The sequence below is a fragment of the Sorex araneus genome, chromosome 4 (assembly GCF_027595985.1).
Source record: "Sorex araneus isolate mSorAra2 chromosome 4, mSorAra2.pri, whole genome shotgun sequence".
Taxonomy (NCBI): domain Eukaryota; kingdom Metazoa; phylum Chordata; class Mammalia; order Eulipotyphla; family Soricidae; genus Sorex; species Sorex araneus.
Window position 1 is genome coordinate 196,591,119 of NC_073305.1, and position 60,034 is coordinate 196,651,152.

The following is a 60,034-nucleotide window of genomic DNA, read 5'->3' on the forward strand; positions in this document are numbered from 1 at the left end:
CTTCTGCAGCAGAATCACTGATGCGTGCCCCGCCTGCAGGTGCCCGGGACCCAGACCCTGCTGTGAGGCCTCTTCCACGTCTTCTCCAGGGGACCACGGGCTCCCCCAGGCCATCATGCGGGCTGAAGCCCCTGGGAAGTAGGGTGCCCGGGCCCAGACAGCGTGACGGGCGCAAGGGCGAGATCCTCTGAGGGCCTCGAGGGAACAGGGAACGCAGCCACCTGCCACCAGGTGGCCTGGGATGGGGACTTCTGTCTCCCAAAGCCCATCGGGGAGCACACGCTGTCCCCCTCTAGAATCTCAATCCTGGAAGAACCCCAAGGGCAAAACAAAATCCAGCTGGAGCAAGAGGACATCAGGGAGGGCGCTTGCTGTGCACACGGCAGTTCAGGTCTGTTCGGTCCCCAGAATCACATAGGGCCCCTCAGGCACCGCTAGGAGTGATTTCTGAGCACAGAGCCAGGAGTCAGCCCTGAGCACCACCAGGTAAGGCCCCAAAATTGAAAAAAAAAAATCCAGCAAGAACCAAACAATGAGGGCCCAAGTGATAGGACAGCGGGGAAGGTGCTGGCCTCGCACGCCGCTGAGCCTGGCTCATCCCTGCACCACCAGGAGTGACCCCTGGCAGAGGGGCAGGAGTGAGCCCAGAACACTACCAGATGTGGCCCAAAAACCACAGGGATAGAGGGAGGGCATCGATGCCCACAGGGCTGGAGAGCACAGTGGGGAGGGCGTCTGCCTCGCACACAACTGACCCAGGGTCAATGTCCGCTACCCCAATAGGGTCCCCTAAGCACCACCAGGAGTAATTTTTGAGTGAAGAGCTAGGAGTAACCCCTGAGCATCGCTAGGTGTGATCCGAAAAAGGAAGAAGGAAAGAAAGAAGGATAAAGAAAGAGAGAAAGAGAGAGAAAGGAAGAAGGAAAGAAAGAAGGATAAAGAAAGAGAGAAAGAGAGAGAGAGAAAGAAAGAAAGAAAGAAAGAAAGAAAGAAAGAAAGAAAGAAAGAAAGAAAGAAAGAAAGAAAGAAAGAAAGAAAGAAAGAAAGAAAGAAAGAAAGAGAGGGGGAAGGAAGGAAGGAAGGAAGGAAGGAAAGAAGGAAGGAAGGAAGGAAGGAAGGAAGGAAGGAAGGAAGGAAGGAAGGAAGGAAGGAAGGAAGGAAGGAAGGAAAGAAGGAAGGAAGGAAGGAAGGAAGGAAGGAAGGAAGGAAGGAAGGAAGGAAGGAGGGAAGGAGGGAAGGAGGGAAGGAGGGAGGGAGGGAGGGAGGGAGGGAGGGAGGGAGGGAGGGAGGGAAGGAGGGAAGGAAGGGAGCAAGCTCAGAACTTTCCAGCATGTCTGACGGAGACAACTGAGCCTGAGCACTGGGTGTGGGGTTTGGACTGGCACCCCTGTGGGCCTGCAAGGAATCAGCTTGTTCAGCAAGACCTGGGAAGCCCCTAAGTTACCTGGGGTCAGAGATCAGGGAGCAGCATGGGGGGATGGCAGACAGGTGCAGGGTGCTGGGACCGGACCCCTCATCTGAGCCCTGTGTCCTCTGCTGCAGGGCAGGTGTCGGGGGCCAGGGTCACGTCCAGGCCTGTGCCATGTCACTGCTGCCATGTGGAGAGGGGCCCCCCCACCTCTAAAGACACACAGCCCCCAACCTTCTGATTCTCCATCAGAGAACATCGAGATAAAGCCACAGGGGCCTCTAGGTCCCCCAGGCCCGGCTCTCTGCCCCCAGCCCTTCTCTCTCGCACACCCAGAGGGTCTGGGGGCCGGTGGTGCCGGGTGGGGGCTCCTGCCTGCAATCCGGGACAGGCCGGAGAGCAGCAGAGGCTGGGATGGACACTCAACACTGGAGGCCCCAGCATGTGGGGATCTCTTGGTCCCCCCCAAATATTCGCCCCTGGGTCCCAGGAAGGATTTTCCCCGAGGGTACCACTCACACTAGGGGGCTCCTTCAGCCCTCCCGAGAGAGCTGCCCCCCTGAAAATTCCTGGCCCAGGGCTCACAGCCTAGAGTGCGTGTCCAGCTGTCCCCGGGGCGGCCTCTGGCTGCGGCTGTCCCGGATCCTGACGCGGCGGGCGGGGGGATCCCAGGCGTCCACTCCACTTCCCCTGCCGTGTGCAGACTGGGCACAGCTGCCCGGGCCTTCCCCAGGCTTGTTTACCTGCGGGCAGTTGCAGGCCAGGACTCCTTCCGCTGCATTGTTTGCTTTCCGCTCCCGGGACGAGCCGTCCCCGCCGCTCCTAACTCCCTGGTTTCCTCCTGGCCAGACGCTGCTGGCCCCCATGGGCAGCCGCCCCAAGGTGGGGGTGGATGGCTCTCAGCACAGCGGGAGCAGGGAAGAGGCCAGGATCCGAGAGCCAGTCGGGACTCTGTGGGCACTGCACGCTGTGTGTGTCACTGTGAACACCACTGTGTGTACCACTGTGTGTTCTGTCACTATGTGTGCCACTGTGTTAGTGTGTGTCACTGTGTATCACTGTGTGTTACTGTGTCTCTATCACTGTCAGTATGTCATTATATGTTGCTGTATATCACTGTGTGTCAGTATGTGTTACTGTTATTGTGTATGCTACTGGGTATAACTGTGTGTCACTGTGTTACTCTGTGTGTGCCTGTGTTACTGTGTGTCACTTATGTTACTGTGTGTCACTGTATGTTACTTTGTGTCACTGTGTGTATATCACTGTGTACCACTGTTACTATCTGTGCCACTGTGTTACTGTGCATTTGCCACTGTGTAACTGTGTCACTGTATGTTATTGTGTTACTCTGTGTGTGTCACTGTGAGTGTATCACTGTGTGCACCACTTGCTTTTGTGGCTTGTCAACTGTGGCCCTGTTTCCACTGTGTGTGCCACTGAGTGAGGCTTTTTCACTGTGTGTCCCCATGTGGCATGTCCACCGTGGCCCTGTGTCCACACTGGTCATGCCTGTACCACACCCCCATGCTCTGCAGAGTGACCCAGGCAGGGCTCAGGCCCAGGCAGATGTGAGGAGATGCCAAGCCCATGGGGGGGTCACCCCAGCCTCACATACCTCACACCCCCAGTCTCCAGGGTCTTCTGAGCCCCTCGCTGCTGCCTGGAAGGTGAGCAGAGCACTGGGGGTCTCAGGGCAGAGGCGGGCACCTCAGCGGTGCCACCTCCCTGTGCTGGTGCTCCCCCCGGGGTCGCTCTAGCCCCCAACTCCACCCCAGCCCACAGCAGTGCCCGGGAAGCCTGTGCTGACCCCAGGGCTGTCTACTACACCCCAGCTCCTGTGGCCGACCTCCCGGGACAGCACTGCACGACTCCCCACCTCGGCTCCCCGCACCCCTGCCCTGCATCTGCCCTGGGGCATGTGAATGGCAGTTACCGGCTCTGCCTGCATCAGCCTTACTCACAGAGTCCCGGGCCTTCCTGGCAGGGGCGAGGGGCGCACCGCCCGGAGCAGCCAGAGCGGGACACCGAGGGAGCAAGACTCAACTGCTGTGTCCACGCCCTGGGCGGCTTTCGGGTCCCGCACCTCACACCACCGGGCTTCCTTCCAGTCCCCCCCACAATCAAAGGTCCTTCTCCAGGGGGTTGCTGGGATCAGGACGCTCCAGAGGACATGGGAATAAGAAGGGCTGAGTCAGGGGGGCCCGAGTCATAGTACAGTGGGGAGGGTGTTTGCCTTGCACATGGCTGGCCCGGGTTCGATCCCCAGGTGGTCTCCCGAGCACCACCAGGAGTAATTCCTTAGTTCAGAGGCAGGAGTCACCCCTTGAGCATCACCGGATGTGACCCAGAATAAATAACTAAATAAAAAGGAGGGCAGCGGGGACAGGACAGCAGGAGGGCACTGGCCTGGCATGTGGCTGACTCAGGTTCGATCTCTGGCACCTCAGATGATCTCCTGAGTCCCGCCAGGCGTGATCCCTGAGTGCAGAGCCAGTAGCAAGCACCTCCAAACATGTGACCCCCCTCCCACACACAAAGATACACATTCAATATCCCTGCAGGGACCCTACCACCACCTCCCCCCCTTTGAGTCTCTTTCCCCTCCTGCCGCCTTTCCAGGGCCACGCCAGGCTGGATATGACGGGTCTACCCACTCTGCAGAAAGGAAGGCAGAGGCCAGGGCAGAGGCCAGGGCGTGGATGCAGCGGGCGAGGCGGCCCAAGGTCGCCTTGCACCTCCCGCATCCGGCCTTGTCCTGATACAGAGAGTGCAGTGTCCACACACAGGCCCTGTTCTGAGAAACGGGGCTTCCAGGAAGGGAAAGGCCTGGTCCTGCCTGCATCCTGGGGGCTCAGACTGTGGTCCTGGTGACAAGGCTCAGAGCTTCCTGCGTGAGATGCCCCCACAGCAGGTCGATGGAAGGGGCTTGGGAGCCGCGGGATGCTCCTTGTGCCACTTTTCCAGATCAGACGGGCTCCACACAGTCAGGGAGGTGGGGGGTGGTGACAGTGATGAGGATCCAAGGAGCACTGGCTTGGCGTGGGGGCCGGGTTTGATCCCCAGCGATGCAGAGTCCCCCAAGAATCACGGGAGTGAGCCCCAGCACAGACCTGGAATGCCACACCCAGGTACATTCCACCTCCCATAGAAATAAAGAACGCAAGGGGCCGGAGCGATAGCCACAGCGGGAGGGAGTTTGTGTTACACTCAGTGGCCCAGTTTCAATTGCCAGCATCCCCTAGGCTCCCCCAAGCACCGCCAGGAGTGATCCTGGAGCACAGAGACAAGAGTCAGTCCTAAGCACTGCTGTGTGTGGCTCCCCCCCACCAAAAGTAAATAAATAGAAAGGGTGAGGGGGAGCCCCAAAGGAAGAGTGGGCACAAGAAAGGGGCCGAGAAGGGTTGCAGGAGGCTCTGAATGTCCTTTCAAGTAGCTGGGACAGGTTTGCCCCCCCCCCCACTCGGCCTCTCCATCTTTGCTGGCTGTGCTGGAGGGGCAGCACCCCTGGACACCGATTTCCTGCACACCTCCCCTACCCACATAGCCACACGTCCACAAGGGGGGCGGTGGATGGAAGATTCTGGGCCCGGGTCCATCCAGGCCAGCCGGCAGCCCCCCTGACTCAGATGCAGAGCCGGCCAAGTATAGTCGCTCCGTCCCCAGCGGAGTGAGAACGTCAGAGAGCAGGAATGGTCACCGCAGGCTGCTCTCTGCAGATTCCAGGGCAGCTGCATCACCTCGGCCGCACAGGCCCCCCGTGGCCCCCCACCCCTGGGGGTCTGCATCCCCAGGCCCTGTTCATTAAGAGCAGCTGGGATGAAACACGGAACAGAGCTTAGACGGAGTGGGGGCAGGGTTGGAGGGGGTGCAGAGCCCGAGCGAGCGGGGGAAGCCTGACCCCAGAGACAGGGACACTCTCCCTGTGCCCTCTGCATCTCTCCCATACTCAGCACCCCCTGCCTCCTCCAGCATCAGCTCTCTTCCTCCAGGAAGCCCCCCTTCGTTCTAGCCATCTGAACACCTAAAGCTTTACAACCCAGCAGAAGGTAGTTTTGCTTCTCTTGAGGAGACGGGTATCAGTGGGTGTGGGGGCCACACCAGTGGTGCTGGGGGGGATCCTCCAAGCCCCGGGCTGAGGGGTCACTCCTGGGGGTGCCAGGGAAGCCCACAGTGCTGGGGATAGAGCCGGGCCAGCCGCTGGTGACTTTCCTGGGGAGAAGCCGCCCTGGGTCTCCGTCCCCCGTGGCAGAGTGGGGAAACGGACCATCCCGGGGAGCCAGAGTCCCGGAGAGTGAAGAGGATGTATGTGGAGTCACGAAGACACTCAGAAATGCGGAGAATGAGGAACAAGGTCTGGAGAAGGTGAAAGTGAATCAGGGTTGGGCAGTGCAGACCGTGGGCGGCGGTGGAGAGCGGGGATGGCCCAGGAGGACTGCGGGTCGAGGGGACCAGTGGATTCTGGCGACTTCTGCCCTAGAAACCTCCCACCTCCAAAGATCACCTATTTCCTTCCACCTCTATTTGTCTCTGTAGACCACACCCACAGTGCTCGGGGCCACACCCCACAGTGCTCAGGGTCACTCCCGCATGCCCACAGCCCCGGAGCTATCACTCTGCCCAGCCCCCTCTTCATTCCCCACCAGAGCACAGGCCTTGTGCCTGGGGTGTTTTGCAGGGAATAAATGCCCCCTGCCCTGCCCAGGGACATGATTAAAGACCGGCTGGAGTGAGGGGAAAGATTAAATGCTGCAGCCTGGGGCTCAGCCTTCCGTGCTTAAGGACCCGGGCTGGATTCCTGGCAGGGTCCCCCCACCCCCCGCTCAGGTCTCCCAGGCCCAAGGAACAACGAATAGCTGAGCCCAGCATCAGACCGTTCAGCCCAGTTAGCCGAGCACCCCCAGGAGGGGCCCCCATGCCCCTGGGAGTCCCCTAGGAGATGTGTCAGGCCTGGCCAGAGAGGGCGATTCATAGGAGTCGGGGTGCAGGAGGCAGACGGCGGAGGCAGAGACCTCTCAGCCAGTTCTGGCCAGCCGCAAGGACCCCCTCTGTGGGGGTGGGTCCCCTCTTTATTCCTGCCTCAGCCCCACCCTCGGAGAGCCGCCTCCGTGCGCAGGACGTGGACCTTCACGGACATTTGTGGGACACGGCTCTCCAAGGCAAACACTCGCCACCTCCCCATCAGGATTCCTGCCTCCAGCCAGAAACGGGGCCCCCAGCCACGCCCACGCAGCGGGTGTCCACAGCCACCTCGCGTGTCCACGCGCAAAGCCACAGTGTATGTCGGGGCAGGAAGCGGCTGTTCAGGCCCTCGTGGGTCCCCACTTGCCCAAAGCTGAACTCCATCCTGGGGCCACCCGGGTCCCTCAGAGAGGAGAGCAAGAGTGACAGCAGGGCCATGCGGGGGCCCGGGCTTCAGGGTCTGACAGTGCCGAGGGGCTGGGGCCGAGGAGGGGTCTACGGTGGTGGGACCTGCCTGGGCGGCCCCAGGAACAGCGGCCTAAGGTTCCAGAGGCCGGGCCAAGCTCCATCCCTCCCTCGGCCCAGAGGTCAGGGCACCGGCCCCCAAACCAAACCAAACATGGGCTATTTTCAGCTGCTGAGCTGTGTGGAGAACACGCCGGCCCGAAATAGCTCTGTGAGTTAGCGGGTCCCAGCCCGGCCACCCCCGGCCACCCCCGGCTCTCCCAGTGAAATCACCAGGAATCAGGAGGTCGCGCCAACATTCCCGGGGCCTGTGTAAGAGATAGAGCCACGTGGGTGTCCGAGGGCTGCTGGGAGGGCGGGAAGCCGGGGCTGGGTGACAGCAGCGGGGAGAGAGAGGCGAGGGGCTGACCAGGCCCAACACAGAAAGGGAACCAGGGCCAGCAAAGGGGAAGAGCAGGGCGGGGGCGCCGGACTTGGGACCTCGGGGAGTTCCCGGAAGAGTGAGTCTGGCCTAGTCACGACCCACCTGCTAAGGGGTCAAGGAGATACTTTCCCCGCCGCCGCCGTCTGGAACTTTCCCCGGAAATCCACGACCCGACACTCACCCCTTATCTGCGGGCCTCCGGGAACCCAGGGCGCTGTTGCTTCAGAGGGACTTTTCTCGCTGGACCCCTTGGGCTTTAAAGAAGGGGTGTGGCCCCCAGAGAAGATGGGGGTGAGTGTGGGGGTTCAGGGAAAGACAACCAGTCCTTGAGAGGGCAGCAGGTGGTCTGGCCGCTCCCTGGAAGCAGGACAGGGGTCAGGGGACACCAGGTCACCCGGACACCCACCTCTGTGACAGCGTTTCAGAGCCTTTTCCCAGATACAGCGCCTTCTGACTCTTCCTGTGGCTGACCGGAGGCCCCTAGGATCATACTTTGCCCCCTCTTACGTGATTTTTACCTGAGTCCCCCTTGGGATATCCTGGAGTCTGCAGGGGCCATCCGACCCCCCATGCCCTGCCGAGAAATGCAGCTCTGGCAGCATCAGCGCCTGAAACAGGGGCCGAGTGATGGGACAGCAGGGAAGGCGCTGGCCTTGCACGCACCTGACCCAGGATCAATCCCCGGCACCCCACAGGGTCACCTGAGCCCTCCAGGTGAACCTTGAGTACAGAGCCAGGAGTTATCCCTGAGCATTTCCAGGTGTGGCCCAGAAGATCAAAAATAAAAAATAAATAAAAGGAGTCGCTTCCAGCCCCATCTCCACCAGCCGCTCTGCCTCTCGGGCACTGCAGCTTTGCTGAGCGAGTCCCGTGTCGGGTCCCAGAGCCCTGAGCCCGGGCACTGCCAGGACGCTGCCCCTCCAAGCACAGGGCTGACGCAGCCCCCGAGTACAGCCACTCACGGCCGCCCCCCAGAATAAAAACCAACGTGGGGGTTGTGCTCAACCTGATCTCTGTTCCTGTCTCGCACCCAAGGATGGGAGGCAAGGCCTGGGGGCCTCTGGGGACAGGAGACGGGGGTCTGCACAGTGCCCCCGAGTGCAGCCAGCTCCGACTCAGCGGCTCTCAGCTGCGCACGCCGACGAGAGTCTAAACGAGGCGCAGCCCCGTGGGAACATGAGTGCGGTGACTGCAACTTTCCAGGGAGGAATCTCCCTTTTCTCTGCCGCCCACCTTCCCACCTGACTCTGGGGGCCCCCGGAGAAGGGAGGGGGAACCATCCAGCTGCGGTTGCCCTTGACATCTGTTTACTGAGAAAATCCAAAACAAATATCCTGATGCTGTCACCCGCAAACCCTTCCGGGCGTTTGTGCCAGGCTCTCCAGGGCGCCCCCAGAGGACCCCTGAGCAGCCAGTGTGCGCCCCCACATTCCAGGTTCAGGCCCGCCCCTGCCCAGGAGCCTCAGCTCTCGAGACTTTCCCTCTCGGGGCCAGCCCAGATCCCGGCAGCGCACCCCACAAACCCTCCCTCCGCCCGCCCTCCCCGCGGCTGCGGCACCCAAGGCTGTTCTGCAGGAAAAGGATAAGACACAATTCTCCTGAAAATGCAAACCCTCCTGCTCAGAGACCAAACCCCCAGCCACAGCACCACGGGGAGGGTGCCTGCCTTGCACACACAGACCTGGGTCTGACCCCACAGGGTCCCCCAAGCATGGCAGGAGTGATCACTGAGCACCCTTGCTGGGTGTGGCTCCAAAACAAAAACCAAAAACCTGGGACTGGTGCGATAGTCCAGCAGGGAGGGCTCTTGCTTCACACCTGGCCCACCCAGGTTCGATCCCTGGCATCCCATAGGGTCCCCCAAGCACCTCCAGGAGAGATTCCTGAGTGCAGAGACAGGAGCAACCCTTGAGCATCGCCGGGTGTGGCCCCAGAGGAACCAAAAAAAGAAACAAGAAAAACAAACTCTGAATTCCGCAGCCCAGACGTCCCCCTGGATCCTGTCCAGCCTCTAGTCCCCCCACCGGGCACACCTGTGATCCACCCAGAGCCCTGGGCACAAAAGAGGTTCCCCTGGGGGCACCTCCAGCGTCTGGACGCTCGGGGGACTCAGTCCTGCATCACCGGAGCCTGGCAGCCAGAGGCAAAGGCAGCGTCTGTCCCAGCCACCCAGACCCAGACATGGCACGTTCCTCTGTGCCCGCGGGCTGCTGGCCAGGAGGGAGGGTGTGCCCGAGGCTGGCAAGAAAACACACAGGGCTCCTTGGCCTCTTTGAGAACTTCGAGGTGACTGTCTCTGGGGAAAGGAGGAGTCGGTCTCTGGGGGCCCTGGGGGCCACTGTCACACCAGACACTGGGCAGCTTGAGGCTCTGCCAGTGTCCAGTTGGCAACGCCATCCAGAGACAGACAGGGGAGCTGGGAGACGAGCCAGATGGAGGGAGACAGTGGCCAAGACTGGGGTGTCACATGTACACACACACACACACACACACACGTACTCACGCACGCACACGCCTTAGCAACCCACAGGGGAGGGGCGGGAGGCCCCCAGCTGCTGCACTCCACAGCCAGAAAGTGGGAGGGGCCGCCCATGAGTTCATCTACTTCCTGCCCAAATCTGCTTTAAAAGGAGGCGGCCGGGGCTCCCCGGGAACGCAGCTGCCTCTAGTTCCATGCTCAGGAGCACTGCCTGCAGAGCCCTCTCTCTCTCTGTGCAGCCCCGGTCCAGCCACCGCGGCCACCACCACATCCAGCATCCCTGCGGCGACCGCAGCTGAGCCTACACCACCAGACCCCGGAGCACCGAGACCTGAGGTAAGAGGAGGGTGGACGCTCTCCGCACACTCGGGGCCCTTGCGGGATCTCCTCCCTCCGGGGTCCTCACTCCTGCTCCCGGGGCAGACTCGGACCCTGGCAGAATCCGACCATAGTAGTGATCTCCAGGCAGTAGGGAAAGGGGTCCCCACCCCTAGGAATGGGCCTCTTCTGCCCTGTGAGACACTGCCATTCGACCCCACAGCCCCCGGGAGGGATGAGCTGAGAGGGGAGCCCCCAGGAAGACTCTGGAAGCATCCTGCAGGCTCGGGGCATTATCCTCGGGTGTCCCGGCCTCCTGGGAACGAGGAAGGTGGTACCAAGAATTTCCAAGAGACAAATTTCCAAGAGATGAAGGCTGGAGCACTAGTGCAGCTCACTGCAAAGATCTTGACCCATTTCGATCCCCAGCACCCCATAGGGTCCCCTGAGCCCACCAGGAGTGCTCCCTGAGTGCAGAGAGCCAGGCGTCGGGTCCAGCACCACCAAGTGTGGTCCAACCCTCTCCCCACAAAAAAGAAATTGTGCTGAAGACCTCAGGATGGGGGGTCAGTGGGAAGCTGGGGCTGGGGGGCAGAGGAGATGCCATTCAAGTGGCACATCCGGGTTCCATTCCTGGCACCCAAATACAAAATTTAAACCCTCTCAAGGGGGCCAAAGAGATGGTCCAGTGGTTGGGACTCATCCTTCACGTGTCCAGGAACCAGGGTTCAAATCTCATCACCACGTGGGTCCCTGAGCACTGCCAGGGAGAGCTGTGGGTCCCCTGAGCCCAGTGGGGAAACTCCCCAAAAATACACAAGATTGCCTGGGCCGGGAGGAGGAGGGCTTTGATGCAAACCCAGCGTGGTCTCCCCACGTGCCAGCACAACGTGGGGTGCCTCCCCTCCCCTGCCCCTCCCTCACGCTTCTGTTTGTGCCCCTAGGATGTTCAGTGGCCCCGTCCTCACCTGCCTGGCCCTGGGCCTGGCCCTGGCCACAGGCACAAGGAGCGACCCGGTGCGGGCAGCCCGGCTGGTCACGGACTTTGGGGTGCAGGTGTTCCAGCAGGTGGCCCAGGCCTCCCCTGACAGCAACATGGCCTTCTCCCCATACGGCGTGGCTTCCGTGCTGGCCATGCTCCAGACCACCACGGCGGGGGAGAGCCAGCGACAGATCCAGGAGGCCATGCACTTCCGGACGGAAGGTGGGACTGGGGCCCAGGAGCGGGGGCTGGGGGCACCGCCAGATACCGAGGAAATGCTGACCCGACTCGGGCCCCCCATCTCCTTCCTGCCACGCCCCTCGGCAGGCTTGATGACCTCGGCCTGCTCCCTGTCCCCTTCACCCGCCTTCTGCTTCCAGAAGGGGACCGGTAAAGCACCCAGCCCGAGGCTGCTGGAAGAATGTGCACATTCGCCCAGCCCCGCTGGACTGGAGCGTGGAACTATGTGGCCCAGTTAGCCAGAACCGGCCCCCAGAGCCCTGAACTAAAGGGGAAAGGCTCATAAAAATGGAAAACTTGGGGTGGACAGAGCAGTGAGCAGGGCATCACTGATCCCAGCACCCTGCAGGGGCCCCGAGCACCACCAGGGGCCCACTCTGAGCACAGAGCCAGGAGTAGGCTCTGCTGGGTGTGGCCCACCCACCCCCGAGGAGGAAACCGCCCTGAGCGCAGGATAGAGGCCTGAGCTTGTCGCGTCCTCTGGCCCAGCAGACAGCGGCGTGGCGCCCGCCCTGCGCCGGCTGCAGAAGCAGCTCCTGGCCCCGTGGAACAAGGACGAGTTGAGTGCCGCCAACGCCATCTTCGTGCAGCGCGACCTGCTCCTGAGCCCCGGCTTCATGCCCCACTTCTTCAAGCTGTTCCGGACCACGGTCAAGCAGGTGGACTTCTTGGAGGTGGAGAGAGCCAGGTTCATCGTGAACGACTGGGTGCAGAAACACACCAAAGGTGAGCGCACAGGCTCAGGGCCAGGGCTGCAGAGACCAGGACCCCCAGCCCAGCCTCACCCCTCCAGCCCCCTCTCCCCTGCGTCAGAAAGCCAAACACAGGGCTGGAGTGATAGCAGGAGGGCATTTGCCTGGCACGCGGCCAAGACAGGTTTGATCCCCGGCATCACATATGGTCCCCAGAACACTGCCAGGAGTAATTCCTGGGTGCAGAGTCAGGAGTAACCACTGAGTGTCGCCAGGTGAGACCCCCTCCAATCAAGGCCAAAAAAAAAAAAAGGCCAAACACTTTCAGAATCCTCAAACCCACCCTGAAGGAGCCCCTAAAAGCCGCCAGGCCACAGGGTAACCCCTTCTACAGCCTCAGGGAGCAAAAGGGGAAAAAACTGGTTTTGGGGTCCCATTAGGGTCTCAGGACCAAGTCAAGGGGTGACCAAGCCTGATACTTACCATCTGAGGGAGACAGAACAGTCTTAGAAGGGCCAGAGAGACAATTCAGCATTTAGGCGCCAGCCTTGCACGCAGCCGACTAGGGTTCCATCCCCGGCATCCCACAGGGTCCCTCAAGCACGGCCAGAAGTGAGTCCTGAGCACAGAGCCAGGAGTCAGCCCTGAGCACAGCTGGTCATAGACCCTCCCTGCAAAACAAACAAACAAAACTACACTAAAATCCAGACTAGAAGCTGCTAGAAGCTGCCAGAAGGGCGCCCAGCCCCACCGTCTGCCCAGGGCCCTGAGCACCCGCCCCTCCCCACCCCCAGGCATGATCACGGACCTGCTGAGCACAGATGCCCTGGACCCGCTGACTCGGCTGGTGCTGGTGAATGCGCTGTACTTCAACGGCCAGTGGACGCTGCCCTTCCCGCCGTCGGCCACCCACCACCGCCTCTTCCACAGGAGTGACGGCAGCAGCTTCTCGGTGCCCATGATGGCGCAGACCAACAAATTCAACTACAGTGAGTGCCACCCGCCCGCGCTGCCGGGGAGAACCAACCCTGGCACGATGCCCGAAGTGACTCCCGTGCAGGAGGAAGCTGAAACACAGAAACCTCCGGGCCTCCCTCTGCCCCCCTGACCCCTCCCCGTCCCGCCCGGGGCCTCCGAAGTTCCTGGCAGGATTCCCCCGGGAGTGTGGAAGTTGGAAGCTGAGATTAAGGAGTTGCGTGGCAGGGCGGGTGTCGGGGGTTCGGGGGGCAGGAGTGTGGAGGAAAGGAGGCCCCCCAAGGTCGAGGCGCCCCAGCGATAGGACAGCAGTGGAGGGGGCCCGCTGGTCTTGCAGCTAGCCAAGATGGATTCCATCCCCAGCATCCCCGAGGGTCCCCCGAGTCCTGCCAGAAGTGATCTCTGAGCTCAGAGCCAGGAATCAGCCCTGAGCACTGTCAGGTGGGGCCCCCACACCAAAGAAAAGGTAGAGAACCAGCTCTCGGCACGGCGGCACGGCAAGGGCATAGGAATATGCCAGAGAGCTGGGGAGTCTCCGCGGGGGCGAGGCCAGGGTGAGGAGCCCGCTGCTCCAAGGCGTCCGTGTCCCTGCAGCCGAGTGCACCACCCCTGACGGCGACATCTACGACATCGTGGAGCTGCCCTACCACGGAGGCACCATCAGCATGTTCATCGCCGCGCCCTACCGGAAGGAGGTGCCCCTGTCCGCCATCACCGACATCCTCGACACCGAGCTCGTGAGCCAGTGGAAAGGGAACATGACCAAGGTCGTGCGCCTGCTCGTGCTGCCCAAGTGAGTGCCCATCCGCCCCCCGGGCAGCTCCCCGCCTAACAGGGGCAGCAGGGTGGGCGCCACTGCCCACCCCCACGGGGCTTACCAGCCTGATGGTGGCGCAGGGTGGGTGCCACTGCCCAACCCCCGGGGTTTCCAGCCCGATGGTGGTGGCAGGCTGGCGGGAAATAGACAAGCATGGGTTTGATTAAGCCGCCGCCTCCGTCCTGCTTCTGCTGGAGGGCGGGGGGTGGGGGTGCAGGACCTGTGCCCCATCTGGCCTCACACCACTCACAGGACCCCCAGAGCAAGGATGGAGGCAGGGCAGAGAGGGTGGCTCCGCCTGCCCCTCTCCAGAAGGCCCCGCCCCTGCCCCATAAACACCGAGAAGGGCTCTCAGCTGCGGCTCTCACCATCTCTGCAGGAGCCAAGGGGGCTGGGCTGGGCAGTGAAAGAATCATCCAGAAGCTGTGGCCATGTCCCCCTCGCCCCCCCGCCCAGCCTTCCTGTTGCCCAACTCTGGAGGGTGGAGATTTGAGTGGGTTCTGCCTCTCTCCCAAATCAAGCCCATGAGCCCATGAGTCACCTGCTGGTGGGAGGCAGTGACCCCCACCCCGCAGCCCCGTCGGCTCCTCCCTGGGGCCCGCACTCGGCAGCACACCTCCAGCCTAGATGCTCCTCCGGCCGCCCGCAGGAGAACCTGTCCTTGCTCCCTCCTGCAGCCAGACTGGCTCTTCCTATAGGTGCAGAAACGCTGCTGGGCTGAGGACAGTCATTAGCCACAGGCTGAGGAGGCCCAGAGCAGCAGGGGGCGAGGGCGGAGTCAGGTGCCCCCACAGGGGGTGGGCAAGGAGCAGCTCCCCACAGCCTCTCCCTTCATTAGTCACAGGCTGAGGAGGCCCAGAGCAGCAGGGGGCGAGGGCGGAGTCAGGTGCCCCCACAGGGGGTGGGCGAGGAGCAGCTCCCCACAGCCTCTCCCTGCCGCCACCGCCACAGGTTCTCGCTGGAGAGTGAAATCGACCTGCGGCGGCCGCTGGAGGACCTGGGCGTGAGCGACGTGTTCAGCCCCAGCCGGGCGGACTTCAGGAGCCTCTCAGGTGAGGCCACCCCCTTGCTGGCTTCTCCCGGCGGACAGGGTGAGGGGCACCTGGGGACCTGCCCTGTGCAGCTGTGACTCAGGGGTCTGGGATCCCTCATTTCAGACCAAGAACCACTCTACGTGTCCCAAGCGCTACAGAAGGTGAAGATCAAGGTGGACGAGAGCGGCACGGTGGCCTCTTCCTCCACTGGTGAGTCCTGGCCTGGGGTGCCAAGTGACCCTGGGGACGCCGAGGCCCCACCTGGTCCCACCGCTAACACACACCTGTCCCTTCCAGCTGTGGTCATCTCAGCCCGCATGGCCCCCGAGGAGATCATCATGGACAGGCCCTTCCTCTTCGTGGTACGACACAACCCCACAGGTGAGAGCTGGGCGTGCGTCCACCTTCCAGCCCCAGGCTGGACTCCAGCCAGACAGGTGCACACACATGCATATACATACACATGTTTGCGCACATACATACATGTACATGCATGTGTGCATATACATACACATGTGCAGGCACACATGTGCACACATGCAGATATACCCCACACACATATGCATACACACACATAGAGACTGGACCCCCCCAGGATCCCCCCACTGAATCTCAGAAGCTGCCAGGACCCCCATCTCACACATTGCCCACACTCAGCCCCATTCACCCCATTCAACGAGGCAGTTCCACCCGTGCTCACCTCTTGTCTCTGTCCTCAGGAACGATCCTTTTCATGGGCCAAGTGATGGAGCCCTGAGTGCGGGCAGGTGGCGGCCAGGTGGGACACAACTGGACAAGGACCTGCGAGGAAGCACGTCTGGAGTGTGACATCTCTGCTGGATTCATCTTTCCAGAGAAAGAAAAGACATTTGCTTTTTTTTTTTTTTTTTTTGAACTGATAACTCACCCAGACCTCAGCCTCTCCCAGGAGGACATGAGCAAATGTCCAAGGAAGTCCTGGGGGCACCTCTGAGGGCCCCCCTGAAGGCAGAGCCCCCACCTACTGCAGACTTAAAGAAGCGCCCGCACAGGCTCCAGCCCGGCGTGGGGTGCTCGGGGCCAACCTTCAGAGGCCTTGGCAGGGCGGCCTTCGAGGCTCCCGGAGCTCCTGGGGCTGGGGGGAGGATTTGCGTTCCGGTCACGTTGCCATCACTGGAGCACTGTCTGCTCGGCCGAGGCTGGCTGCTGGCCAAGGGCCAGGCGCAAGCCACCCTTTGGGCTCAGAAGCCGAGTGGGCTCAGGGCGCCCGCCCGCCCGCCCGCCCGCCCCAGGGCTGGGTGCGTTCCTGATCCTGAGTGTCGGGGAATTGTTTACTCCCAGAAGCGGATTTCTGCTTCCCACAAACTTGATTTTGCAGGAAGGCGGGCAGGCTGTGTGTGCTGGGCTCTCAGCCCCGGCTGGGGAGGGGATGCGGGGGGGCACGCTTGAATATTTATCACATGCTTCTGCTCGTGTGCTTGCCAGAGACGGTGCTCGGGGGTGGGGGGCTGAGGGTCCACTGTACACTCGCTTCTAGACCCCTTGGAGGTGTCTGGCCCGGAGCCTGCTTGCCCACTGCCAGACCCAGGGGGCACGCGGGAGTGACGGCACCACACCGCCACCTGGTGGCCACTCAGAGCTTCCCGCCCTGGCTCCCGGCCTGGCCCTGGCCTGGCCAGCCTCTCTCTCCCCTTGACTGGACCCAAAGGAAGTGGTGGGTGCGAGGGACCCAAGTGAGGCCAGTCAGAGGCTTCAGAAGTTTCCGATCTATTTAGGAGCACAAGTGGGAGATCTGCCCGACCCAGCAGGACAGAACTTTCCCCAATTACAGGGTGACTCAGCTCGCTGGTGACTCACGCCCGTGAGTCATTTCCGGCTGCTGTGTGGAGCCCAGACACGTGAGAGGGAGACAATGAGAGTGAGGAGAGGGACAGTGGCGGGCTCGGTGACCCGGACGAGATCACCTTTGCCAACGGCGACCAGCCGGCGGCAGCCCAGGGCTGATTCTACCACCGCCTGCCTGGCCCAGCGGCCAGAGGAAGATCACCCCAGGAAGACTCCCCGAGGGAGGGGCCCCAACCCCTGGTTCTGGTCCGGCTCAGTTCCCCTTTGTTCGTCATGCACTGGACAGTGTCGGTGGCCACAGGCTGCCCTCACGAAACGCCCCCCCCAAATGTGAGCACCCGAGTTCTTGAGTGACGTGTGATGGAATGTGCCTTTTTCACTTTTGATATTTAAATGACTAAAAAAAAAATGGTTTTATTTTTTAAAAAAAAGGACTATTAATATAAATCAATAAAAGCATAAGCCTACACTGTCCCAGTGACTGGACTTTCTGTGTTTGTCATATAGATGAATCAAAACTGGGGTCTTGAGGGAGGAAGGATCCTTGGAACCCCCCAGTCCCTGTCCCCGGCTGCCGTCACAGAGCTGGGGTAACAGCCCACGCCAGCTCTGAGAGCAGATTCCAGGAACACGATGCAGGTGGGGGGCTTCTTCCTGGGCCTGATCCTCTGAAAAGAGGGGTGGGGCCAGAGTGACAGCACAGTGGGAGGGCACTTGCCTTGCAGGTTTGATCCCTGGCATCCCACAGGGCCCCCTGAGCCCTGCCAGGAGTGATCCCTGGGCACAGAGTCAGGAGTCAGCCCTGAGCACTGCCGGGTGTGGCCCAAGGAGCAAAAGAAACAGGGGAGAGTCTCCCCCAAACTCCTGCCAGCCCCTGGGCAGAGCTGCCCCCCTGGCTCCTGGCATGGCCTCCCCATATCTGTGCCAGGTGGTGTGCCCCAGGCTCTGCACTCACACTGGGGTGCCACCGTCCTTCCTGTGCCTTAGATACCCCCTGGGCACTCTGGCGACAAGACTCCTTTTCTCCAGACCCTTTATAGCTTCCTTAAAATTTCCCCTGAAAAGCCCTTTTTATTCTTTCTCTACTTGGAAGGCCCCTGCCAAAGACTGCCCCCCCCCCAATTCCTTTCTGCTCAGACCTTCAAAATCAATTTTTTTCTTTCTTTTTTTAATTTTTTTTTTCTTTTTGGATCCACCTGGCAATGCTCAGGGATTCTTCCTGGCTCTGCACTCAGGAATCACTCCTGGCACTGCTCAGGGGACCCTATGGGATGCCAGGGATCGAACCCAGGTAGGCTGCGTGCAAAGCAAACGCCCTACCCACTGTGCTATCGCTCCAGTCCCCTCCCCCTCTTTCTTTTTCTTTCTTCTTTCCTTCCTCCTTCCCTCCCTTCCTCCCTCCCTTCTTTCTTCCCTTCCTTCCTTTCACTCTCTTTCTCTCCCCCCGCCCCACAGCACTGCTCAGGGTTACTCCTGGCACATGCAAACCAAGTGTTTTACCTACTGTATTATCTCTCTGGCCCCCAGAACATTTCCAGCAATTACAAAAGTACCAAGAAGTGACTGTCTGAGTCCCTGGAGCCGCCCAGCCCTGGAAGCAGGACAAAGGGCCCTGAGACTCAGCGTTGGCCTGACAGCATTTGCACTCATGAGGTCCAACCCCCAGTATCCCATGTGTGTCCAGTCTGGCATGTGTAAGCACCGCAGGGCAGTGTTGGGTGAGCCCCTCAGCTAAAGTACTGAGGGCACCGAGGCCAGGCAGGGCCACCTGGATAACCCAAACTTGAGTGCCAGCGTGAAGACACTTACTGCACCCACCCCCGCCCCCACAGCACGTGTGCAAGCTCATGTCTGAAGGAGGGCAAACCACGGGAAGCCCCCCGCTAAAACCGAGGGAGGGGCTGAAGTGACAGCACAGCGGGGAGGGTGCTGACCTCGCATGCAGCAGACAGACCCGAGCTCGATCCCCAGCATCCCAGAGGGCCCCCCGAGCACCCCCAGAGTGATCCCTGAGAGCCCCTGAGCACTGCTAAATGTAGCCCCAAAACCAAAATGAGAAAAAAAGAAAGAGGGAATGAAATAGCACCCCCAGCCCACAGGGGTTCTTGGATACTTTGCTAAGTGCTCAAAAGCATCCTCCAGATTCTCTCCCTGTGCACAAAGATGGTCATTGTTGGTGGAGCGGGCGGCTGTGGCGTCACGTCATGACTCAGCCCGCACAGCACACCTGCCCGGCTCTGGCTCCAGCTGCATCTGCGGGCGGCGGGCATGGGGGGCCCTGGGGTGGGGGCACACGATTCTAAATCTGGAACCTCTGTGATGGACTCTGGGCCTTCCCGGCTTCCTGCTACAGTCCTGGTCACTGTTCTCCACACCGAGCGTGCCACCCTGGCCTGCCTGTCCCCACACACAGACGCTGGTGACCCCGGAACAGAGTGCCCTGGGAACCCCCAGATGGGACCCCACTAGCCTGAAATGACAGAGAGCCGCTGACGGGCTCATAGGCCTGGTCAGAAACTCGTGGTCACCACTGCCCACACAGACTGAGCCCCAAATACAGTTGGGGTTCACACCCGGAACCGGGGGAGGCTCTGCTCACCCCCTACCTTCTCCCAGCACCCAATTTCCCAGAGTGAGGTGGGAGAGGCTGCTCAGGCCTCTGCCCCCCCCCATCATTTGCCATGCCCCCCTTCCTCTGCTCCCTCGGAGCTGCCCAGTGCATTCCTGGGGCTAGGTGGGGACTCAGCCTTCCTGCTGACACTACTCTCTTTTATTTATTTATTTATTTATTTATTTAGTTTCCTTTTGGGGTCACACCCAGCATTGCACAGGGGTTACTTCTGACTCTGCACTCAGGAATTACTCCTGGCGGTGCTCCGGGGACCATATGGGATGCTGGGAATCGAACCCAGGTCGGCTGCATGCAAGGCAAACGCCCTGCCGCTGTGCTATTGCTCCAGCCCCTTTTCTTTATTTATTGGGGATGCACCACACCCAGTGACGCTCGGGGATCACTCCCAGTGGACTTGTGAGACCCTATGGAGTGCCGGGAACTGAACCTGGGTCGGCCGCACACAAGGCCCACTGGCCATTCTCTCCAGCCCTGCTTCTGCTCTAGATGGGTTTCCTCAAGGCTTCTCTTCTCCCCAACACTGATGTACTAAGAGGACCCTACACCCCCGCCACAGCCTGAGCCAGGACCAGAGGGCCTGGGAGGAAGGAAGAGGGCAGGAAAGCACTGTCCCTCTGTTGGCTCAGAGGACTGCTCCCGTCCCCCAGCTGCTCCCATCCCCCCACCTTCTCCACATCCCAAGCTGTTCCCATCCCCCACCTGCTCCCATCCCCCCACCTGCTCCCCCTGTCCCCCAGCTGCTCCCCATGCCCCCACCTTCGCCCTGTCCCCCCTTCTCCCCGTCCCCCCAGCTGCTCCTACCCCTGCCCCCTCTCCTTTCTCCCTTGGCTTCTCAGACAGGCAGCTGGCAGGGACTGGGGGACAGACTCTTGGCTGGCTCAGGTTAGAGCTGCGCCACCGAGATGTGGCCTGGCGCGCGAAACGCACCAACCCCCGGGCCACAGCATGAGGACAGCAGGTTAGGCATTTGCTTTGCACACGGCCGACTGAGTTCGGTCCCCAGCATCTCAGATGGTGCCCTGAGTCCACCAGGCGTGATTCCAGCGCACAGAGCCAGGAGTAACTCCTGAGCACTGCTGGATGGGGCCCAAAAAACAAAAACAAGGGGCCGGAGTGATAGGACAGCAGGGAGGATGCTGGCCTTGCACATGGCCAACCGGATTCGACCCTCGACATTCCCAACCAACACCAGGAATAATTGCCAAATACAGTCAGGATGGAGCCCTGAGCATCACCACGTGTGGCCCCAAACCAAAACAAAACACCCATCCCCCCAAAAACCCACAAAATGCTTCTACACTCACCTCTGGGGGCTGGCACTCCAGCTTTCCTCCTCCTACTGCAGACCCCATGGTCCCTCCCCCTACCCAAGATGTACCCCCAGCCCTGCCTTTACCTGCTCTGCCTCCTCTCCTGCCTTCATACCTGCCCAGGATAATGCTCTTCCCTTTCCCTTCCCTGTGGTTGCCATGGTGATGACCCAGGGTCACACACACTTAGCTGCTTGCAGAGTCCACACCATCAGCTGTGGTGTCCAAGGTCACAGACAGCCCAGAGGGACAGGCTCAGCACGCAGGCAGCCCCCGGGGACCTAACTCGGCCTCCACTCGCCGAGCGGGCGCTTTTGCCAGAGTCATCCTGGAGCACAGTGACAGAGGAACAATGACCCACAGTAAAACGGGCTTGGAACGGAAGCCCTGTGAATGTGGCCTCCTCCTCCCTCTCCCTCTCCTCCCTTCTCTCTCTGCTGTCATCACTGCAATGACCTGGGGAGGGTGGAGCTGCCCATTAGGTTGGGTGGCAGAAGTCACGAATGCAGTGCCACTGGAATCGCATTCGGGCACCTGGGGCAGTCCCGGGCATCAAACTCAATCCCGGTCTCTCCCCTGTAGGCAAATGCTCTACCTCTGAGCCATTCCCAGAGGCCTCAAAATTCCTGCTTTTAATGGTGTGTTTTCAGACCCCAGCTGGCAACATGAGAGGCCAGCAAGCAAACCCACGGGGAAGCGGGGGGCCTTTCCTCCTCTCCTGCACCTTTTGGTCTCCTAGGGGCCGGGCTGGGGGCCGGAGGCAACCACCGAGGATCCAGAGCCCGGTGCTGTGATCTCCTTATACCCCGAAAGACGTGCCCAATTCCAGGCACTAAACTAGGCCCTGAGGAGCCCATTCCTCACCCGCAACCGATTTGCTCAGAAATTCAAAAAAGAGCAAAAAGAAACTGAAAGGGCCTCTCGACCGCCCCCCCCCCCCCCATCCTGCACCTCGCCCATGAAGCCTCCAGAAGCGCAAACTCTCCTTCATCCCAAAGCACACAGCCCCGACGCACTGCAAAGGTGCAGAAGAAAAGAACGTTCCAGCAGCTCTGGCCTCGGGACCACCAGGGGCGCTTGCCCAGGACGTGCTCCATTTACCGACCCCCTGCTCTGCTGGGATATTTTCAGGACAAAGCGAGCGCGGGGCCCTGCTGGGCCCAGCCTGGCCCTGCTCTGGCCTTTCCACGCCTTTCTTCTTCCCTCTGCCTCTGAGTGTTTTCCCCCTCTGCCTCTTCAGAGAAGAAGCGCCAGCCCGCCCTGCCCCGGCTGTGGCACTGCACGCGCCTTCCTAGTAAACCTCAGTCACCGGCGCGAGTCTCTGCCCGTGCGCCAAGCCTCCAGTTCCCTCCACCGTGAAGACAGTCTATCCGAGTGATTTATCAAGGAGACACCATCTGCTTTCCAAGCCGACGGGGGCAGCAAGTGTCGCTCCCAACAGGCAGAGGGGCCCGTGGGAGAGAGAAGCCGGGGTGAAGGCGCTGGCCTGGCATGTTGGCACCCCCGTGTTGATCCCTGGCATCACACAGGGTCCCCTGAGCACTACCAGGAGTCACTTCTGAGCACAGAGCCAGGAACAGCCCTTGAGCACTCCTGTGTGGGTGATAAAAGAAAGTCACGCTCGCTGTGTTCCGAATGGGGTGACTTAGTGGGGAGCCAAGGTCCCGGGAAGGCGTGGCTTTCTCCTGGCCACCAGGGGGCGCTGTGGCTCCAGTGGCCAGAGAGCCTGGGGGAGCCCAGGACCCGTGGCCCCAACATCTGGCCCACTCTGAAGGCCAGGCCAAGCCCAGATGCTCAAGCTTGACTTTATGCTGGGGCCCCAGGGCCCTATACTTGTCAGCTCCTGTCAAGTGCTGCAGATGAGGCTGCGGCCAGCAGAGACGCCACGCGGGCAGGGCCGACGCTGACACCCAGGGCGGCTGTGCCACGTGTCCATCCATGCCGAGCCGCCTGCACGGCGGGTCCCCGCAGGCACCCCCGTCCTGCCAGGTGTGTGGGGGGGGCGGGGGGGGGGGCTGTGCCGCGTGCCTGGTGGCGTGACAGTGACGTTCGCCCGAGGACACAGCCCCAGTGACGCAGCCCTCGGAACGGGCCCCTGTCATTAAGTGACGCACGACTGTATAGTCTGGAGTATAAGGGGCTCATCAGGAGCGGCTGCTTGATTGAGACTCAAGAGTGAGTAAGCCCAGGGGGAGGGGGGCGTGGGAAGAGAATGGAAGGCCTGCAGGAAACTCGGAACAGCGTCACCGGGAGGGACAGCCCGGAGCAAGGTGGCAGGAGGGAGAGGGACGCAGGAGGACGCTTTTCGGAAGGCCCTTCCCTTCCTGTCGGAGGGCCCCTCTCTCCCCGGGTACCACCTGGTGCGGCCGGGCAAGACTCACCCACAGCACCTGAGAGACGGGACAGAGGCTGAGGCGTCTGCGCACGGCCGACATCCTCACACCGTCTCCCGGCATGGCCAGGGCTGATGTTTGGACAACCCCGAGGGCCCTGGCAGAGTCAGCGGCCCAGGGAAAGGCAGGGACCTGGGCCATAGCAGGAGGGAGGAAGGAACCTGTTCGGGTGATGGAGTATGAGGTGACAGAGGAATGTTCAAATGGAGAGTCGTTTCTTTATTCATCCAGTAAAGGCCCGGGACATGCCAGAATCAGGCCCTGGGTGGACGAAAGCAGCAAAGGAAGAACCATGTGTGGTTCTCGAGCACAGCAGATGAAACGTGCAGTATTCAACTCTGGACTCAAGGCTGCCCATTAGGGGCTGAGAGAGAGCAGAGGGGCCAGTCTGTCGCCCAGCCCCACACGGTCACTTAAGATCACCCCCAGCACAGAGCTGTGTGTAGCCCCAGTGCCCCTCCCCCGATGTATCAGGGACTCGAGAGATGGGACAGAGGTTGAGGCGTTGGCTATGGCTGACCCCCGTTCCATCCCCAGCACCACAGTCCCCCAGCACTGTCAGGAGAGACCCCTGAGCACCAGTGGGCATGGCCAAGGCCCTCCAAACTGAGCACATTTTGCGTGAGAAGAAAGACGACACGGGGGCTGGAGCGATAGCACAGCGGGGAGGGCGTTTGCCTTGCATACAGCCAAGCTGGTTCGATTCCCAGCATCATATAGGGCCCCCTGAGCACCACCAGGAGTAACTCCTGAGTGTGGAGCCAGGAGTAATCCTGAGCATCGCCGGGTGTGACCCGAAAAGAAAAAACAAAAAGACAACAGGTCCAACACTTGCATACAGATGATGACTCTGTGTGAGTGAGTGTGAGTGTGTGTGTGTGTGTGTGTGTGTGTGTGTGTGTGGTGGTGGTGGTGGGATTGAAGCCAGAGCCCTGCGCAAGCAGGTGGGGGCTCTAGCCCCAAGCCACGGCCACCTCCCTGCCGCCTCCCCTCCGTGCCTCCAGGTGCAAAGCAGAGGGAGCCCCAAGCCTGAGCTCCATGCGGGCACTCTAGAATGCAGGCAGAAGAGACGCTCCACCAGGGCTCCCTGTCCATCCACCCCCGCAGAGGACAAGGCGTGTGACCCCTCTGGTCTCCCACCAGAAACCAGCTTCTGGTAATAGAGGTGCAAAAGGGAAGTGGGCAGCTCCGGGCATTGTCCCGGCACAGAGCCCCCCATCTCTGGACACAAGGTGCAGCTCCTCCGAGGAGTCGGGCAGCTGACTGGGCCGCCCCCCAACCCCCTCCCCAGGGCAATGACCAGGCAGGTGTGGAGACAGGGCACATCCAGGTGACATGCTCAGGCTAGGGAAGTCAGAACAAGTGACGATGGGAGGTTCCCAGCGCAGCCTGGCTGGCGCTCTCCCCCGAACGCATCAGGTGGGGATCCCTGCTTGGAAAGGGGTGAAAAAGAAACTAATCAAACCATCGGGACTCTGGGGGACAGCAGAGATGATTCCAACAGCCCCGTTCAAAGAGGGGGAAATGGTTTAAGACAAGAACCAGCCTGCACCATCAGAGAACCGGAATTCTTTGTTGCTGTTTTATTTGGGGGCCACACCCAGTGGTGCTCAGGGCTGACTCCTGGCTCTGCACTCAGGGATCACTCCTGGCAGGGGTTCAGGGGACCATATGGGGTGCTGGAGATCGAACCTGGGTCAGCCTTGGGCAAAGCAAGTTCACTCCCCGCAGTGCTACGAGCCGGCCCTTCTCTTGCACTTGTGCCAACAGGGCCCCCGGCCTCCAGACTCACTTGGTTCGTCTTCCACCTGCTCTAGTGAGAAGCATTTTGCTGCCAGGGACGCCGTGGCACCTCCTCCATGGGTCCCCTCCCTTCATTTCAAGGTGCCAATACCACCTCCAGAGGGCCTTCCGTCTCGCCGGCCTGTGTCCTCAAGATTCCCCCCTTACTCCCCCAACATCAATTTTTATTTTTTTGAATTTTTACTTTTTTGGCCACACCGAGGGGGTGCTCAGGGTATACTCCTGGCTCTGTGCTCAAGGATCATGCCGAGCGGGGCTCAGGGGACCTACTGGGGATTGGAGATCAAATCTGGGTCTGCTTCGTTCAAGGCCAGCGTCCCCTCTGTACTGTCACTCTGGTCCAGGAGATGAACTTCACTTGTTTTGTTTGTCTTGGTCTTTGGACTGCATTCAGTGGGTGCTCAGGGCTTACTCCTAGCTCAGGGGTCACTCCTGGTGGGCTCGGGAGACCCTATGTGGTACTGGGGATCAAACCCGGGTCGGCCACACACCAGGCGAGTTGCCTCCCACTGTACAACGGCTCCAGCCCCACAGAGGCGGTTTCTTAAAGCTGTTGTTCTGGTTCAGCTCTCAGGCCGCCATAAGGACCCCCGCACCGTGGCAACTCTGAGCTCCTGAGGCCGCGCCAGGGCCAGCTCGGGCTGCCTGTCCGTCACTCACAGCAGTGAACAGACCCCTCTTTCAAACCACTGGAAGTCTGATTCTATGCGAGCAAACCCCCATACTTCAAACAATCCTCTCACAAATCCTATCTTTTCTGCAGCGAGAAAAAGCGCCTGGGGTGGGAATCCTAGTCAGCGTGTGAGTGGGCTTCCAGCGAGGGCCCAGAAGCTTATGAAACTCCTTAGGCTGTAGAGGCCAGTATGACAGTCCAGCGGGCAGGGTGTTTGCCTTGCACACGGCTGGCCTGGGTTCAATCCCTGACACCCCACAGAGTCCCCCAGGCTCACCAGGAATGACCACTGATTTCAGAGCCAGGAGGAAGACCTAAGCACCATCAAGTGTGACCCCCAAACAACAACAAAGGGGCTGGAGTGATAGCACAGCAGGTAGGGCGTTTGCCTTGCATGCGGCCTACCCAGGTTTGAATCCCAGCATCCCATATGGTCTCCTGAGCACCACCAGGGGTGATTCCTGAGTGCATGAGCCAGGAGTGACCCCTGTGCATTGCCGGGTGTGACCCAAAAGCAAAAAAACAAAAAACAAAAAACAAACAAAAAAAAACAACGACAAAAACAAAAATTCCTTGGGCTGTTGACTTCCTCTCTGACTTTCCCTCAAGGCCAATCAGTCATTCCAGGGAGAGAGGGTGACGTACCCCTCAGTGCTCAGGGTGACCCCCTGGCTCTGTGCTCAGGAATCCCTGGTGGAGCTTAGATTAATCCTGGGTGAGGACCGTGCCCCTCCCCGCTGCTCTCTCTCCAGCCTCAGGCCTCATTTACTTTTATTTTGTTCCACGGCCAGCACTTGGGAGCTTCTACCAGTCCAGAGCACAAGGGCCACTGTTGATGCTGGACAAGGGACCACGCGGTGCCAGAGATCCAGCTGGGGCCTCCTGCATGCAAAGCATGACCCTGGCAGCACGAGGCTCTCCAACCCCGTCACTGGATCCCTGTTCCTCCCCCTTCGGAACCCCTCCACCTCCATTACGCTAGTCCTTCCTGGACACAATATTCCCTCTTCTCACTCCCTAATAACTGGCATTCCTTAAAATAATACCAAGAGGGACAGGAAATGACTCAGGGCTCAGAGGCACACGCCTGGACCAAGTTCGATTCCTGGCACCTCTCGCCCCCAGTGCCAACCTCAGTTATGTCATTAGCGTCTGAGTGGGCAGCGCTGATTTGCTGGATCTGAGCAATGAACCTTCCAGCCCGGGATCACCAAGATTGCCGGAAGTGGATCACAGCGCCCTCGTCCCCGACACTGCCTGGGAAGCCAGCAAGCAAAAAACTAGCAGCTACCATCTGCCATGGGCAAGGAGTGAAAAGCAAATGCCCAAGAAAGAGATCAGGAGACAGCTGAAGTGGCTGAGTAAAGGCTTTTCCACAGGGGGCCCTCGAGTTGATCCCCAACACTTCCAGGAGTGACCTCTACGCTCAGAGCCAGGAGTTGCTCCTGAGCACCGCTGCATGGCAGGGGAAGAGGACTGTCAATGTCACTGTCATCCCGTTGCTCATCAATTTGCTTCAGCGGGCACCAGTAACGTCTCCACTATAAGACTTGTTGTTACTGTTTTTGGCATATTGAATACGCCACGGGTAGCTTGCCAGGCTCTGCCATGAGAGCGAGACACTCTTGGTAGCTTGCCGGGCTCTCCGAGAGGGGCGGAGGAATCGAACGTCAGCTACGTGCAAGGCAAATGCCCTACCGCTGTGCTATCGCTCCAGCCCAGGGGAGAGGAAGGAAAGAAAAAATGTGGTAGAAAAATGAAGATGGAAATAATAATAATCGCCCCTATTATCAAATGTTCACAGGATACCAAACGCTATCTGGCTCCCTCAGGCTCTCATTTGCAATGGAGCTATCTTCAGGGACCATCACTGAGATGCAGGCATGGGTGATAGCCCCAAGCTTTAAGGATAGAGACCAGATTTCCTCCCTTTTACCCCAGCCCTTTACCTTCAAAATAAAAAGCAGGAGGAATAGAAAAAAAAAAAAAAGAGCAAACAAGGACCCAGAGTGATAGTACAATGGGTAAGGTGTTTGCCTTGCACCTGGACAACCCGGGTTCTAAACCCGGCATGCCATTTGGTCCCCTGAGCCCTGCCAGGAGCCAGTTGTGGTCTCAAAGAAAAAAAAAAAAGAGCAAACAGGTAATGAACAATTACAACCAGTCAGTGCTATTCAAAAACAAAAACAAAAGAAAACTCCCGCTCCTTGGGACTGGAGTGACAGGAGGGCTATAGGGCCTTGCCTTGCGTGGGCCAATCTGGCTTTGATCCCGGGCACCCCATATGGTCAGCTGAGCCCACCAGGAGTGATCCCTGAATGCAGAACCAGGAGTAAACCCTGATCACCACCAGGTGTGACCCCAAAATCCAAAGTAATTAATTAAATAATACACTTCCCAAGAAATAGCTTCAATAGCCCCATGGGCAGGGACACCAACAGGCTAGATTTGATCTCTGGGACCAGAGGCGGGCGACCCTCCCCACCTGCCCAGCACTGAGCGCTGAGAGGCTTCTGAGGTTACCTGAGCCGCTGGGAATGGCCCCAAAATCTAATAAGTGCATCAGTCCAGGAAAGAGCCCCGAGGACGATTACACATGTTTTGCAGGCAGGAGGTCTCACTTTGATCCCTGAAATCAGCAGGGTTTGACCCAAAAACCAAAAATAAATCAATTCATCCAAAATAAGAGTGTCACTAGTTAACAAAAGTTATCTAGAGGGGGCCCAGAGCGATGTAGGACTTTTGCCTTGTGTACGGCTGACCCAGGTTCGATCCCCAGCATGGTATACAGTCCCCTGAGCACTGCCAGGAGTGATCCCTGACTGTGGCTGGGTATGGCCCTAAAATTAAAAAAAAAAAAAGTTATCTAAAAATGACCATTAAAGGTAATGTATAACTTTAATTTTAGATTCTCTCTCATCCTGGTAAGCAAATCCCTTTATGCCCTGGCTACACGAAGAGGCATGCACACACACAAACTTGCACACAGGTGCATATGCACACAGACACACACAAGGCACACAGCCACACACAGGCTCAGAGCTCATCGCTAGCTCCTCCTCCTCCAGTCTCATCTGCCTCGGCCTGACTTGGCCCTAAGCTCACCTTTGCCTAGCCTTCATTCCCTGCTTTCCCTCACCTCACTTTCCTCCCCTGTGCCCACCCCCCCTGACCTACACACCCACCCGTTTCTCCCTTTAAGTGAGTCGAGCCCAGCAGGTGCTCAGTAAATAGCTGCTTCTCGCGCTCCTTTTCCCGGGGTCTCTCCCCGCCACCCCACTTCACTTCGCCTTCCAGTTTTTCTCCCCATTCGTCTCCTTCCCTGGAGCCGCTCAGTCGCCCACGTCCCTTGCAACCCTGGTCCCCGCTTCCTCACAAGCCCCAAAGCTCATCGCATCCACCTCCGGGACCCCTTTTCCCGCCTTCTCCCCCCTACTCCCCGCCCCCCAAAGGTTCCAAAGCGCGAGGGCCGCGGGGTCTCCCTCTTCCCTCCTCCAGCCCACCCACCAGACAGCTCGTTACCATGACGACAGGGCTACTCAAAGCTGAAGTCAAGGACCTGGTTGCCATGGCTCCCGCTTCCCCGCCTCCAGCCCCGCCCGCGCGCCGTTCCGCCCCGGCGCCTGCGCGGTCCGGCCCTCGAGGCCCCGCCCCGAGGGCGGGTGAGGGGCGTGGTCTGGCGGGAGGGAGGGAAGGCCGCGGAGGGAGAAGAAAGGAGCGGGGCGGGCGCCTACGGTGGCCGGAGAGGGACGCGCCGGGCCGGAGGCTGCAGGATGGTAGGCAGGGTGGAGAGGGAGGGAGGGCGGGGAGCCGAGGGGCGTGGGCGGCACCTGCGGGGGTCCTCGGGGGCCGCCCCCCTGGCCGAGCCCGCCTGGCTTCCCCCGGCCACCCCCAGCCCCGCACTTACCCGGCGGGCGGGCGAGCGGCCCCCGGAAGAAGAGCAGCTGGAAGCGGCTCTGGGCGAAGGGGCGCGTTGGGGGCCGCCGGGCCCGGGTGGGCGGCGGTGGGACCGTCCCGAGCCGAGAGGCGCGCGCGGGTTGTCTGGCAGGGGCCCCGAACCCCGAGCCGGCTGCCGCGTGGGGGGCGTGTGGGAGGAGAGTTTCCGGGCCGGGGCGGGCCGAAGTGCAGAGCCAGGCGGGTTCAAGGGGCCGCTGCCCCGGGGAGCCGGGTGTCGGGGTCCCCAGTCCGAGCGCCGCGCTCCCCAAGAGCCCCCTTCCCAGCCTTTCCGGATCCTTGGTCTTCCGCCTTCCTGCTTCCCCGCCCCCATCGGAGACGCGTTGGGCCCGACCCCCCCTTCCCCGCAGCATCCCCTAATTCCGGCACCCCACACCCCCACTTTTCTTCAATTCCGATTTCTTGGCTTGCTCAACCAGTTTAGGGGTCCCGCCCTGATAAAGCCAGGAGAAAGGAGAGCTGCAGGTGGAAGGGGCCGCCCAGAGGAACCCGGTCGCAGGGGTGCCCACGCCCCTCCTGACTCAGCCTGCACTTTGTTCCCCAGACGTCCCTCAGGGGACGTGAGGGGAACGTGGTAATAACTCGTGGAAATACAGAGGTCGTTTGGTATCGGGGACAAGTGGGTGATTAGACAGAAAGTGTCCTCAAAGTTTGGAAAGAAGAATATCTGAGGCCAAGTACCTGGAGGGGAGAGGGACACTTGGGCACCCCACAACCATGTGCCAACGCAGTGGAGACCACAGCCCTGGGCTCAGAGGGTGGGGTCCCCTCTTCAGGACATTACCTGGTGTGAATGGAAGGAGCAGGAGAAAACACATCAGGACCTCAGCCGGGAGATCACCAGGAAAATGACACAAAGTGAGAGTCCTAGACATACTGAATGTTACCCTGGGGCTTACCCTGGAGCAGATCCAAGCTCCTTTCTTTCTTTTTTTTTTTTTTTTTTTGGCATTTTGGGTCACACCCAGCAGTGCACAGGGGTTACTCCTGGCACCTGGCTTTGTACTCAAGAATTACTCCTTAAAAAAAAAAATTTTTTTTAAAAAGGGGGGGCTGGAGGGCTGGAGCAATAGCACAACAGGGAGGGCACTTGCCTTGCACGCGGCTGACCCGGGTTCGATCCCCAGCATCCCATATGGTCCCCCGAGCACCGCCAGAAGTAATTCCTGAGCGCAGAACCAGGAGTAACCCCTGAGCATCGCCAGGTGTGACCCCCCCAAAAAAAAAATTACTTCTGGGGGCTGGAGCAATAGCACAGCGGGTAGGGCGTTTGCCTTGCACGTGGCCAACCCAGGTTTGATTCCCAGCATCCCATATGGTCCCCTGAGCACCGCCAGGAGTAATTCCTGAGTGCAGAGCCAGGAGTTACCCCTGTGCATTGCCAGGTGTGACCCCCCAAAAAAAATAATTACTCCTGGGGGCTGGAGCAATAGCACAGTGGGTAGGGCGTTTGCCTTGCACGTGGCCAACCCAGGTTCGATTCCCAGCATACCATATGGTCCCCTGAGCACCGCCAGGAGTAACTCCTGAACGCATGAGCCAGGAGTAACCCCTGTGCATAGCCAGGTGTGACCCAAAAAGAAAGAAAAAGAAAAAGAATTACTCCTGGCTCATGGGTCCATGTGGGATGCTGGGAATTGAACCCGGGTTGGGCGCATGCAAGGCAAACGCCCTACCCACTGCGCTACCGCTCCAGCCCCCCCAGCTCTTTTCATCCCTCCTAACTAGCTGAGAAACAACAGTTCCCCACAGGGCCAGAGAGCTAGTGTAGCAGGTAGGACTTTCCTGCAGGAGACCCAAGTTTGATCCCTGAAACCACATATGGTCCCATGAGCCCTGCCAGGAAGGATCCCTGATTCGTGAGTAAGGCCTGAGCACAGTCAGATGGGGTCCACAGACAAAAAAAGAACACAGAGTTCAGGCCAGAGCAATAGTACAGCATGTAGGGCATTTATTTTGCATGCGGCCGACCTGGGGCTCAATCCCTAGCATTTCATAGGGTCCCCCAAGCCTGCTAGGAATGATCCCTGAGCACAGATTCAGGAGGTAAATCCTGAGTATTGCTGGGTGTGATCCCCAAAAAATGGGAAAAAAAATATTAAAAGCTCTCCACTGGTCACCCCCAATGTAATCAGAGCTGGTATGAATCTGAGCTCCCATGTCTCTGGGAGAAAGAGGCACTGAGACCTGAATCACAGCTCCCACCCTTGCCTTTCCTCCAGATGCGATTTATGCTGCTGTTCAGCCGCCAGGGGAAACTGAGGCTGCAGAAATGGTACCTGGCCACGTCGGACAAGGAGCGCAAGAAGATGGTTCGAGAGCTGATGCAGGTGGTTCTGGCTCGCAAACCCAAGATGTGCAGCTTCCTGGAGTGGAGGGACCTCAAAGTGGTCTATAAGAGGTGAGGCCCCACCCTGGGCCGTGCAGAGGCTGAGACAGGGAGCTGGCAGTCGCCCTGGTTACTGAGCAAGAAACCGCCCCTTAGGCCAGGGAACGTTGGGAAGGACCCCCATGAGGCAGTCAACTCCTCTACTTTCCAAGCTCCACGAGAAGTGTGTGTGTTGGGGAGGGATCCTGGGAGAGGGGCCTGGAGCCATAGTACAACGGGTAAGGTGTTGGCCTTGCACAAGGCTGACCTGATCCTCAGCATCCCATAGGGTCCTCCAAGCACCACCAGGAATAATTCCTTAAAACAGAGCCAGGAGCAGGCCCTGGGTTTCACCGGGTATGACTCAAAAAAAAAAAAAAAAGAAGTATTTTGCGGGGGGTCTCTGGAACAATGCTCAAGGATACCAAGGACTACGCTCAGCAGTTCTCAGCCCTGGTGGGAGGCGCAGTGTGGACCTGAGAATGTGGCACTCAGGGCCCACCAAGTCCTCCCCAGCAGTGCTCGGGGGTACTCAGGGCCAAACCCAGCAATATTTGGGGAGCCACGTGGTGCAGAAGAGAAGGGCAGATGCTCTAACCTTGGCCACTTGGAGAAATGATGGTTCATTCAGGAGTCACGCCTTGCTTTGTTGCTGCTGCTGTTCTGGGTTTGGAGTTTTGGGCGTGCCCAAGGCTTGCTCCTGGCTGTGCTCGGGGGACCATATGTGATGCTGGGGATGAGCTGGCAGCCACACAGCCTGAACCCACACACTTACTCACACATCCCTCTACTTCCAACATCCATAAATTGTGAAAACATACATTCTCTCTCTGTCCTGTCTGTGTAGTTCCTTCAACAACAAAGATCATGTGGGGGGGCTGGAGCAATGGCACAGCGGGGAGGGCGTTTGCCTTGCATGCAGCCGACCCGAGTTAGATTCCCAGCATCCCATATGGTCCCCTGAGCACCGCCAGGGGTAATTCTTGAGTGCAGAGCCAGGAGTGACCCCTGTGCATTGCCGGGTGTGACCCAAAAAGCAAAAAAAAAAAAAAAAGTTTAAAAAAAAAAAACAGAGATCATGAAAACAAACACACACACACACACACACACACACACACACACACACACACACACACACACACACACACACACACACACACACACACACACACACACACACACACACACACACACCCTCCGATTCCTTCTCAGCCGGAGAATTTGTTGGCTCAGGTTTTTGCTGAGTCAAACTGAACAGGTCAAAGGGCAAGAAAATGGAGAAACTCCGCAGGTGTGCGAGCACCCTTGCTCAAGCTGCACAGTCTCCTCCGCTGCCCTCTGCAGTGCAGGCCCCGGGGGGCCACTTTGTCCTTATCCAGCTGGGGCTCATCCCTTCAACTGGGCATGGGGAGAAATGGGAGGCCTGAGGCCAAGCTCCAGAAGCTTCCCCTGGTCTACCCTCAGGTATGCCAGCCTCTACTTCTGCTGCGCCATCGAGGGCCAAGACAACGAGCTCATCACACTGGAGCTGATCCACCGATACGTGGAACTCCTGGACAAATACTTTGGCAGCGTGAGTGCCCCTGCCGCTCCGCTCTATCCCCAGCAGTTCCGCCTCGGCCAAGTCTTGGGGCCCTTCCAGGACCTACTCTGGGAGACTGGGTGCCAGGGATGTTGAAACAGCGAGAGCTGTAGCTAATCTCCCTCTTTAAGCCTTAAGCCCATTAGCTGTGCCCCTTAATCAGCCCAGGGGCACAGCGTGCAGACCAGAATCCGCCCTTGTCCCCTCGTGAAGCCAGCAGCAAAGCTCAATGCGGACTCCTCCAGAGAGACGCCCTGCTCAGATGTTATCTGGGGAGCCTGACCTTGGTGTGGCATTGGAACCTTCTGGAGAGTTTTGTCCTTTACAGCAGGGCTGAGGTTCTCAGAGATTCTTGAACAGCCTGACCTGGGGGGAGAGGCTGGGCGCTGGCAGTCAGCCTGAGCTGAGTTAACTCATCTCAGCAATAAGTGGTTCTGTGTACCCTCTTCTGCAGAGGGCTTTCAAGCACTCCTGTCTGCCCCTGCGGCCAGCCAGAGGGGGTTGGCATCTCAGCTTCCAGATGACAGAGTGGAGAGCAGGAGCAGTTTGCTGGGCGGGTGGCTGGTTGGTTAGTGGCAGTGCCCTGCCTGGTTCCAGGGTCTTCCTTTTCTCCCACAGTGCCTGGAGGTGAGGGGCAGGCCGCAGGGGTGATGGGGTCACAGGTGGGCGGGGGAGCCCAGGACAGAGAGCAGGTCATGTTCACAGAGAACAGAAGTGCTGGGTGTTGAAGAGGGCAGGGGGCACCTGGGGCAGGGGGCCCGGAAGGCTGGTCACGCAGAGCCTGGGGAGAAAGGGGGGGTGGGGGATGGGGGAGTGCATCCCTGCACTCAGCGCTGCCGGCTCCCTGCCCACCCAGGTGTGCGAGCTGGACATCATTTTTAACTTCGAGAAGGCCTACTTCATCCTGGATGAGTTTCTGATGGGGGGCGACGTGCAGGACACCTCTAAGAAGAGCGTGCTGAAGGCCATTGAGCAGGCCGACCTTCTGCAGGAGGTACGGGGACTACGGCGAGGAGCGCCCCGAAGGAAGGGCCCCACCGCCCCCAGGCCCCACAGTACCTGTCCCCAGGCAGCCCCCTGGCCCCCACATCCCACGGCTTGTGAAGCTGCACGTGGTAGGTCACACGTTGCTCAGCTGGTGCCTCACCACACATGCCCGTACTCCAAACACATACTGTTCCTTGGGCTCCAAAGCCAGGGGCGGGGGCAGGGGGTGTGGGGGGGCCTGGCTGTGAGCTCTCCCAGCACTCCCCCTCTCTGCTGTGCCGCTGAGACTTGGTGCAAGGAGATGAGTCACCGGAATCCGCGGTGACAGTGATGAGCACGCTGGCCGGAGCTGGCTCTGAGGAGGGCGAGCGCGGGGGGCTCGCGTCTGCAGAGGGAGGAAAAGGCAGCATCGAGTCCACCAGCCTCCCCGGTGCGGCATACAGGCCAGGCCGGCCCCTGCCACACTCACTCCCCTCCTGCCAGGCACCCGCACAGACCCCCGCTGTGTCATCTCTGCAGCCTCTCCCCTCCCCTGCTCCCACGCCTGCTGTGCGTTTCTCTGGGCAGTCACTACTGCTGCCCACTTAACTCGGGTCTCGTCCTGGCCTCTGCTGGCTCTGGGGGCACCCGCTGGGGAGGTCCCAGCTGTTGCAGCCTGGGGCTCATGGTGGCCTCTCCTCCCGCCTCACCCCCTCCCCTCTGTCTCTCACAGGAGGATGAATCCCCCCGCAGTGTGTTGGAGGAGATGGGTCTGGCCTAGCCCCCTGGCTCCGTGTGGAGTCAGGGAGGCCCCCAGCAGGAGTGGCCCCGTCCTGGAAGGGACCCTTTCCAGCACCCCGTCTTCCTCTGGAGTGAGCTGGGGACTCGCACCCTCGAAGTTGATTCCCTCCCGCCACCCTGTCATGTCCTCCTGCCCACCTGTCTGTGTCCAAGCTCAGGGGGAGGGAGATGAGACCAAGATGGGGGTGCCTTTGAGGAACTAGTTCCCCCCGCCCCACCCCGTCTGTAAATATATAAATATGTCAGGTTCAAGGGGGTGGGTTTTCTGGGCCCTGCTTGCTGCCCCCCCACCCCTCCCACAGCCTGCCCTGGAGGGGCCCCCATGGAGCTGGGGAGGCCTTCCCCCCAACCCCGAAGTACCCTCCCAAAGGGCCAGGGCTGGACCGAATTAGTTTTTGTCTAACCTCTCCACTTGGAGGGGAGGGAGGGCTGGAGCCAAGTGGACATGGGGGGGCTGGTCCCTGCCCCTTCACTCCCCGTAGGGCGAGGTGGGCACCTGGGGGGCAGGGTGGGAAGTGTCTACCCTGGTGTCTTTCCCTGTGAAATAAAAGGAAAAGCATTTCTGGACTCGGCCAGCCCTGGGCTGCTGCACTGGACTCATTCTTCTCGGAAAGGGGGTAGCCAGGCGGGGGAAGACCACGTGGAGGATACTGGGTTCTTTCGTTCCAGGGTGGTTGAGAGTATGCCCTTCGTCCCTGATGTCTCTGTCACTTACCACATTGGTGACCTGAGGGCCCCAGCCCCAGGTGGTTCCATGAGCAGAACCTCCTAGAGGACAGGTGTGGCCGGCCGGAGAGGCAGGTTTCTTACTTGGAAGATTTCATCCATCCGATCCACTTTTACTATGCGAAGGGCATCAAGTGGACAGGAATAGCCCACCCCATAGGTGGTTGGGACATGGCTACAGCTAGAAGTTTCCAGCTGCTGGCCCCACCCCTTTATTTCATGTGAAATTAAGTCCCATCCAATTTTTTTTTTTTTTTTTGCTTTTTGGGTCACACCCAGCGATGCTCAGGGGTTACTCCTGGCTTTGTACTCAGGAATTGCTCCTGGCAGTGCTTGGGGGACCATATGGGATGCCGGGGATCGAACCCGGGTCGGCCGCGTGCAAGGCAAACGCCCTACCCGCTGTGCTATCACTCCGGCCCCAAGTCCCATCCGATTTAGGTGCTGCTGAGGAGCAGCTCGGGGTCACCCTGGATGGAAATTGCCCAGAGCCAAGGCACCTTTACTGCGGAGCCCCTGGAACCACCATTTCCTCCCTAACTCAAAGCTGGAGGGTAAATTGAGGGGAGATTTGGGGCCATAAGTGGTGCTACAGAGAATCAAACTGGGCCTGCCATGTGCAAGGCAAAAGATCAGTAGCTGAGGGCCTGACTACTCCCCCCCACCCCAGAAGGATTGAGAGAAAGTGGCCCTCTTACTTTATTGTTTCATTTTGGGGCCACACCTCCGTGGTGGCGGTGCTCAGGGCTTTCTCCTGCCTCTGTGCTGAGGGATCATGCCTGGCAGGGCTCGGGGCACCCTCTCCGGAACCCGGGTAGGGCGTCTGCAAGGTAAATGCCCCTTGACAATTTGCCTTTAGCCAGATGGAAGCAGAAGTGCTTCCCTCACCGACCCCTTGAGAAGACCTGCAAGGGGGCGGGTGAATAACCGAGAACAAAGTCCTAATAAAATAGTCACTTTTATTTCTTAGCAAAACTATTTCCTCCGTGAGGGGTATTTACAACAGAGATGGGAAAGAAGGGGGTAAATTCACTGCGATCGATGGGGAGGAGGGGGGCGGCGGCGCCCCGAGGGCCGGCGACAGACACGCGGCGCACAATCCACTGGAATGCCTTTCCCGGTTTCGGACCCGAGTGTCTCGAGGGGGCCAAGGTGGGGACGCAGCCCCGTTGGGAACGGGAGCTCGCACGCACCCGCCGCCCGTCAGCCCCCATCCCCGCGAGCGGTGGGAGCGGGGGCTGCGCACCCAGGAAGCGGTCTGAGCCATGGCCGCGCGGCCCGGGGCGGGGGCAGGGCCTGTGGCCGGGGCGGGGCCTTGTGGGCGGAGCCGGGGCGGGGCCGGGCGCATGCAAACACCGAGGGGGAGGAGCGACACGGAGGGGGGCGGTGGCGCGCGCGGCGGCGGCGGCAGCGGCGGCGGCGCGCGGAGGCGGGGCGGGTCACGGGCGGCGGAACAGCACGTGCTCGATGTAATTCTCCATCTCCTCCTGCTCCTGCAGCCGCTTCTCCTCCGCCACCGCCGCCTCCTGCGCGCGCCGCGCCTGGGCTTCCAGGCTGGGATAGTGGCGCGACGGCGCCAGGGCTTGGTGGTAGTGGCGGCGGCGCGAGGCGGCCGGGGGCTGCAGTGTCCGCGGCCGGATATAGTTGGGGAAAGGGTGGTAGGGCCCCGGGGGGAACACCTCGTCCTCCTCCCGATCCCAGGGCGGGAGCACCTCGTTCCATTCGGGCAGCTCGTCTCGAGCGGGGGCCGGGGCGGGGAGCGGGGGCTGCGGAGAGCGGATGTGGGTGGGGGCGGGGGCGGCACGGGGGGCCGGCACGGGCTCGGGAGGGGCGTTCTTCTTCCGCTTCCGCTTCTCCTCCACCTCCTCGATGATGCTGACCACGTCGTCCGCGGGCAGGTGGAGTTTGGTGGACAGCTCGATGAGGCTATCGATCGTCTGCGGGTCCATCTCCTCGTCGTCGTCCTCCTCCTCCCCGCCCTCCTCTGCCCCCTCTGCCTCCTTCCGCCGGTGGCCGGGCGTCTCCTCCTGGGAGCGCTTATCCTCGGCTCCGGCTTCAGCGTCCTCCTCCTCGGCGAACAGCAGCGAGTTCTGCCGCGCCCTCTCCGCCTCCTCCGCCTCCGCCTCCGCCTCCGCTGCCTCCTCGTCCTCTTCCCCCACCCGGTCCTCCCCGCCGCGTCTCTCCTGCTCCGCCTCCTCCTCCTCCTCCTCCCTCTCGCTCTCGCGCTGCTTCTCCTCCTCCTGCAGCCCGCGACCCCCCAGGCCGCGCTGCCGCGCCCCGCCCTGCAGCAGATACTGGAGCAGCAGGTCCGAGGCGAGGTCGGCCAGCCGCTCCTCCTGCGCCGCGGCTTGCCGGGTGGCCTCCGCCTGCCGCCGCCCGGCCTCCACCTGCGCCAGCCCCTGCTGTAGGAGGCGCTCCCCCGCCTCGGAGCCGCCCAGGAGGGAGCCCTCGGGCCGGCGCGCCTTGGGAAGGGGGATGCCCAGGCCCTGGTACGCCTTGGACAGGGGTCCCAGTGCCTCGCCTAGGTGTATCTTGGGGGAAGACACGCCTTCGCCAAACTGGTGGGCTTCGGGAAGGGGCCCGCTCTCGGGCATCCGCGCCTGGAATTGCGGGGGAGCTGGGGGCGGCAGGGGCGCGCGCTCCGGGACGCGCGCCTGGAACTCTCCCCAGGAGGCGCGCCACACGCGCTCCGGCCCGGGGCTCTCCAGGTTGACTCGGGTCAGCGTGTGCGTGCGCGTCTCCGTTTCCGCGGCCGCGGTCTCCTGCTGGCGCTTGGCGCTGCTCGGACTGAAGTCTCTCAGTTCTTGGAGCAGGGCAGCGAGCGTCTCCAGCTCCTCCGAGGGGTCGCCCGCCTCGGGACCATTCTCCGGAGTCGGGGGGCGAGGCGGAGCCGCGGGTTCTGGGGGCTCCGGCGCCGCCTGGAGGCTGTGGGTCTGGCTGCGCACGGTCTCGGTCAGGAGCGCTTCTGCCTCTGGGTCCTCGGGCCCCTGCTGGGAGCCGCTGGGCGCCGGGGGCGAGACGGGGCGGTCGAGCGCCTGCAGCAGCACCGCGGCCAGCGCCCGGGGATCCACGTCCTGGAAAAGCTCCCCCTCGTCCTGGGGCTCTGAATTTCGAGCGGCTCGGACCTCGGGGGCACTGACCGCCTTTGGTCCAGGCGCTGCATCGCCAGCTACTGGCTCTTTATGCTCAGAGCCTAGGGGAGGGTGCCCCGGGGGCGCTGCCCCCAGCCCCTGGATCAGTAGGAGGAAGCAGAAGAGGGCGGAAGGCGGCAGCCTGAACAGTTTCATGGCCAAAGGACTGTCGGAGACTGAAAAATAGAAGGGACCGAAGAAAAGGGATTTCCGTGAGAATCTCCTGTTCTCGGATTCTATCTTTCCCTTCCCCCACCTTTAATCAGGAAATCCGGGCTTCCCTTATCCCGCCGACCTTACCCAAAAGAGGGACGTTTAGGAGGAGCCAAGGAGGAAGGTGGTGCCGATCTCTGGAGTCGTGTAAATGGGGAAAACCCCGCAATCCTCGCCCTCCCTCCTCGCCCCCTTCCCTGTGCCATCTCACTGCCAGCGCCCACGTACTAAGCAGCAAGGATATGGGGGGGAACCTCTTCTCCCTCCCTACAGGACTCCCCGGATGGTGCGTGGGCGACTTCAGCAGCAAGAGAAAAGCGGCGACTCCCCGATTTTATCAAGGACCCTCACCGGGGGCGCCCCGCTATGTTTTCAACACCCCCATGGGGAGGGGGGAGAGAGCGCACCCTCCCTCACGCCCACGGCTGTCGGGGGTTTGAGAGACGGACCGCGGAGTATTTACCAGCTGGTCTCACGACGCGGGAAGTGGAGAGGAGGGTCGGGACGGGGTGGGGACAGGGGACGATCGGGACGCGTCCGCCTCGGCTCGGAGCGGTGGCTGGGGTACGGGCGACGGGCGAGATCTGGCGTCCGCTGGGGCTGGGCTCCGCTCCGTCGACGCGACTCCCGGTTGTTCGCTTGCTCCGGCTTCAGCACGCTGGACAGCGCCCGCGCCTCTGCCGCCTTATAAAGGGGAGCGCGCGGGGTCATGTGGTCTGGCCCCGCCCCATTGACGTCAATGTTCATTCATGGGGAAGCGGGCGGGCGCCTCGAGGCGGGAGGACGCCTCGTGATTGGAGGAAGCCGGCTTCTCCCGGCCCGCGCCTGCGCTCTCGAGGCCGCGGCTGGAGGGGTGTGCGCTAACCCGGCGCCGGGGAAATGAATGAATGAATGAATGAACGAATGAATGAAATGCCGAGACGGGCGGGGCAGGGGGCTACGAATGAATGAAGGAGGGACGAGGAGAAAAGGATGAATGAATGAATGGGAGAATGAATGGATGGTGGACGCAGAGGCGCCGCTGGGGGCAGGGTGGGTTACAGAGCAACTTGCAGCAGCGGAAGCCCGCGGCGCCGAGCGGAATAGGGTGGGGGCGCTCCCAGCGTCTGACTGGGCACCAGTGGGAGATCTATACTGGGGAGGGGGCAGATGAGGCTTCCGCACCGAGCAGGGGCCCGGGCTCGCAGCCCCGGCCGCACGGGGTACGGGGTTCACGCCCAAGGACGGCGTGAACCTGACCAGAGGAACGGATCTGCGCGCCTGCGGGCGCTGTCCGCGATCTGCGGTGCGGGGTGCCGGTCCCCGGCCGGGGCAGATGGGCGGATCTTGCGGTCTTGCTAATTCCGTCTGAAAGGGTCCGAGTCGGAAGAGAAAAGGGAAAGACTGAGGATGTGTGTGTCTCCGAGTCGTGTCTGTTCACGGTCTGTGCGTGTCTGGAGAAAAAGGTGTGTCCGTCCTTCTGTCCAGCTGACTCCGTAGCAAATCTTGGTGCCCCCCGCGGCGCCCCTTCTCAACCCACCCCTTCTCATCCTCCTCCGGCTTCTTTCCCCCCCTGCTGCTCCCCCCAAAGGACATTTGGAGGGCGAGAACAGACCAGGTGGGGAGGGGGTTGCGCAGGTGGGGTGGGTGACTCAGCCCCCACTCTCTCTACCTCTTAAAGGGATGGGCGGAATGTGATGGGGGATTAGAATGCAATGTCAGAGATTTCCCCTCTACCCCCAGACCCCCCAGTCTCTGTCTCCTTCCAGATAGGCTGGGGCTGGGGGCTTGGACAGCTTGAGGCTCGGGGGGGGGGGTGGGGGTCGATGACGCACAGATTGCGCAAAGAGAATCCATCAGCTCGCCGGGTCCAGTGAAGGGAGACCAGCCGTGGGCGGGGGGTTGGGGGGACAGGACGGAAATGGGGAGGGGGCAGGGAAGAGGGGGGGCAGCCAACACTGCAGGAATGAAAGGGAGGGAGGGAGGCCAGAGGGGGCTGCGGTGCAGGCAGGGAGCTGTGCGGGGGCGTGGGCAGGGAAAGGGAGGGGGAGTGACAATGACACACACCAGACACACAAGAACTGCAGACACGGGTGCCCATGGGCACATGCAGGGCATCAGTGCCCTAGGACTCTGCAGGCAGGGTCAGGGCGGGGACTTTGAGGGTCTGTCCTGAGCCCCCTCCCCACCTCTTCCTGGTACTGACCACCAACCGCCACCCCTCCCCCATCTCTCTCTCCCTCCCTCTCTCACTCCTCTCTCTCTCTCTCTCTCCCTCTCTCTCTCTCTCTCTCTCTCTCTCTCTCTCTCTCTCTCTCTCTCTCACACACACACACACACACACACACACACACTCACGTGCTTTCCCTCTAGAGCCAGCAGTGACTTCTCGGCTCCATCAGTGGCTCGACTTTCCCAGAAGAAAACCCATCAGCTCTGCGGGGAAAGAGGTGGGGAGGAGTAGAGAGAGGAAAGAGGGAAGGGATGGGGGCAGGAGGGAGAGACAGGAAGGAGCCTGGAACAGGTCGAAGAAACGGGCTAAAGGGGGGGGGGGGGGCGGCAACAGGAATCTGAGAACCAAGGTGCAGAGATACCAAAGAGAGAGGGGTAGGAAGGGCTAACAGCCCCCATCCCCCACCCCCACCACAATCTAGGACCTTCCCCTGGCCCCAGGGGCTCCCTGCACCCCCTTCCCCCTCTCCCTTCAGCTTTGCATCTGCCGCTCCCAAGAGCACTGGAGTGGGGCGGGGGTCAAGTCACCTTCCCTGAGAGGACAGAACCCAGATGACATCTGCAGGGGGAGGGGCAGCCCTTCAGGAGGAAAGGAAAGGGGAAGGCAGGTGGGGGGTTGGGGGGTGGGAGGGACTGCAGGGCTTAGAGACCAGGTATTAGACATGGAGGACAGGAGTCTAGGGGAGCTGTTGGTGTGCCTTGCTAGGGCGCACGCCGCCCTGTGTACGTGTGCATACTCGTGCCTGTGTGTGTATGCGAGCATGTGCATGCAGAGCTGATGAAACAGGCGGGAGGTGGGGGGACCAAAGGTGTGTTTCAGCAGCTGTGGATGGCGGGGGTTAGCATTAGAGTACCTGATTCTCTATCCACAGGTCCCAATATAAGTGTGGCTGGCTCTGCCCTGTTCCCCCGCCCCCCGCACACACACACACCATGGGCACCTGTGAGGGTGGGCACCACTGCAGGCTTCTGGTCTGGGCACCGGCTGCTGAGGAAAGGGTGTGCCTGGCTGGATGTATCAACATCTGTCCTGGGTCTACATGTGTGTGCCTTTTCCTGGGTCCTTCCATGCCCACCATGCTCATTAGAGGTCATGTGGGTGGCTGGACCCCGTGACTCCTGCCTGCCCCTCCCCCACCACCACCTGCCCCTCTAAATTCCTGCGCAGGAAAATCTCAGGATCCAGCCTAACTCCCCAGCACAGGTCCTTGCCCCTTGCTTTCTGACTGTTCACCCCAACTTCCCAACCCTTCCTTCCTCTGCTCATGCCTGGAAACCCAGGGGGCTTCTCAGAAAGCGCGTCCTGGGTGGGAGAGGGGCAGCAGGTAGATCCCAGCACTCAACGCAGGAGTGCCTGTGTGGCTGCGTGACTGTGAGTGTGTGAATGTGAGTGTATACATCTGACTGTGTGTGTGCATGTGTGACTGTGTACGTGTGACGGTGTGTGTGACTGTGTGAGCACATGTGAATCACCAGCCTGGATCTTCTTGGTGAATCTCCAATCTGGACCATGGCTGCCCCGGTCTGAGTTTCTCCCTGGGTCTCTTGCTACATCTCTGCATCCCAATTCCCTGCCTGTATCATTCACAGATACCCCAACTCATGGAGAGAGGCTATGCCCTCCTCCATCCCCCTCTGCCTCTAGGGGCTTCTGGAAAAGACACGGATGGGGTGGGGGTACAGGGAAGATAATGGAGGATCCAGAGCTGGGGGCCCGACGGAGCAGCCTGGTGATCTCCCTGAGTGGTATGAATCCTCTTTGTCTTTGTCCCTCACTCTCCCAGCCTCTCCAGAGGGTACCTGGGGAAGATGGGGTCCAGCCCACCAGCAATCCAGGCTGAAGACCTGGAAAGGGGGAGGGGGGCATGGGCACTAGGTACTTCCGCTGAAAAGGTTTGGGAGAGAAAAAGAGGGTCCGGGTTCCCCAGCTTAGCATCCCCTCATTCTTTCCCTTCCCCCAACTGGTGACTCACCTCTGCAGCCTTCCAATGCGTCAGCGATGGGGGGAGGGAGGCAGGAAGGGGGCACTCTAAGAGTGGGGCTGGGGTCCCCACTTTGAACTGAAAGAAGGTGCTGAGGGTCCCCCCTGAAAATGGCCCTAGAGTTGGAGCGCCTCAATGCCTTCTTCCCTGCCCCCAGTTTTGTGGGGTGGGGAGGCCTGCGAAAGAGGCTGGAAGAGGGCCGGGGGCACTGGTGAGTCTGAGGGTGATGAGCAAGAGGAAGGGGGTGCTCACTCTGCCTTTCAACCCCAGGATCTCAATCCCTCACGCCCCCACCCACTCCTGAGGGGGGAGGGAGACCCAGCAAGTCGGAGGAGGGCAAAGCCGCAGAGATGAGTCACCAAGAAATGGAGAGAGAGTAAGAGACAGAGATGAGGAGAGAGACAGAGAGACAGCCATGGGGGAGACAGAGGCAGACACATACCAAGAAGATGGTCCCCACAAATGGAGAGGAGAAAGAAATGGCTCAGAACCAGCCTCCTCCCAGTTGTCGGCCATCAGCCACAGTCTCACTCCTGACACACCCACTCACACATATGTCACACCTAACCCAGCAGGGTCTCCCCGACCCAGGCTGAAGAAGGATGGATGGAAGGGGGGGAGGGTGTGGGATTGACACAGCCGTGACTCCTTCTCCACCAGATGGTGGGAAGGGTTTTAACAAAAGCAAGAGGAAAATAAATAAATAATAACCCTCAAGGACTGTGACTTCCAGATCTAAAATGGGTTTCTGAGAACCAAGGGCTCCGCGGGTCCCCACGCAGACACACACGTTCTCCCGTTCCCCCCGTCCACGGAACCTGGTAACATACCAAGCCCAGTCCTTCTCAAAGAGCCACTCAAAGGACTGGGTCGTGGTGCACCCCAGGCACGCTGTCCAGGACCCATCCTACCCGGTGCCCACCCCCACCCCCGACTCGTCCACACATGTAGAGAAACGCAGACACACAAAGACGCACTCACACTCGAAACCACGACCGTGCGCTGCCTCGCACGCGTCCGCACCGTCCTGGCGCCCCCGCGTGGCCCTCTTCGGGATGGCAGTCCGCGCCGCTCCGGAGCTCAGTTCCCGGGGGGCGGCGCCCACCTCCTCTCGCCCGGGTGCGGTGCCCACCTCAAGGGGAAAGCGGGGCCGCTGGCCCCGGGGCCCGAGAGCTGGGGGTTAGATGCCTGGATCGTGGCGCTGAGGGACGCTGGCTGCCAAGGGGAACTTGGGAGAAGAGTCCAGAGAATTCTGGTAGCAGAACGACTCCCGGGTCCAAAGCAAAGCCAAGCCCGGGGCTGGAGAGGGCGCGGCGCGGGCGCCCGCCTCCGGGTCTGAGCAAGCGCTTCTGCTGCTGCTCGCCGGGGGCGGGGGTGGGGGGGGCCGCTGGGCCGGCAGCCCTCCCCGGCTCCCCTCCAGGAAGTCATTAGCCCCACTGCCACCGGGCTTGCGGATCTTCCCGAATACAGGCTGCCGGGAAGCAGGAGACGGCATCTTCTTCCTCCCCACTGAGAAGTGAAACACGCACAGAGGGTGGGCCAAGGGTCCGTTTTATTGCGTTACAGCTGTGGTTGGAGGGACCCGGGGAGCGAGGTGGCGGCGTGGTCAGGCGCTGGAGGCAGTCAAGCCCAAGGAGAGGGGCTAAGTCACAAAGTCGGAGCTGGGGGGAATGGGAGTGGAGGGCGCTGGCTGCCCTCTCTCCCCCACCCTCCTTTCTTCCCCCTCTCTCACTCCTCTCTCCCCCCTCTCCTCTCTACCTTCTTTCTATTCCCCCCTCTCTCCCTCTCCTCTCACTCACCTCTCTCTCTCCTCTCTCCCCTCTCTCTCCCTCCCTCTCTCTCTCTGCCCACCTTCTCCCACCTCTGGCGCCCTCCTCTGCTCACGACTTGAATTCCAGCCCCGTCGGAGCCTTTGAGTCCCCAGCCCAGCCAGAAGTTCCAGTTCCCAGTGTGAGGGAGAGAGGTCCAGAGGCTAGCTCCGGCCAGGGATGCCTGGATTCTCGGCTCTGCCAGACTCCCGGGTACAGCTGGTGACGCGGGAGTCACTCTGATCGCTGAGGCACTCTCCCCTCCCTCTGCAGTAGGACAACCCAGAGTAGGAGACCGTGTGATCTGAGGCAGCTGGGACTGGGGCCTTTCAAATAAAGGACTCAAAGTGCAAAACAGCAGAAAGCAACTGGACGACGGAGTGGTGTGCAGAAATAGCTGGAGACTGGGGGTTCCGGTCGCCTAGAAGACTCAGGGTTAGAATCCAGAGACAGTTCCGCTCTGGCTGGAGGGGCCTGCCCTCCTCTGGCCAGACTCTCTGGCTGGACGCCCACATCCCACTGCGGGCTGGGGGCTGGGGACTGAGCCTGCCAAACAGCAAACTCCCGTGCAGAGTGGGAGAAAACCGGCATGAGAGAGAGAGAGAGAAAGGCACAGAAGGGTACATGGTGAAAGCACTGTACACCCATGTACATCCCTACCTGTGTAGGGGTCTCTCCTTATGGCTTAAAGTGGTGGGGGTGGGGCGGGGCGGGAGAGACAGAACAAACCAAGAAACAGGCGGTCTGGGCTCAAGTGTCCTAACGGGGTCCAGAAAAGGAAGGAGATGACCGGGATCTAGAGGTACAGGAGGCTGAGTGCACGGTAAAGAGGGGGTCTGGGGGCTTGAGAAAAACAACCCGAGTCAAAACCTAGCTCTCACGGCAGAAAGCTGACGGTTCTATCGCGGAAGCCTTTTGCAGCCACGAGGGGTCAGACGAGAGAAGCTGGGCGTTTAGCCAGAGTTCAGCCTGGTCGCGGCTACAGACAGGGTCAACCTGTGGACACCCTCCAAGCAAGAAGCTCCCCCAAATCTGTCGCCCTGAGCTGTCAGGGCGCGACCCTTGAGGGCGCTATAGGCAAGTCGGCAGAGAGAAAGGGAAAGGGAAGAGGAGGCGAAACCTGCAGTGGGTGAGCAGAGTGGTGGGAGCCCAGAGCCCAGGCAGGGCGGGGCTTGCATGTTGGGGCGGGGCTTGCAATTCCCGGGCGGGGCCTGTTTATGGACGGAGGGGCGGGTGGGGCTCTTTGGAAAGGGTGGGTCTAAAGTGCTGTTCCTAGATGTCATTCTCTAGCAGGTACAGTTCAGTATAACCCTTGACCAGCTCCAGCCCCAAACCGACCTGGCCAGCTGTGACCACAACTGGGCGCCAGGAAAAGTCAGCCAGCTGTGATCACAATTGGGGTGCCAGGAAGAGCTGGCACATGACACTGAGGCCAGTGAGGTGTAGGGCCTGGCGCTGCAGATGCTAGAGGAGCCGTCCCTGACGAAGGTATCGGTGGTTGGGGCATCGCCATGTGCAGGATGGAGAAGAGACGCATGCACAGCGTGAAGGCGCACAGGTGGGCGCAGCTATCCACTCGCCACTCTAGGCTCTTGGCGACCAGCAGTCGCAGGTTACTCTTGCTTGGCCATTAGGGCTGCCATTCCTGGATGAAGGTCCCACCTGGAAACACGTCTTGTTTGCACAGAGGGCGACAGCAGGAGTCCCCGCCTGCCTTTGCTGGGCAGAGTTGAGTAGGTGCCCAAGGCCCGCAGCATGGTCACGTTGATTTGGACTAAAAGGATGCCCTGGATGGGGGGCGCACTAGTGAGCACAGGGGTGGCAGCGGAAAAGCTGGCAAGGGGAGTCTGCGACTCTAGACAGCCACTCTCATCTTTGCAACCTTGGTTCCCACCTGGTTCCTCAGAAGAACCGACTTGAGGAGGGTGTGTAGAGTGGGGTGTTGGGGAGTCAGGGGCCAGGCCTCAGGTCCCTGGATCCCCGGAAAGGTGATCTGTATGGAGCAATGTCCCGAGAGTGAAAAAAGGTAAAAGGGAGAGGAGGCGAAACCCGCACTGGGTGAGCAGAGTGGTGGGAGCCCAGAGCCCAGGCAGGGCGGGGCTTGCATGTTTGGGGTCGGTGCTTACATATTTCCGGGGTGAACTTTCTGTTTGAGGGGTTGTCTATTTCTGGGCGGAGCTTGTCTCTTTTGGGGCGGGGTCTGTCTATTTCGGGGGTGGGGCGGGGAGGGGCTCTTTGGAAAGGGTGGGTCTAAAGTGCTGTTCCTAGATGTCCTAGGAGAAGGCAAGCGGAGAATGGCGCACCTGGATGGGGGGGGGGGGGCGGCAGGAGAAAAGGGACAGACTCCAGAATGCGACTGAGTTCCTGTGGGCAGCTGAAGGAGGAAGGTAGGGCCGTGGGAGGCCTGGAGATGTCTGGGTTCTTGGGGACTCTGCTGGAAGTCAGAAGCTTTTGGCCTCTGGGCTTAAGGGTTTAGAACTAAGCTGGGAGTCCAGAGCAGAGCTCAGGTCGCCCAGTCGGTAGAAGTGGCAGAAAATATTAAATGTAATCAAATATTGTGAACTACCTTATTTAAAAAAAAAAAAGTGGTGGGACCGAAGCGATAGCACAGCGGGTAGGGCGTTTGCCTTGCACGCGGCCGACCCAGGTTCGATCCCCGGCATCCCATATGGTCCCCCGAGCACCGCCAGGAGTAATTCTTGAGTGCAAAGCCAGGAGTAACCCCTGAGCATCGCCGGGTGTGACCCAAAAAGCAAAAAAAAAAAGTGGTGGAGAAGGAGCCAGTGATTGTTCAGGCCGTGGGGTGGTAGGAGATCCCGAGCAATCCCCCAGGGACAGGTCCGGTCCTGAGAGCTCCCTCGTCCTTCTCACCTGCTTGGTGATCAGGCTGTATTTCTTGAGCTCCCTGGGGCCCATGGAGTCGTCCCTGGTGAGCCAGACCACCTTGACCCCAAGGTGTTGTCCCTGGATCAGCTGAGCAGACGCGCTGCAGCAGCCGGGTCTCACCCTTGCCTCGCTCCCAGTGCGCCAAGCCCCTCTATCCCTGTTGATCAGTGCACCGACTCCGGAGCAATCTGAAGACTGAGGCCATTGGGAGGTGCCGTCCCCGCCTCAGACTCGGGGCTCTCAGGGCTCGTCTTCTTCCTCTTCTTCCTGAGCACTCCTCAGCACTTGGGTCATCCCAGATTCCAGAGGCCGCAGAACGGTTGATCATCCGCGGGAGTCTTTTCCACCTCCGCGGATGCTCCAGCTCCAGCAGGCGGTTTAGGTCCCTGGGCACGCCACGCCCACTTCCCTTGGCCACACCCCCTGGAACTGGCCACGCCCCCGCTGCCTCTTCCCTGGTTTCCCTTGGAGAGCTGCTCTCCGCGCTCCAGGTCCTCTAGGTGGGTGAGTTCAGTTTATGAGGGAGAGGAAGGTTCGCCTCCTCTCATTCTTGGGCTCTGCGTCCCCAAACGTGGCCTGACCCTTTTTTCGCCCGACTCTCACCACTCTGCCGTTGCACTTGAGGAGCACCACAGTGCGCCCGGGGTCCCGGAGCCAGCTGCCGTGGCGGTTGGGAAGGTAGTCCAGACCACTGGAGACGGCCCGGGAGACGCCAGCACCACGCCAAAATCGCATTCTGCATTGGCCACCACGAAGTCCAAAGGCTTGGCCTCTGTCCCAGGCCCTGATGCGGACGGAGACTCAGTCTCAGGGTCTGACTCACCCCGGAGGCCCAAGTCGTCTTAGCCTGGAGCCCCAATCTGGCATCTGCCTGCAGCTCCTCCAGGGGCATAGGGACCTCTTGGCAGCGAGCTTCCTGCTTCGTTCCTCTGCAAAAAAGAGAGAACCCAGCACGCAGATCAGAGTCGCTGCTTCCGGAACTGGCCCCAGTACAAAAACCCCTTCTTGTCTGCTTCGCACCAGTCCCTGTGAGGGAGGCCTCCGGCCAAGGCACCCCAGCTTTCAGTGCTCCCTCCCTTGCTCCCCTTTGCCAGAAGCTCAAACTCAGAAACTCTAGAACCCACTGAGCTCCCCAGACTAGGCACAACCCTGCGCCCCCAGTTCCCCCAGGACTCTGCAGACAAGGTCTTGGGCTGCACCCCAAAATGAAGGGACATCTCTTAAGGATCCTAATGACTCTCACCATCTCCTGAAAAACAATATAATACTCAGAGCCGGAGTGTAGTACAGCAGGGAGGGCGTTTGCCTTGCATGCGGCTGACCTGGGTTTGATCCTCGGCATTCCAGATGATCTCCCAAGCACTGCTGGGAGTAATTCCTGAGTGCGGAGTCTGGAGTAACCCCTGAGCATCGCCGCGTGTGACCTAAAAAGCAAAAAAAAAAAAACCCTCCCTTTATCTCCACATCCCAAGAGAAGTTTAGGGATGAAGCTGAAGTTTTAGTTTTCTCCCCAACCTTCACTCATTGTCCACTGCAAGCCCAGTGCAAAGAGGGGGCTACGTGGACCCCAGGAAAACACAAGCTCTTCCTGCTAGGCTAGTCCAAGCTGCTTTTCCCCTCCTGCCTCCTCCCCCTGCCTCTTCCTTGGGGAACCTCAGCCCTACTGAAAGTAGGTGATCATCTTGTATCTTTTTTTTTTCAGGGTGGGGTGCACGGTAGGCAGATTTGGCAGTCCTCAGGGGTTATTTCCCTCTTGGTTCTCAGGGGTCACTCCTAACAGTGTTTGGGGACCAGGCCAGACTGGGGCTCCTGCACGCAAAGTCTGTGCCCAGCCCATCGGGCCACATCCCGACCATTCTGACGGGGGTCCTGTTGGGGCACTGGGCAGAGAGTGCAGGGGGCAGCCAACTGTAGTTCAGTCCCTGGCACCAGGTATGGTCGAGAGCCCCTCCCGAAGTGATTCCTGAAGAGGAGTTCTGTCGGGGCTCTGGCACCACGTAAAATCCCTTAGGACCAAGGGCTGGAGCATCAGCACAGCGGGGAGGGCGTTTGCCTTTCACGTGACAGATCTGGGTCCAATTCCCAGCATCCCATGTGGTCCCCCAAGCACAGCCAGGAGTAATTCCTGAATGCAGAGCCAGGAGTGACCCCTGTGCATCGCCGGGTGTAACTGAAAAAAAAAAAAAAGAAAAGAAAAAGAAATCCCTTACGAAGAGGGTCCCCCCTTCTCCCCTCCAGCTTCCTCTTCTGCTTCTTGTCTTTCTTCCTATGTTTCCTCATCTCTCCTGGAGGGCTTTCTTCTCACTCCTTAAAGTCCACCTTTGGGCTCAGTCAACTCAGTCTGGCTCCTCCCAGACCAGAGATGGGGTCAGAGAGATAACTCCCTCCCACCTCCTACCATCTCTTCGGATTGCTCTTCCCAGTCAGCCAAGTAGCACCCCGGCTTTTACTCAAGGATAACTCTCCCCTCACACACTGGTCTCATTAACCAATAAAGTGGGGACTCCACATACCAGCCAGTTGATGGAGACTAAGGTGAACTTGGTTCAACTTTTTTTTTGGGGGGGGTCACACCTGTGATGCACAGGGGTTACTCCTGGCTCTGCACTCAGTTAATCACCCCTGGCGGTGCTCAGGGGACCATATGGGATGCTGGGAATCGAACCCCGGTCGGCCGCGTGCAAGGCAAATGCCCTACCCGCTGTGCTATTGCTCCAGTCCTGGTTCAACTTTTGGATATGATTTTATTTGGGGTGCTTCTAAGCAATGCTGGGGGAGTCTAGGGGGCCACTGATAAGGAAGTTTTGATACACTGGGGCCCAGCAATGTGGCACTACTCAAGCCCCAAAGTTCAGGGGGCCACCAGGGCCACTCCTGGTGGTGCTGGGAAGGGTATACAGAGCCCGGGATCAACCTTGTCCAGGGCTGGGTCGGAGCAAGAGTACAATAGGCAGGGCCACTGCTGTGCACGCAGCCCACTCGGGTTTAATCCCCGGCACCCACCCCATGCAGTTCCTCGAGCACGGCCAGGAGTGATCCCTGAGTGCAGAGCCAGGAGTTAGACCTGAGTAAGACCAGCTGCTCCTTCCCACCCCCACCAGCCTGGCAAATGAACAAAACGAACTTGTCCCAGGGAGGGAACTTGGGGCCTTGCCCCTGCTGAGCATGTGCTTTTTGAGCTATCTCCAGGCTCTGCCCCCTGAACGCAATTAAGCAAGAACATGACCCAGTTTGGGGCAGGCGGACAGGTGGTGTCAGCTGTATCACCGCTGCTTATGTAAACAAGCCGGGTTACAAACAGACTTCAAAACCAGACCTGCAGGGCCCCTTCTCACTGGGTGTGAATGCGCAGGCCCCCTCCCAGCTAATCCTGGGAAGGAGGCGGCAGGGGCTGGGGGGGAGGGGGGGCATTGGCCCCTGAGAGCCCTGGCGGCCAACCCAAACCCTGGGACTCCTCAGATTTCAGAATGAGGCCTCAGGGGGTGAAGATTTGCTCAGGGCAACTCAGCTTCAGCAAAACTAGAAATGAAGCTAGAAATGACAGTTCTGGCGCCCGGGCGGGTCGGCGGGGAGGCTGCTGAAGCCACCCCACCCCCACCCAGCCTGCAGAGTGAGGGGCAGAGGACCCTCCCCCCCCCCACCCACACGCAGACTGTAAACTCCGCTGGGTCCCTGCTGGCGCCCAGCTCTGTGAGTGACGTTATCTGATGCTGGGAAATCCCAGTTCCCCTAGAGGGTCACAATGGGAAAATTTGGGGGGTGGACCAGGCTGCACCAATGCAGCGCACACCAATGCAGCCCTCACCCCTTCCTCTCTGCCCTGCTAGCCCATCCCAAAGGTTTGGGATTATTTTAAGAGGGGGCCTGTCCCCAAACTCACAGAGAAGGGAGAGTCAGTAATTCAACTCCCTTTCCAGGCACTTATCTTTGCTTACTCCCTTGGTGGTGCTGGGGGAGAGATTCTTAAACCCTGGGTCCGGCTAGCACAGAAGTGAAAGCAGGTCCCTTCCCTGCTGGTCCCTCAGATCCTCTAGCCCAGCACTCACACCCTGGGCTCCTGCCGGCTCACTCCCTTAGGGGTCGGGACAGAGGTCCCTGAGACTCTGGGGGCGCTGTGGGAGGGGGGCGGGGGACCGGTCCAAGCTCCCGGAAGAGGAGCAGCGCTGCGACCCAGTCCTCCCCTCTCACTCGCCCCAGAGCATCCGCAGGAATGGGGCGCTCCAGCGCGGAGCACGGCAAACCTGGAGGCACCACCGGCCGGAGCCCCCCACTTCCCTCCGCCGCACCACACACACCTGAGATACTGCAGCCCGCGCGCGAGGTCGGCAGCCGCTCGGGGTTGGGGGGCAGCACGGGAAGGATCCGGGAGCCCAGCCGGCCGAGCGCGGCCGAGACAAAGAGGCCGGCGGGAGACAAAGGCGGGACGGGGCGAGATGCGGGCGCTCGGGGTGGCACCTCACGCGCACCCCCTCCCGGGTGCCCTTAAATAGAAAGGGGCGAGCCCCGCCCCCTGGTGCCCAGGGCGCCGGGCGGGGCGCAGGGCGGAGGCGGGAAGAGCGCAGAGACCCGAGAACTAGCGCTGGGGGTGGAGGGTGACCAAGAGGGACGGGTCAGGGAGTGGGGAAGTAGACCGCGAGATGTTGAGGAGTACCCCAAAGGGTCTCTGCCGTGGGAAAGTATATTACCCAGAAGTTTTCTCCAAGGGCAATGGGTTTGGAGGGGCGTTCCCTGATAAGCGGTCCTTTTGACAGGAGACCACCCCCTGGGAACCCAATTCTGGGGATGGGATGGGTGCAGTGCATTGGGGAAGGGAGAGGGGAGGGCTGGCGAGAAAGGCGTCGGAACACCTGGGCGAGTGGCTTAACTAGGTCACTTGGCAGGGAGGGCTGTGTCGCCTGGGGCGGCGCCTGCCCTCCTCTGGGGCGGGGCTCCCGGAGGGGAATACCAAGAGGGGTGTTCTGGCCACTGGAGAGGACCAGTGACCTCAAGCGGAGACTCCTGGCCATGTCCACACAGAGATGTCTTGTTCCTGGGAGGTGCAAGATGGGGTCATAGGAATGAAACTCTGGAAACAGGGGAAGCAAAGAGATACCCAGGGCCAAAGCCAGAGGTCAGCAGGGCAGAAAGTGGGGAGCCTGGTGGCTGTCTCCTGGCAGCACCAGCTCAGGGGACACTCACCCCCTCAGAGGTCATGGGCAGCACTGGGAACATGCCAGCTGTGGGGGTCAGCAGCTGGAGGTCGTCAAGCATGAGGGGGCCAGGAACTGGCCCTGGTGGGAGCAGCAGGAGGGAGGGAAGGCCCACTGTGGCCCCAAGTGGACGCACCTCCCCCCCCACCACTAACTCCCTGACACCTTCTCAGGGGACACTGTGACTCCAGACATCAATGTCACTGGCTGAGCCACTGGGAGAGGATGGAGTCCTGGATTTCCACCCTCTGAGGTTTGCTTTTTTTGCCACACCCGGCGATGCTCAGGGGTTACTCCAGGCTCTGCATTCGGGAATCACTCCTGGCGGTGCTCAGGGGTGTATGAGATGCTGGGGATCCAACCCCAGTCAGGCGCATGCAGGGCCAGCGCCCTCCAGCTGTACTGTCGCTCTTGGGGTCCTACACCCACCCTCTGAGTATGAAAACTGTTGATCTCACTGATGGGGAAAAATGCTTTGAAATGTCAAGATATGGAAGGGAGCGCCAAGTTGCTGAAAAGGAGGCACGATCACCATGGCACCCAGGCCACCTGTTCCAGGAGGGAACATTCTGGCTCCAGAATTCTTCGACTGGGGCAAATGCCGCTGGATTTGCATTTGACCCAGTCGAACTGGACAATTCTCCAGATGTTCAGACCACTCAGAAGCCAGATCTCACTGTAAGTCCCGCCTCCAGACGGCTCCCTGGGCCAATGAAACGCCACTTGGCTTTGAAGGACAGCGGCAAAGACTGTTCCACCTGGCAGAACAGACACTTCCGGCCTTGGTTCGATCTCCAGCATCCCTGATAGTCCCGCAAGCAAGCCAGGAGTGATCCCTGAGAACAGCCTGCTGTGACCCTAACACGCACAAAAGGAACAGTGAAATGAAAAGCGCTTTCGAGGCATTGGGCTGGCATCCTGTCTGCTTTCTGTCATTCAGCACTTCCAGCTCGTCTTGCAGATAAAGAAAGAGGCCGAAGGAAAAAAGTGTCGGAAACAGTCCAAAGTCAGGGAGCACACTGGTACCTTGGAGCCGCTCCCAGAATTACAGCATGAGGGGGGCTGGGAGACAGCTCAAAGGCGAAAGCACCTGCCTGGCAAAGTGGGAGGCCTTGAGTTTGATCCCTGGTGCCCCACATACACCCAGGCGCCATCCCGGCAGCTCCACTGTTGACACTGCAGCCTGGTGTGTGTGAGCCTCAATACTCAAGGAGCGTGACCATGGTTTTTATTATCCCTTGGGGTCCTCAGGGCTCTCTCCCAGAGACATTCAACAAACTGTGTCATAGGTTCCATACCAGGACCTGAGTGAAAGAGTTTCCCTCAGTTTCCCTGTTCAGTTGTGCAGACACTCCATCCTACCACCCTCGTGAGCCAGCTCCCTCTGTCGCTGCCCTCACACCATTTGCACTCTACAGACGACGCCTCAGAGAGGCAGAGTGACTATTTCGATTGTTTGCAGGCCAAGAGGCCAACACAGGGCCAGAGTCAACAATTTTCCTCAGCCAGAAAACATAAACAGTCCTTGTGGGCAAAGAGAGTTTCAACACTCCCCAAGCGCCACAGAGCCAGCAGCTGCCGAGGGCTCACTCACTCAGAGATGCCCAGAGCTGGGCGGAGAGGGGAAGGTGATGGGAGGGAACCTGGGGACACTGGTGCTGGGAGATGTGCACTGGTGGAGGGAGGGGTGTATCCCTCCACCCTATCACTGTATGACTGAAACCTAGTTATGAACAGCTTAATGAAGATCTATTTCACAGTGATTCAATAATAAAATCTTTTGTTTTTTGGGGGCTGGAGCGATAACACAGCGGGTAGGGTGTTTGCCTTGTATGCAGCCGATCCCAGTTTGATTCCCAGCATCCCATATGGTCCCCCAGCACCGCCAGGAATAATTCCTGAGTGCAGAGCCAGGAGTAACCCCTGTGCACTGTTGGGTGTGACCCAAAAAAGCAAAAAAAAAAAACACAAACTTTTGTTTTTATAATGTAGGAGTACTGTTATTTATTCAGTCATCAATAATAAAATTTTTTAAAAATAAAATAAGGTCATTAGGGGCTGGGGCAATAGCACAGTGGGTAGGGCGTTTGTCTTGCACATGGCCGACCCGGGTTCAATTCCCAGCATCCCATATGGTCCCCTGAGCACTGCCAGGAATAATTCCTGAGTGTATGAGCCAGGAGTAACCCCTGTACATTGCCAGGCATGACCCAAAAAGAAAAAAAAAAGGTGATTATTATACATTCCCTTCATTTTTTTTTTTTTTTTGCTTTTGGGTCACACCCAGCTATGCTCATGGGTTACTCCTGGCTCTGCACTCAGGAATTACTCCTGGAGGTGCCTGGGGTACCAGGGATCAAACCCAGGTTGGCCATATGCAATGCAAACGCCCTACCCGCTGGGCTATTGCTCTGGCCCCACGTTCCCTTCATTCTTAAACTTAGTTGATAATCAACAACAACAAAAAATAATAAGATGCCCAGAGCTGCAGGGCAGATTAGGGAAATGTCAGACACTATTCTCAAATTTCTGCCTAGAAATGTTGGGGTACCCTAGCCCAGCCTGGCAGCTGGGAGGTGAACATCAGCCACACAGTAGTTGCCAGGCTCAGGCGCTGGGAGGAGAATCTCTCTGGTCAACAGACATTGCTCTCTGAGCCCGGTACAAAGCCTTCCCCAAACTTCCGATTCTTCTTCTCCTTCTTCTTCTTTTTTTTTTTTGCTTTATGGGTCACACCTGGCAATGCACAGGGGTTACTCCTGGCTCTGCACTTAGGAATCACCCCTGGCGGTGATCAGAGGACCATATGGGATGCTGGGAATCTAACCCGGGTCGGCCGAGTGCAAGGCAAACGCCCTACCCATTGTACCATTGCTCCAGCCCCAACTTCCGCTTCTCGGGGCTGGAGTGATAGCACAGCACAGAGGGCACTGAGCAGCCTGAGCAGGTCCTGCAGTGCTGGATACCCCGGGCATGCCCTGAGGCCTCCAGGCCCAACCCCTCATGCTTGCGGCCTCCAGGGCTACCCATGGTTTCCCCTGGGATCAAACCGGCCCGGGGGTGTTGGAACACTATAGGACTGAAGCCCAATTATGAACAACTTTGTAATTGTGTAAACTGTATCTCACTGTGATTCCCCATAAAAATCAAAATCAGGGGCCGGAGCGATAGCATAGCGGGTAGGGCGTTTGCCTTGCACGCGGCCGACCTGGGTTCGATCCCCGGCATCCCATATAGTCTCCCCAGCACCGCCAGGAGTAGTTCCTTGTAGGGAGCCATTTTACAGAGCTTGGCTCTTATCTTCTAGTCAAGCAGAGGCTGCTTGGGATTTCTGTAACAAAGACGGCCAGTGCTGATCTTATCATTTCGCCATTTGTCTCTCACTAGCCAATGCCCATGCCTGATCTGCATTTTACTACTGTTCCTATGGGGGTCCAAGCATGCATACTATACCACCTCCTCCCAGCAGAGAGGTATAAGTATTGTAACTGCAGTAGAATAAACTCTCTCTCCTCCTCCTTCTGGCTCTGCGTCTGTTCATTCGGCTGTGTCCCCTGCTTAGCCCCACGAAGGGTCCTCCCTGCTGGACAGGACGGGACCCCCACAGTTCCTGAGTGCATGAGTCAGGAGTAACCCCTGTGCATCGCCGGGTGTGACCCAAAAAGCTAAAAAAAAAAAAAATCAAAATCAAACCACATACCTGGGCCCAGGTCCCTACCTCTAATCCTGTGCTGACTCCTCCCAGCCCTTATTATTGATTTGGGATCCACCCTTGAGGGAGGGGCTGCTCTCAGTTCAGAGTTTGGGATGTCTCCTGGCCGCACTCAAGGGACCATGTGGTGCCAGAAACAGAGCCCAGGGCCCCTTGAGCCCTTTGAGCTGTCACCCGGCCCACTGCAGGGACGGTGTCAGGTGATTCGGAGCCCTGTGTCCCGCTCAGGTCCAGCACAGCCTGGGAGCTGGATGGATCCTCTGGCTCAGTGATGGTCATCTGTGCCTGCCTCAGGGAAAGTGACACTACACCGGGCATTTTTGTTTGGTTTAGGGGCCACATTCAGTGGCTCTCAGGGATTACCCCTGGCTCTGTGCTCAGAGATCACTCCTGGTAGGGACCCTATGGAGTGTCATAGAAAGAGACTGGGCCAACAATTTGCCAGCAAATACTCTCCCCTACCTTCCCCCCTGTCCTATCGCTCTGGCCTCCGGACTGGTCATCGATCAAAGGGGTCCAGTCTCAAGGGTCAAAGGCTCTGACTTTCAGGGCTGACTTCTGGCTCTGCACTCAGGGATTACTGCTGGTGAGGCCCTGGGGGTCAAATAGGATGTCAGGGATCAAACCTGGGCAGGCCATGTGCCAGGCAAGTGTCCAGTGTCCAAGTGTCCAGGCACTGTAGTTTTGCTCTACCCCTCTTTTCACTCTTTTTTTTTTCTTTTTTGCTCTTTGGGTCACATCTGGCGATGCACAGCGGTTACTCCTGGCTCATGCACTCAGGAATTACTCCTGGCGATGCTCGGGGATCATATGGGATGCTGGGAATCGAACCCAGGTCAGCCTCGTGCAAGGTAAATGCCCTACCTGCTGTGCTATCACTCCAGTTCCTCTTTTCACTCTTTAAACTTCTCTGTTTTGGAGCCACAGGCGGGCGGTGGCTCTGTGGTCTGGGATGGTCTTGGGGGCCCCTCCCCGCTGGGCCATGCAGTGCTGGAGTTTGAACCTGGGCCTCCCGCTAGGCTCAGTCCTTTGAGCCTTCCCTGGAGCCTGAATTTTTCAAAGTGGAAAAGTGTAAATGATCTCACAATAGCTTTCTTTGCCGAGAGTCAGGTTTCACTTTCCAGGGAATGGGGTTTGAGATTAGGCACACATCCAGTGATGCTTGGTGGTGGTGGGGGGTGCTATTCCTGGCTCTGCACTCAGAAATAACCCCTGGTGGGGGGCATATGCAGTGCTACAGATTCAAACCAGGGGCAGCGGATCACAGGGCAAGTGCTTGATCCCCCACCCTTTGCTGTCTCTCGAGCCGAGAAGGGCGGTTGCTGCTGTACTCTTCCACTGGAACCCAAATCAGAATGTCTTACAGGAATCATCTTATCAGGCATTGATTTAGTTTTCTTTTTTGGGTGATACCCAGCAGTGTGCAGGGGTTACTACCCCTGGCTCTGCAATCGGCTATTACTCTTAGCGGTGCTGGGGGGGCGGGCACTATGAGAGATGCCGGAGATTGAACCTGGATAGTCTGTGTTAGGCAAGTGCCCGCCCTGTTGTACTATGGCTCTGCCCCCTTATCAGACACTGACGTTCAAGACTTAAGTCCAGCCAGATAATTAGAAACACAAGAAGACATGATAATTATATTCTTTATTCTTCCTTCCTCGGAAGAAAGGAAACTACATCTATGAAAGGAAACTTGTCCCATCTTTCTATAATCACCTGGAAACATTTGTGGTTTTTTTTTCTTTTTGGGTCACACCCGGTGATGCACAGGGGTTACTCCTGGCTCTGCACTCAGGAATTACCCCTGGCGGTGCTCAGGGAACCATATAGGATGCTGGGAATAGAACCCGGGTTGGCCGCGTACAAGGCAGACACCCTACCCGCTGTGCTATAGCTCCAGCATCTCACCCGGAAACGTTTGTGAAGGAAAGACATTGTAAAGTATTTGACCTTTTCCTAGGCTACTGTTCAGAATAGTGAGTTAGTTTTCCAGCATCCTTTGGCTGGAATCAGGGGCTGTTTTCTGCACCGTTAGGAACTCATGGATGTGTCCTGCTCAAGATGGTCCAAAGGTCCAGCACACTCAGAGCATTCATGGTCTGCCCAGCTTTTGGGACCAGCTGGTTGATTTTACCTTCATTGTTATGAGATGCACTGGCAGTGTTGGGAAAGGAGCATCTTAGATACGCAGAGCATGTGCCCTACACCTGAAATACATCCTTGCCCCTAAACTTTAAATGTTTTAAATTATTTTTTTAAATGGGGGGAGGGCTGGAGCGATAGTACAGTGGGTAGGGTGTTTGCCTTGCATGTGGTCGACCCGGGTTCGATTCCCAGCATCCCATATGGTCCCCTGAGCACCGCCAGGAGTAATTCCTGAGTGCAAAGCCAGGAGTGACCCCTGAGCATCGCTGGGTGTGACCCAAAAAGCCAAAAAAAAAAAAAATGGGGGGAGAGGGGTTGGGCCATACACAGCCATTCTCAGGGTTTACTCCTGGCTCTGTGCTCAGGATCACTCCTGGGCTCAGGGGACCCTATCGGGTACCCGGAATCAAACTCGGGGTAGCTGCGTGCAAAGCCACGTGAATCTGGAGTTGGTTCTAAAGCAACTCAGAGGCCAGGGCAGATGTTGTAAAGAGCCTCAGGGTGTCCAGCTGCCTCCATGTGGACATGTGGTCCTGGAGGTGGAGCTTGTGCTGTGCTTCAGAAGCTTCCCCCAGGCAACCTTGAGACCTGGGTGAGATTATTTCCCTGTGATGATAAGGATAAGGGGGACAAGGTCCCCCCCCCCCCCGCCCCGCCCCGCCCCCAGAGAGAAGGGAACCCAACGTTGAGACAGCCTGCTTTGCGGGGGCAAGTGTCCTCTGCCTACGTCCCTCTAAAGGTCCGGTTCTTGCACCCATCCTGCCCACATCTAACCCTCATGTCCCTGCGAGGGGCGCCCCTGGCATCCTCTGGCGCAGGGTCTGCAGGGAGTGACAGGTTCGCGTGTGAGTAGAGACTGCCCTCTGGTGGCCATATGGAGGATGGCAGGGAGGAAAGCCGCCCCAGAGTGAGAGGCGGTATAAGGCCAG

At 59.5% G+C, this 60,034-nt stretch overlaps 4 protein-coding genes and 1 long non-coding RNA gene across 6 annotated transcripts; 2 read left to right on the plus strand and 3 right to left on the minus strand.

Moving 5' to 3' along the window:
• The first annotated feature begins 9,682 nt into the window (after positions 1-9,682).
• Positions 9,683-17,094, plus strand: SERPINE1 (serpin family E member 1). The gene is made up of 9 exons (XM_004620864.2): positions 9,683-10,074; positions 11,001-11,260; positions 11,771-12,004; positions 12,765-12,959; positions 13,540-13,738; positions 14,714-14,814; positions 14,920-15,006; positions 15,094-15,177; positions 15,516-17,094. Exons 2-9 carry the CDS (start codon positions 11,002-11,004, stop codon positions 15,551-15,553), a joined length of 1,197 nt encoding a protein of 398 aa, XP_004620921.2. The 5' UTR covers positions 9,683-10,074; position 11,001; the 3' UTR covers positions 15,554-17,094.
• Positions 11,902-12,896, minus strand: LOC129404215 (uncharacterized). The gene is made up of 3 exons (XR_008629767.1): positions 12,779-12,896; positions 12,454-12,641; positions 11,902-11,981 (listed from the first exon to the last, which is right to left on the minus strand). It is a non-coding gene; the product is annotated as an uncharacterized LOC129404215 (long non-coding RNA).
• Positions 17,095-29,090: 11,996 nt separating the features above from the next.
• Positions 29,091-35,669, plus strand: AP1S1 (adaptor related protein complex 1 subunit sigma 1). The gene is made up of 5 exons (XM_004620863.2): positions 29,091-29,207; positions 31,608-31,786; positions 33,218-33,326; positions 34,192-34,329; positions 35,035-35,669. The coding sequence occupies exons 1-5, from the start codon at positions 29,205-29,207 to the stop codon at positions 35,080-35,082; spliced, it is 477 nt and encodes a 158-aa protein (XP_004620920.1). The 5' UTR covers positions 29,091-29,204; the 3' UTR covers positions 35,083-35,669.
• Positions 35,670-36,767: 1,098 nt separating this feature from the next.
• Positions 36,768-44,482, minus strand: VGF (VGF nerve growth factor inducible). 2 transcript variants are annotated; one of them, XM_004620862.2, is made up of 3 exons: positions 44,347-44,482; positions 39,636-39,856; positions 36,768-39,135 (listed from the first exon to the last, which is right to left on the minus strand). In XM_004620862.2, the coding sequence occupies exon 3, from the start codon at positions 39,113-39,115 to the stop codon at positions 37,268-37,270; it is 1,848 nt and encodes a 615-aa protein (XP_004620919.1). In that variant the 5' UTR covers positions 39,116-39,135; positions 39,636-39,856; positions 44,347-44,482; the 3' UTR covers positions 36,768-37,267. The 2 variants fall into 2 exon arrangements, with proteins under 2 accessions (XP_004620919.1, XP_054991043.1); XM_055135068.1 differs by lacking the exons at positions 39,636-39,856; positions 44,347-44,482 and adding an exon at positions 39,260-39,395.
• Positions 44,483-44,920: 438 nt separating this feature from the next.
• NAT16 (N-acetyltransferase 16 (putative)) lies at positions 44,921-50,460 on the minus strand. Its single transcript, XM_055136785.1, is given in 9 exon segments — positions 44,921-46,686; positions 46,688-46,851; positions 46,853-46,960; positions 48,045-48,150; positions 48,152-48,202; positions 48,204-48,216; positions 48,575-48,760; positions 48,763-48,843; positions 50,451-50,460. Coding segments are annotated over 9 exon segments (960 nt in total). The 3' UTR covers positions 44,921-46,445.
• Positions 50,461-60,034: the final 9,574 nt, after the last annotated feature.

What these genes read in the sequence shown, in the direction of transcription:
- AP1S1 (XM_004620863.2), top strand. An exon ending in CTCAAAGTGGTCTATAAGAG is followed by an intron (nt 31,787 to 33,217) that starts GTGAGGCCCCAC and finishes GTCTACCCTCAG; the next exon opens with GTATGCCAGCCTCTACTTCT. An exon ending in TGGACAAATACTTTGGCAGC is followed by an intron (nt 33,327 to 34,191) that starts GTGAGTGCCCCT and finishes CTGCCCACCCAG; the next exon opens with GTGTGCGAGCTGGACATCAT.
- VGF (XM_004620862.2), bottom strand. Translation starts at nt 39,115, where the DNA reads ATGAAACTGTTCAGGCTGCCGCCTTCCGCCCTCTTCTGCTTCCTCCTA.
- SERPINE1 (XM_004620864.2), top strand. Translation starts at nt 11,002, where the DNA reads ATGTTCAGTGGCCCCGTCCTCACCTGCCTGGCCCTGGGCCTGGCCCTG. An exon ending in CGCCTGCTCGTGCTGCCCAA is followed by an intron (nt 13,739 to 14,713) that starts GTGAGTGCCCAT and finishes CCACCGCCACAG; the next exon opens with GTTCTCGCTGGAGAGTGAAA. An exon ending in GGTGGCCTCTTCCTCCACTG is followed by an intron (nt 15,007 to 15,093) that starts GTGAGTCCTGGC and finishes TGTCCCTTCCAG; the next exon opens with CTGTGGTCATCTCAGCCCGC.